The 72,089-nt window shown below is 36.4% G+C and overlaps 1 protein-coding gene across 1 annotated transcript; it reads right to left on the bottom strand.

Moving 5' to 3' along the window:
- Positions 1 to 15,087: 15,087 nt before the first annotated feature.
- LOC135074824 (cell adhesion molecule Dscam2-like) lies at positions 15,088 to 49,750 on the bottom strand. The gene is made up of 34 exons (XM_063969205.1): positions 49,741 to 49,750; positions 46,937 to 47,147; positions 39,030 to 39,175; positions 34,207 to 34,365; positions 33,593 to 33,721; positions 33,081 to 33,186; positions 32,660 to 32,864; positions 32,253 to 32,419; positions 32,014 to 32,157; positions 31,779 to 31,945; positions 31,619 to 31,709; positions 31,370 to 31,545; positions 31,142 to 31,287; positions 30,929 to 31,064; positions 30,728 to 30,847; positions 30,463 to 30,648; positions 30,242 to 30,386; positions 29,955 to 30,112; positions 29,462 to 29,699; positions 29,008 to 29,147; positions 28,777 to 28,847; positions 28,456 to 28,705; positions 27,217 to 27,398; positions 26,866 to 26,989; positions 26,180 to 26,309; positions 25,296 to 25,480; positions 24,559 to 24,735; positions 24,020 to 24,249; positions 23,398 to 23,710; positions 22,289 to 22,517; positions 16,898 to 17,004; positions 15,962 to 16,108; positions 15,403 to 15,474; positions 15,088 to 15,173 (listed from the first exon to the last, which is right to left on the bottom strand). Exons 1-34 carry the CDS (start codon positions 49,748 to 49,750, stop codon positions 15,148 to 15,150), a joined length of 5,223 nt encoding a protein of 1,740 aa, XP_063825275.1. The 3' UTR covers positions 15,088 to 15,147.
- Positions 49,751 to 72,089: the final 22,339 nt, after the last annotated feature.

The raw sequence follows: 72,089 nt of genomic DNA, 5'->3' as shown, positions 1-72,089 counted from the left end.
CCTGTTAGTGAACTAAAATTGAATATTTTAGTTATTTAATTTTTAGCGTTAAGAGTTGCATCTCAAACTAAATCTATACTTATAATAAATCTGTAGAGAGGTCAATTCTGTACATGAAATATATTTTCAAAATAACTATCAGGGGGTGATTAGTGATCGATACTGATGCCAAAAATGCAATCAGTAAAATTTTTGTCTGTCTGTCTGTCTGTCCGTCTGTCTGTCTGTCTGTCTGTCTGTCTGTCTGTCTGTCTGTCTGTATGTTCCTTATAGAAACAAAAACTACTTGACGGATTTTAACGAAACTTGGTACAATTATTCTTCATACTCCTGGGCAGGTTATAGTATACTTAGGAATTCCCACGGGAACAGGAATTAGCGGGAAAATCCTTTTGTATGAAAAATCTAAACCGCTTAAGTTAGACGCTTGAAATTTTGCATGCAGGTACCTTAGTAAACGTAAAGCTTAGTTACAACAGGATATTTCAAAATTCCCACGGGAACGGGAGTTAGCGGGAAAAAACATTTGTATGAAAAAATCTAAACCGCGTAAGATAGATGAAGGGGGTAAAACGGGATCCACGCGTACGAAGTCGCGGGCGGCCGCTAGTTGTAAATAAATAACTTAAAAAAAAACGAACTGCTTAAGGCAGTCATGGGTTCATCCAGTGTCTAAGTAGCTCAGATGGAAGAGCAGTCGCCCGGCAAGCGAAAGGTCGTGGGTTCAATTCCTGCCTTAGGCAGTTCGATTTTTTCAAGTTATTTATAATGTACAATTTGTTTATTTTAGTTCTAAGGAACATGTTTTTATTATTGTTTTTTTTTATAAATAAATCTTACTATTCTTACTTATAACTTCACAAGGCTGAAGGTCTCCTGAAAACGGTTATTTGAAAGAGCCCTTAGCCTGCAAAAAAGTAACAAACGGTCACACAAAATCTTTTAAGCTTGACAACTAAAAATAAATGTCTATTGCCCCCAAAGCGCAACTTCGCCGAGTTCCGATGTAGTTGCCCTCCGAATTTCGGTGTATTACCGTATATTACACGTTTGTATGCAAATTTTATTCCCAAAATCCGCCTGATGGAAACGGCCCGGGTACTATCGGCGCGGCCGGCCCAGCCAACTTTTGGGTCGACTTGATAACATGTTCCTAAAGACAACTTAGGTTTTATAGAGGCCACATTAGCAAAGCAAACATGTCGTAATTCTTAAACTCATAGGTTTTTAGTGAGAAACCGTATTTGTCCGTAAAGGTTCACAAAAAAGTTTATTAGGCTAATAGTATTAAATGAATTTAATTGTAACTTATTTTATTATTCTGTGGTAATCTAGTAAGTATTACTAATACTTTTGTCCGTATTACAAGAACAATCGATTCAACGTAAGTGTGAGTCATAGATTACGTTTTTTCTCTAAATATTGAAATTCAAACCATACAATTGGATTTTTAATTTAACCAACCATTTGAGCGTCATTCTGTTGTTTTACACAGTTTTTTTTTACCAAATCCAGCCTCTATAACCTTTAGTTGTCTTTGCATATCCCTAAATACAGGACCCATTACCTTATCGTATAGACATTATTACAATCTATATTTTAGTGGGCGAAATTATCATTTTTTATACCCAAGAGACGGTAACGAGTACGCCAATATTTGTATAGATTTTATGAGGATACACCCACTACAGGGTCCTATTTTGTGCCCAGGGCTTGAGGGAATTGTAAAACAATCAAGTTAAGTGAAAATTAAAGGGCGGCGACCCGTTTGCGTAAATCACTATACTTAATAGTTACTTTTTGCTATTGTTTCAGAACTAGTTTCAACCACAAAATTCAACTGTCATGTTTGTTTTTTGTACAGTGGGATTGAAACTTTCAGTCAGGGGTTTTCAGTTACGTGTTGGCAATTGCAAGTTGAAAGTTTGTTAAGGCTTAAACAGTTTACACGAAGTTTTTCTACAGTTTCAAGATATTGTTGCTTTTAATTATCAGGTAGTGGTAACTCTCTGAAACGATGGAATCAGTGTTTATTTGTACAAACATCGTTTCTGATTCTAAAAATAAATGGCTGTATTTCAATAATACCTACAAAGGTCAAAAGCCATTTATTTCCAGAAATAAATATTTTGTGGTACAAAATTGCGGTTACTAATAACTAACAAGAATCTTCGTTTTTTGTTCGTTTTGCAATACTAATGGTCACTTTCGCAAAATAATCGCTTGAAATGTAAAGAAAATATCAGTAAAAACTTCTACTCAAGAAACATTTTAAATTGTAATACTTACCTATTTAACTCATACCACAGGATAATAATAAGTACTACGTACAGAAGTTTAACTTCGCGAAGGTATTTAAAAAAATGTATGCTCAATGTCATTAACAATATGGTGTAATTTAGCCTGTCTCAAGAGTCAAGCACCATTTTGTTGACAAACGTCGCTGACTTCGGTAAAATGATGTGACGTGAGGTGCCAAACTGCGGAAAATGGCGGAGGAAATACATGATTTAGCATGAATTATCATGAATAATATTGACTACTTATTTACCTCTCAGTGTCTTGAGGCAACTTAAAAAAGTAAATTCTGTGTTTTTATTATTATGTAGGCAGTTAAATACTGCACAGTATTTAGTACACCATTTTCTTTATTATCTTCCATCATACACAAGAATACGCGTGCGTGAGTCAATGTTCGCTCGTATGTGAGGCCTTGTCGAATAGTATCCTGTAGGTGGGCCATCATGCGTGTTTTGTTTTCGATGTAAACTCGCGGAGATGAACAGGCCTGCTCATACATACAAACCAAAAGTTAACATTGTAATTCCGCCCATATAATTTCACACGGCGCAATCTTAACAAAACACGCTGTTGTTTGTTCAGTTTGTTCACCGTCAAAGGATAAGCAAACACGTAGGTAAGTTAGCCGAGTTTAAGTCTAGCATTATGAAGTAAGCCACTTTGCGAGTAATGGGAGATTGCTCGTCCCCTGAGTACCATTAATCAACTGTTTGGGACTTAGTCCCGGGAGCATTTAGTTGTGTTACGTGTTATTATTTTATCTTTAGTTTGATTGGACGTTTTGATTTGTCTTTATAGTGTTTTTACCTGAAGGAAGGATTTTCAGAAAAAAATCTAGCTTATTATAAGACACTTCTGAGGTAAACCTTAAGGCCGAATTGTACTTTAATGCATTTTTGTATAATTTTATGAAGCTCTAATGAATACCTGTTAATGCTCTACTATTTACACTTAAGTACGCCTAATTTTAGTTCGGTAATAGTTCTCATTGGAATCAGCAGATGAATGATAATTCAACAGTTGATTAAGGCTGAGTTTCACCACCTAACTTTGACCGTAACTATGACGATAACCGGTGTTTTTTATATGGAGTTTGACAGATTTTTGACGTTTGTCAAAGTTAAAGTAAGATGGTGCAACCCAGCCTTAATCTTTTGATATTGGTAATTAAATATGTTTTTTTTAATATTGAATTGAAAAAGTATTAAGTTATTTTGTTCTGTTTCTTAATCAAGCCATCTTACCAAAATTATCCGAAACCTTTGGCCGAGTGGGCAATTCATGAACATTTTTGTGGCTCCCGCCTTCCGCCCTAACTGTTACTGCTTGACCGTTTGCGTATCCCAATTGCGGTCATGCGTGAGTGGTCAACAATTTTCACGATTTACTTCTTAAGGGAATTACACCAGATAAAGCATGTCTAAAGATTCAAGACAGATGAGGATTGGTTCGTGGAACTTGAAACTCAAAGTAAGATTGTGCAATAGGGATGATGACTGGGTAATGAAATTGAAATTCTATTTAGTCCGTCAGACAGATAATTAGAAAATATTAGACTCATATTTTTTATTTTTTTCCATAATCGAATAATTACAGTATTATACTGAGTTGAAATGTCGCGTGACGTCACTTTTGAGTAAAAATTCTACTCAAGCGTGACGTATCGCGCCATTTCAACTCGATGTAGCACTGTTATTATTTAATTATGAAAGAAAATAAAAAATATGAGTCTAATCTGCTATATAAAAATGAGTCGGGTTTTCCTCCCTGACGCTATAACTCCAGAACGCACGAACCGATTTCCACGGTTTTGCATTCGTTGGAAAGGTCCGTGAGGTTTATAGCAAAGAAAATTCGGGAAAAGGGGGTAAAACGGGATCCACGCGTACGAAGTCGCGGGCGGCCGCTAGTATTTTTTAATTATCTGTCTGACGGACAAATAATTGAAATTTTGACATCAAGCCTATTTTCTTTAGGAATCACTTTTGCTATCATTATCGAAGCAAGCCACTTTGTTCTAATTTGTGATTTTTAAGCGCAACGTAAGTAGGACATCCTGCCACAAGCTGGACAGACGACCACATAAAGGTCGTCCTTTACCAGGACCTCGTAAAGCAGGAAGGCGCTGGATGCAGGCTGCTACCAACTGACTCATCTGGAAATTATTGGGGGAGTCCTGTGTTCAGCAGTGGATATCCTATGGCTGAAATGTTGATAATGAAGTGCTTAGGTAAGTTTATTTAGAAAATGTCAGCCGAAGCTCGCACGTATAAGCTCCACGTTTGTAATTTCTGCTCCTATTTACGAAGATTTAAGTCAAATAATATTTAATTTAATAAATTATTAAAGTGAGATTTATATTATCATCTTTTGTTTTCTTCTGACGTAATCATAATCAAAGGCGTCACATTGACCCCAGGGCATATTGCGCAAATTTTTGTGGGCCGCACACGTGCTACATGATTAGGGTTTCTGCTCGAGCTTTCTCGAACTCGAGAAAACTCGAGAAATTTGGCTTCATTCGAGACGAGAAAAAAATTACCGGAGCTCGAGAATTCTCGAGTTGCGATTTTTAAGCTTTAATATTCTTGAAAGCCTATTTTCTTAGACATAAGTAAGTTTTTTATTATTTAATAGGTCAACGTTGCTTTTAGACTGGCCTAGTCTTTCCTTTTTTAACTGATTTGATTTGCAAGTAATGATCTCAATCGAAACTAAGTAATAATGTTCACCAACGAGTATGCTATATTTATTATGTATGTTTAATCTGACTGATTTAAAGACTGAAAAATTTGTTAACTAGACAGTTACCTTACCTAACAGACGTTAGGTTAGGTACTCGTGCCTCCTCGTAAAGTTTATTCAAATCGTTATCTGTAAGAAATTTAAAAAATTATTAAAAAGTTTTTTTGTTCATAAAAAATACTATTTATTTATTTATTTAAGGACAGCTAATAAGACATACACAATTAACTGGAAAAAACATTGAAAACAGTACGTGTTTATAGTGTAGCCCTAATTAAAAGCTGCCATGACATGTGCATTGATTGCGTGGAAGCGTAGTATCGACTAAAGTTTAAAAAAATTGAAAATTTATTTATTTATTGATCGTAATTTTGCTATTTGGACTTGTGTTCTTTAGAAAACAAGTGATTCAATTGTAGCTCCAGATTTTTATGGTTATTTATCCTTAAAGTACACGCGACTTTATGACTTTTGTTATGATTATTATTAAATAATTATTTTTTGTTTATTTCCTTACCAAAATAAGTGGTACTAAATTCTAATATTGATTGTTGTGCACAAAAGTAGGTATATTAGATTAAAAACCTGTGTTTTTATTAAATTTCAACCGATTTCAGCAGTTTTCATTAAAAGACTCAAGACCCGAGAAAACTCGAGACTTTGGCCTCGAGAATTCTCGAAACTCGAGAAAAAAAATAGGTCGAGAAATCAGAAACCCTATACATGATACATACCCTCCTAATTGTTACTGCTGACCCTTTGCGGATTGCGGCCGCGATCTGCGGCAAATAATGTCCATGAAACAACTTACTTCATTATAATTGAGTTGAGTACAAAGTTTTTGTTGCTGATAAACACGAGAGTGTACGTGTTTATTTAATTTTATTACGGTCCCGTTTTGTGAGGGTCGGGTGTGAGATAACATGTTTGGTACCTAGGTTTTGACGCGTCTTCTTGGAGTGTTCGTTTAACTTTATGATTTACATAATATTTCGTAGGTAGCTTTTTGGTTATTATCGTGTGATACAGTAATATGACGTAGGAATTAATTAGATAATCTCAGTTTGTACCTACTGTGGACTAAAAGAGAGCGTTTTACATGTGAATAAATCTTGCACAGAAGGTGAATGAAAGAAAGAAAAAAAATATTATTGAATAAACAAAAAAACCCAACTGCGTAAAAATGAACTAAAAAGATAATAAAAACAAGCCTTAGTGTTCATAAATGCAGTCGGAGGCATCAATGACTAATTCTTATGTTGCCGATATGTGTTTGAACCCTCTTTCTGGCGCAGTCGGGTATAAATTTGATTTGATTTGAAAAAAAAAAAAAAGGCAGCCGAAAGACCAACTTGCATTATATTCAAGATCCGGCGTTGACTTGCATCATAATATTTTTAATACTATATTTTTTTAAATAATATTTTTAATTTTTTAAAGATAAGGATTTGTTTCAACTCAAGTACTTGAGGTAGCCTATTTTAATTAGTTGATCACTTTTACATAAGCCGATATTATACAGTTAACAGCACACCAACCTAATCATTTTCGTTTAATTATACTTCGTATCTCTCCCGAAGATGATTACGTTTTACATGCAGCAGTACCTGGGATGATGCCGTCCTTATCACACTTTTAGAGAATATTTATTTAAAAATATAAGTTTTAAATATAATAAAGTACGTGTTTTGACTCCTCAGCACCGTAGTACATTCCGCGGTCCGCCATATTTCTTGTCATTACTTGTGTTGGTGTTCGTCCGACTCACACGTACTTTTTCAAGAAAAATAACTTAGCGTGAAAATGGGTAAAAGGAAACGATCAAGTAATGGTGATAATAGTGATATGGTGAAAAGTTTGTTAAGAAACCTCGTATGTACATAGACAACGACAAATTATAGTTTTATCTGATGATGATGAATCAGAAAAAAACATCGTTGTCTCCATCGTGCAGTCACTGCAGATTTGCAGACATACATACATACATATTTAAAACATTCTGGTAAGTTGTGAATCGTGTATTTTGAAATTGTTATGAAATAATGTGAATAATTTCTATTTTTTGTATTAAAAATGAATATTTTTAACTACCCTCCGTGGTAATACTTTGTGTCCCGACTTAATCGTGTGTGGGTACTAAACTACACGTACAAAAATCGTGTTATATAAAATACATAAACATCCCGACGTAAATCGTGTGTGGATGCTTTATTGCTTATCCCGGCGTATATCGTGTATGGATACTAAACTACACGTACAAAAATCGTGTTATACAAAATACATAAACATCCCGACGTAAATCGTGTGTGGATGATTTATTGCTTATCCCGGCGTATATCGTGTGTGGATACTAAACTACACGTACAAAAATCGTGTTATACAAAATACATAAACATCCCGACGTAAATCGTGTGTGGATACTAAACTACACGTACAAAAATCGTGTTATACAAAATACATAAACATCCCGACGTAAATCGTGTGGATACTAAACTACACGCACAAAAATCGTGTTATACAAAATACATAAACATCCCGACGTATATCGTGTGTGGATAAGACATTTTTAAACTGATTGCATTTTGCTTTGATTTATTTTCCTAACGTATTCTATATATATCTTATAACGTGGGTAGACGTATCAACACGTCGTAAAATAGTATAACATAATCATAGCTGGGCATTAACTCGTTAATCCGTTAATCGTTAATTAACGAAGTTAACATTTCTATTAACGGATTAACTTTTAAGTTAACTTTAAAAAATGTTAACGGACTCGTTAACTTCCGTTAAATTATCCTAAGTCCGTTAATCGTTAATCCGGTACCTACTATTTACCAAAAAGATACAGCATGCACGCTGAAAAACGCGTTCTGACAAGTACGTTCGGTCTTCCAGAACTTCCAGAACCCAAAACAACAGTTTTTGTAACCAGATCACTAACGACACGTCTTGTTAGTATGTGTGGGACAACTCTTGCAACTGAATTTAAGACCAGTTTTCCTGAACCGATTGAGCTGAAAGGTATACTTATGTAAGTACGATAACAATGCAATGTTATGGTACCATTGAGCTGGTCTGATGAAGGAGTCATGAGGTGGCCATAGGAACTCCTAAATGAAACGGCGGCATCGCATCGAATTTGGGTACGTTGGATTTGTCTTATCGAGCACTTTACTACTAGATGAAGTCCAGGGTCCTGTCATCAGGACCCTGGACATCAGGACTGTATCATTACAGTCAGGAGGTGGCTATAGGAATTCCTAAACGAAACGGTGGAAACTTATCGAGTTTGGGTTTGCTGGATTTGTCTTTTCGAGCACTTTGGTGCTAAATTGTATTGAAATTGAACCAAGGCTCTAAGATTGAGATACTATTAAAAAGTGTAAAATAAAATTATAATAATTAAAAACCTTTTTTAAAACAAGCTTTTATTCTGAAATGCTGTACTAAAACTAAAAAATTATTGTACTTATGCAAGGTTACTACAGGGTGTTAGGTAAATGGGTATATGAGCCGACACTAGCCCATGTTAACATGGTCATATAAATGGTATGGTGAAGTCAGAAAATTGATATCTTCATTTTAATTATTTTAATTTTCATACAAATCGGATTTTATAAAATTTATTTTGTATGAAAATTAAAAAAAATAAAATGATGATAATATCAAAGAAGAACGGTCATCTGTGACCAAGGCCCGACAGAAACGAGACATACCTCATTTTTTTTGTCATGTCTTAATTAGTTAAATTATATATTTTTTATATTCGAAATCTATGTATAATACCAAAATTACCCTTTGTTTTTGTTCAGGCGGTATACAAAAACTAATACACAATGCCTATTTATCACCAATATTGGTAAATGTATGTACCTAAATGTCTATTACAGCTGCTATGGAATGTATCTAGGTGACCTGGAGATACAGCCGGATTAAACAGGGTGGATACGATAAGTGATCTCATTCGATTATTTCTTAACTATACAAGATATAAAAAAACTAGTTAATGATCCTGAAAGTGCTTCATGAGCTCTGTATCAACTGTTATCAATAATAAGTTACAAAATCAAAAAAATCAATGTTACCTGCTTCCATAATCTGTAACCTATTATTGGTACCATTTGAAAGAGCTCGTGAAGCACTTTCAGAATCAGGGCGGCTATAATATAGGGGGCGCTGTTTAATTTTTCATACAAAATTTTTCGATGACACTTTGAATACGCAACGAAACGAACTCGAAAGTTTTTCCTACTAGAGGTACTGTTACTAGTTTTTCGATATCTTGTATAGTTTAGAAATAATCGAGTGAGATCACTTATCGTTTCCACCCTGTACAATCCGGCTGTATCTCCAGGTCACCCAGATACATTCCATAGCAGCTGTAATAGACATTTAGATACATACATTTACCAATATTGGTGATAAATAGGCATTTTGTATTAGTTTTTGTATAACGCCTGAACACAAACAAAGGGTAATATTTTGGTGTTATACATAGATTTCAAATATAAAAAATATATAATTTAACTAATTAAGACATGACAAAAAAACTGAGGTATGTCTCGTTTCTGTCGGGTCTGGGTTTTTTTTTGTATGGGGCGTGACCGTTCTTCTTTCTGACTTCACCATACCATTTATATCACCATGTTAACATGGGCTAGTGTCGGCTCATATACCCATTTACCTAACATCCTGTATAAAACAGGAATAAATTCCATGCGCGATACAAGCTTTCGAAATTATTTGAACCTTGCATTCAATTATTTTTTTCGTTTTATTATTATTATCATGTGTTAACGGATTAACGATTAACGTTAACTTGCGTTAAATCTTGCGAAATGTAACGTTTTAACGTTTAACGAAGTTAATTTTTTTATTAACGGTTTAACGATTAACGAAGTTAACTATTTGATTAACGGTGCCCAGCTATGAACATAATTATAAATATAATAATATACAATATACATGGGGTATTTATAATTTGTTACCCTATCAAATACAAAAATCTTTATTGTGAAGTATCACTAATAGAGCATACAATAATTACCTACATCAGACGAAAATACCGGGTATTTTTCAAGTCAAAGCCTTTCAAAGACTTTCACAAGGATCTAGCAACAGGTTGGAAAATATTGATTAATGGATTTCCTACCTACAAATAAAAAAGACTTGATGAAACATTATTTACTTGCTAAAAATTGCGCATAATAATTACTTCAACAAAGGCAGCAATACAACTGAACATCTTATTCTGCTTCTGTTTGCTGTACGCATCCTTATTGCAACTGATTTCACCGAGCCTTCAATATGATTTGATGAGCTATGTCACAAATGGAATAATATTCAGTAAGGAATTATGAAAACCTTGAGCGATGCTGGCGGTTACTTTATGACACTCAAGAGATATCATGAAAGAAATCAAAACGAATCTCTTGTTTGGGTCAGATTTATCAGACCACTCGAAATCATCTATGACTAATATAATTCAGTAATACCAGCTCAGCACGTCTACAACTCATCAGACTTTAAACGCAAGGGGGGCATTGTGAGCGAGCGGCAGCCGCTGAGCAGCGAGTGAACCCCGGCCAGCCCAGCAGCCGCCGGCTCCGCCGCCGCCGCCTGCGCCGCGGGGCCGTCTCCGGTTAATCCGAGACCCAACTATCATCAACCGAATCGGAGATGATAATTTTCTTCAGCAGATAGGCACCAAGATGCTAGTAGCTGGTAGACTTAAATACTACTAAAATAAATGGCTTACCTAACATAACAAAATTAAATGATACTACTATTTTGTCCTGGATCAGGGTTATAAATTTCGATTTTATACTTAACCATGCCACCCATGCCAAGTTGGAGTACCCCAATGTAGGTCACATATTACACCTGAGGGGAGTAGTAGGTATATTCGACAACTGTACAAAAGCCAAATTGTAGACATAGATTTATTCTAAATTTAAAGGAATTAAATAAATTAATTAATATTAACTATTTTAAAATACAATACTACCACTGACTTTACATTATTAATTAGATAACAATATATTTTATTATGTGAAAACCTTAGATTTGAAAGACTCCTATCTTTTATTACCAATTGCTGAAAATGGATGAAATTTGACTTCGTTTGTCATGGAACTCCAAGCACTTTAATATTCAGTTGTTTGAATTTCTTCGTGATCGATCGTTTTTGTCTTACATCCGCACGGTGCCTTTTGTCTTTATAAAATTATTAAAACCAGTTTTACACTTTTTGCAATCACTCGGCCATCTATCTGTACCAATACCTGTACCAATTTTTATGTATTGGAACGGTCAGAATGCTGGAATAATATTCAAACAACGGGAGATTTATAAGAGCAACTAGGGTAGGAGGACAAAAGAATTTTTATCCAATCAAAATAATAATGTTACCTACATTTATAAAATTTACATTTTTAATACGATAGAAATGAATTTAACTTAACAAAAGTGCAAGACACTAGTAATGCTAAAAACTACAAAAAATATCATTCGAGTAATTTGCTTCATTCTTGGGGTTATTGACCTCAGCGTGCCCCGCCGTTAAAATTACGGCTGGATGTACACGAAGTTACCGGGAAAAACATCTTGGCACTCAATTACTCAAATAACTACAATAAACATTATAATGCATCTGCCAAGTATTTAAAACATAATTTAGCATAGTGGAGACTGGAGAGATTACATTGACACAGCACATCATGTACCGTGCAATCAAATGATTTGTTTCGATGCCTCAACCACTGGTCAACCTCAACCGCAATCGCGCAACGTGTAACAGCCATTGGAAATTGGTCCCAGTTACAGTTCCTTTTACATTTAAATACCCTGGAATTGCTCGCTGCACTGTATGATCTTGAAACATTTGCATCTCACCTACTTATTAAGAATAGACAATGCAACGGTTATTGCATACAACACACAAATTTAAATAATATTGCTCGAGAGTTACGAGTATGGAATTGGTGTGGTTGGGTGTGAAAACGTGGTCACAGATTTCGAATCTCGTCAATCAAATATAGACACGTACTATGAATTTAGCAGACTACGCATTTACAGAAATTACATTACCTTTTGGTATTCCAGAATTCGTCTTATTTGCAAGTACATTTACTATTCAAAATCACCAATGTTCTATGAATGCATCTTGGGAGTTAGACCCTATTTCCGAAGTTATTGATACTTTCACATTTAATGTAGGTAACTCTAAAGTTTTATACAAAAAAAAAAAAAAAAAAAATAGTACCATTCTGACCTACTACCGTGGTACCTATTGTGGTCAAAGCTCCTCGTTTCAAAAGTCATACGTTTTGAACCTAACAAAATTCTGTTGTGTTCGCCCTTCAGAGTTGATCATCCTCTCCATGCGGATTTAACCCTGATGGTCGGCAACTTATCAGGCAATCGCTGTTGAGGCGGGACGCACCTACTAATTCTCTGGATATGTTAATGACATCTTTCTCACATAGTACATACTAATATACAATATACTTAAAGTCTAAAATCATGGTTGTCATTCAAATTCAGCTCATTTATTGGAATACTCAACGGACAAATTCAATTATTCTGGTGTTAGTTACAGTACAGTACTCTCAATGGTTACCGTTTGACTTTATTTATACTGTTATATCAGGATATTACTACTAATGACTGTATCAAAAGTTTTCTGAAAAGCGTGTTTCGCCTCAGACCGCCTAAATATGTCACTACTTGGTATTAAATTATCATTTCCCTAAAAAAAAAAAAAAAAAAAATTACAGTTAAGTGTATACCTCTTCTAGTTCTGGTTTCTGCACAGATAATGAATACTCCGAGTTTATCTAATAATATTACTAATAATATTTTATTGTATCCAGACTAAATATAAAGTAGGTAGATGAAATTGATGAAAACATTAAAACCGGACTTGATTAATTTTAACAACCATTTATTATTGTACCTATATATTATTACCGTACATTATGGAAAACCTTGTACTATGCCCAGCCTCAACACTTAAATCTTACATTGACAGGACTATTGGTATACGCACAGATGATAATCTTTTTGTCAGTTACCAAAAACCACTTAAAAAGTGGTAACTCAGCGGAACTTCAAATTTGATAATAGCACTCATAATACCCGCCATTCGGGCTTCGTCTGCGTCCACCGGACTGGCGTTAATTTAATAATAATAATAAATAATTTAAAATTTGTAAGTCATTCGTAAGGCTTGCAAGCTAGTGGACCTAATCTTGTCAAGTAGGCATTTCTTAAATATTAGACTAGAAACTTACTTAATTTAACTTTTTGTGTGATTGTGATTTTGTTAACTGTTCGTTTCAAAACCATCATTAATTATCACGAAAGTAAACAATGTTTTGTTTATATACTAAAATACCTTGAACAAGTTAATAGTTCTACGGTTGTAATTTTTTCGATGCTCTAAACATCTGCATGTAAAACGTAATCATCTTCGGGAGAGATACGAAGTATAATTAAGAATCAAACGAACTTACCTGTGATGTTTGATATCTAATTATACGAGTGTCTTGACCGAAGATGATTACAGTCCCACCTCACCCGAGAATAATTACCCTTAACCGATCGAAAAAATTTGCTCTAAAATAATGACAAGAAATATGGCGGACCGCGGAATGTACTACGGTGCTGAGGAGTCAAAACACGTACTTTATTATATTTAAAACTTATATTTTTAAATAAATATTCTCTAAAAGTGTGATAAGGACGGCATCATCCCAGGTACTGCTGCATGTAAAACGTAATCATCTTCGGTCAAGACACTCGTATAATTAGATATCAAACATCACAGGTAAGTTCGTTTGATTCTTAATTATCGTACCTATTGCAACAACATTAAGGCGACGAGTTTACGTTGAAGTGCCGTCGTCTGTACATCCTCGGGACATCCTAACGAGCTTAATCCTCCGCTTCCTAAGGTAAGCGGGTAAATAATAACACACTATACTAATACAGGCTTGCTTTAAAGCGGCTAGATTTAACAGCCATTCATTCTTGCCTAAGCTGAAGGCACATTACGTGGTAAAAGCTGGAACGTTGTTCGAATTTTAACGTTTAACGATTTAAGTTTGTACTGCAATGTAATAAAAGGTGAACCTTAGGATTGCGAGACTACCCCTGGCAGATATTGCTGAAAATCTTGCTAGCATGTATTTATAACACTTATATTTCACAAAAATAGAACATTACTTATTTTGTTAAGAGGGCATCAAATGGCTACAATTTGTCTCTATTTCCCTGCATTTGCAGGGAATAAAATATTTTGAGAACCAGGGGTGGTCTGACCATCTTAATGTACACACGACGGTACATCGAACTAAACTGTGACCTCTTATACCTGCCCACAATACACGGGAATCGAACCCAGGACCTCTAAGCTCTAGATTTCTAGACCAAGGAAAGTGACCAGGCTGATTTAGGTGCGTGTATAGATCAGACGATAATCAGGTTATTGTACCTAATGCTAATATCTACTATACTTCTATATCAATCCCGTGATCAAGTTTCTAAAAGTTTGAATTCAATGTTAACGATGTTTCTAATCTAAATACCTTTACAATACCTATATTAGAGTATTACCTCTTTTGTATACTTGAATTCTTTCTAATCATATTAGTTCCAACAAACTCAAACTTCTGCTATTCCGTTCTATTCAATTGCCTTAGCACATCCAATTTCAAAGTAACTACCTAGCTAAGTACCTTCTAACGTCTAGCCAGACATTTTTTGCCTGTTTGGGCGGGAGATAAGTTGATTACGCCAGTCTGGGCGGGCTTGCTGAAAAATTTCACTCCGGTAATTACAAATGGGGGACCTTGTTTACGACCGATTTTAATTGGTTTTTGATAAGCTTGGGGGAAAGGGGTTATCAAATTACAATCAACAAATAAGAAAAAAATTCAGAGGTATTAAATTTTATAGGAAGGGTTAGAAAAAAACTTCATAGTATAAATAGACAATATTATTGTATAAATTTTTGTATACATATTAATATGTATAACCGAATTTGCTAATTACACTGACTAGATATTTCTTCTAAACAATTTGGCAGTTTTATTTTCAACTCCCTGAGTCTTGTGAACAACCTGTGAACAAAAATATACGGGTTACGGAAAGCCAAAAAAATAAAAGTCAGTGCTCGTTACCGCACTTTAGTGATTATTAAGGTGTTTGTTGGTTCAGATGAAAATCTGTTTTGAAGTTTTTCTTAAGTATTTGCTTATTATCTGGGATGTTCAAACCTTAAAAGACTTGATGACTCGATGAGTTAAAGTACGTGTTTAAATACACAGAGTTTCAAATGAATGGTCTCACCATGATCGGGGCAGTAGTGCCGTCGACGCCTCCGTCGCCTCTGTGCATCGCATGAGTCTACGCACGTCTCCTCTGCGAAAACAAACAAAGGTAAAGCTTGAATGAGCAGGCAAAGCTAAATTTATCAAAGTTGCAACGTTTGCGGTTACAATAAGCACCAATGAATCACACGGGAACCCACATTACACCCTTTGTACTGGTAGGCATTCCGCCAGAGTAAAGGTTCGGCCAAACCAACGCGATCACACGCGATCAACCGGCATGCAGCGATGGTGACCAGACTTAAATGCATTGATCGCCATCACTGCACGCCGGCTAAGGTACATCATACTCGTAGGCAGTTGTACCATTTGTTCTCTAACTGCACCTTTTACCTAACCCTTGCAGCAAAAGATTATGAGACATCTTTCAAGAGCAAAAGGCACCTTGTGTCGAGCGAGCGCGTGCAGTTGTAGCGGGAATATGGCGTGCGCGCTCCGGCGTTTACCTGCCAATATGTTAAGCCCCCTAGATACGGATTTAAGTTGTATTAAATACACCATAGAGGTTATAGTCTTACCGTCACAGCAAGGCAGCGCGGGCGGTGCGGCGTCGTCATCGTGCCTGGCAAGCGCGCGCAGTTGAAGTGTGTACGCGCGAGACCCACTGCCCGCCACCGCGCCGGGGCCGCCCGCAAACGTCGCGTATGGACTTATCTCGTATACATCTGGCAGAAAGTACATGAATATGAAAATGTCTCCTTTTTATTTCGAACAAGCTTCGAGCTTTCATCTAAGCGTTGCCTGCCTGGAAGATATGGCTTTTATACCTTAGATTCCGTCTGGACTCTGGATAGTGCTAGAAAGATTTTCTTCGTATCATCATAGTTAATTTTATAATACTAATCTATCATATTCCAAATCTAAATTACTAATCTTACTACGATGTTGCATTAATTGACCAACAACTAATTAAATCAATTGTATCTCGAAGCTAAATAAGACATTATGTCCTGTAGAGCCCGCAGAGCCATAGCTCAAATCGGAATTATCTATTTTGCATAATAGCCCAATGTACAATGTAATGTGCAATGCATGACTAATTAATTAAGTAACGATAACATATTAGATGATATTATAGAGTTTACAGGATTGCCTGTCTTTTAGTGCGGACTTTCCTTCATGGTAAGGCATTAACGCCCGTATTCACAAACATTACTATAAGGTCTCACAGTGCGCGTGGACGCACAGGGTAACACTGAACACACGAACCATTCACAGAGCTCTATTCAACGCTGTATGTTCGATTTGGTGCTTCACTTAAGCAAGCATCGTTTGTGAATATGGGCGTAAAGTGTCTTTTTCTGACGCGGATTTAAAATTTAAATCGTGCAGATTTAATCACATTTTTTGCCTGTTTCATCTGCATCGTGCCTAAATCTGCATCACAGGAAAAAGTATGTATTTAGATCTGAAACAATTTGTTAATCATAAGTTTATACAGGAATTAGTAGTACCTGGTGGGTCTGGCGGCAATTTGGGCATCTGGTGTGGTGACGCGCGATACGTGCCGCATGTCGGCTTCTCTGCGCTCGTAGACACGCGGGCTGCAGCGCCGTCGCTTCTACGAAGCAAAAATACACTTTGTTTACTTAGTCATTGAGTTCATTTTAGGTTTAATGGTAGTTCAGTCCGTGTGGTGAAGTTTGGTTAAGTAAGGGAGAAGTTCACAGAAGTACAATTTGCTTACTTTGCTTCGATTTTCATTGAGCTGTACAACCTGCTTGTCTCTAAACGCTGACTACTAAAGACTATTAGCATAGTCAAATGGAGAACTTCGAGCTATTATGTAGTTCAGTCTTGTAAGGTTAAACTGAAATAGGTCACTAGTTGATCCAACGTAAATCGTCTAAGGTAATTTTTAAAGTTATGTAGAGTTTAAAATCCATAGACAGAAACTCGTAATTTGACATTATAATAAAACAAGTTAGACAGATTTTTCAAAAATTAAACCTAGGCGCAGATTACCGACTTTTAGTTAGCCGATAGTTGGGCCCGATTTTAATTTGTATGAAGAATCGGCCAATACCATCGGTGTAATGTGCGAACTTCCATAAATGCCCATACTGATTAACTGCCCGACTAAACTATCGGCCGACGAAAAATCGGTGGTCTGCGCCTAGGCTAAATGTTTATCAGCTTTTACGAGTATGTCACAGGAGGCGCTCTGTCAACTGTAGATACCTACATTCACTCGTGTAAACAATGGGGCAGGAGTAAACGCCGTTAAATGGGACAATAACAATAAAACTGCGTTAAACCGCGGATAAACTTTGTTACAATCGGCGGGAATGACCAAGAGATAGGGGATTTCAAAACAAATATCAGATTAAAAGATTTTAAAGGCAGTACTCAAATAAGTAATTCATTTGTTTTAACTTATGCGAAATTATTTATCAACGACCTACTTAGGTCAGTTTTTATTGTGTACCTACCCATATTTTAATATGTGCCAGGTATACCTACCAAATTTCCATATAGGTAACTTGAGAAATAAATTCCCACCTCTCGTTCCCACCACTGCAACTCCTGTGTAGCCAGGATCTACAGCTTGACCGCCACAAAAACCCAACCAATGAAGGTCAAGTTTGTCCCGGGGGAAAGTTAAACTGTCATTGGACCCGCAACGAAATTAATCAGAAGAACATAGGAGGAGTTCGAAATTAAGGTTCGACTTCCCTCCATTGCAAAGCGGATGACAGGTGACAAACAAAGGTTTAAAACCTTTAAGAAAAAGATTATGCACCACGGACAATAAATTAAATTAAGGGGGCCTATCTTATGAGCAATTAGCAACTACCTGCCAATAATATTTTTCACAAAATCGCTTAAAAGCACGGAAATTTTTCCTTGTCGCGACAAGATCGGTGTAATAAATTGCGGAAACAGATGTATGTTGTATTGAATTAAGCATTATATCACGTTCATGTTTCCAAAGATCACACTCCCACAAGATATGATGGGCAGACTGCTCATGACTGACATCATCAGTGGAACACTCGCAAAAAGGAGACGGAACTAGTTTGAATTCGTGAAGTTTATGTTTAAAGTTGCCATGTCCCGTGAGGAACTGCGACGAGCAATGGTCGATTTCTAACCATCGCCTAGTTAGACGTTCGCGTACATTCGGGAAGAATTTATATAAGTGACGCCCTTTGACTGACGTATCCCATCTTTTTTGCCATTCATTAAGTAAATCTTCTTCAACGACTTCTCGGGAATCAAATAATCGACTTATTTTAGAACGATCGCGGCTATTTAAGAAATCGGAGGTTATATTTTCCCTTGATGCGAAGTACATAGCCGCACGCTTTTGTACCTCTAAGTCGACCGGCAGTACACCAGCCAGGACTGGCAGAGCCTCCGTGCTCACAGTTCTGTAAGCTTTGCAAAGAAAAATCAATGCAAGGCGTTGACTTTGGAGTAGTTTCCGTCGAGCGGCTCCTATAGTAGCTCTGTCAGCCCAAACTGGTGCACCATAGCAAATGGAGCTTAAATAAGTGGCCGAATATATTACTCGGAGGATTTTAAACGTTAGACCCCACGTCGAGGTTGAAATGTGACTTAAGGCATAAAAGTTCTTTTTAGCTTTTTCACCGATCTGTTTAATGTGCTCGACAAAACTAAAGTTTTTCTCTAAAATTAGTCCGAGATAGCAAACAGATTCCCGTTTTTTAACAGTTATTTCATTGAATTTAATGCGAGGCAAAACTTTAAGATTACCTTTTAATAGAAGCTGATAAGTTTTGTGAGGGGCAAACTGCAAACGATTCCTGTCTCCCCATTGAGATATTAAATTCAAGCATGTATCCGCTAGATTTTCAAGCTTTGATCTAGTGTCAGCCTCTATTAAAAGGAGACCGTCATCAGCGTACCCGGTTAACGAACAGCCTTCGGGTAATGGTAATGCTAGAAAATCATCGAAACCCAAATTCCAAAGGTAGGGCCCTAGGACCGATCCTTGGGGACAGCCGCGCGTGAGCACCTTTGATTCAGCATGATGGCCGAGTTTTAATTTAGTTGTACCGTTACAAAAGTACGAGTGCAGTAGTGAATATATATTACTATAGCATCCACGAACTTTCAGTTTTAAGAGCAGGATCGGCCACCAAGCATTGTCGAAGGCACCTGAAATATCGAGGAATATTCCTACAACGTACTTTGCCACCGAGGACGTCACTTTTTGTCTAACAGATATTACTGCATCTGCAGTAGACTTCCCGGCGGTGAAGCCAAACTGCTGCTCGTGAAAAATTGGACCACCCGGTAGCAAACGCGGCACTACTAATCGCTCTAACAGTTTACCTAATGAGGGAAGTAATGTAATAGGTCGGTACGATTTAGGATCTTCGGGCGGTTTGTCACCTCCCTTTGGTATAATTTTAATAAATCCGCGACGCCATATACTCGGAAACACGCCCTCCGAGATACAACGAGTGAAAACATTAAGAATATCCGTTCCGGCTGTTTTACACGCTGCTTTAATCATTTTATTTGATATTTTATCTTCGCCCGATGCTTTGTTTAAGGGTAAACTATTTACTATATCGTAAAACTCATCAAGGCTAGGAATAGAAGACACAGGCGACTCAGGCAGCACCGCAATAGCATTTCTGACGTCCCGATGATAATCGTTATCGTCAGACACACTATCGTCGGGTATAAGCGCGTTAAGAAGAGCACCTGTTGTTTCCTCTACACCCACCGTATGAGTGTTGTTAATTTTTATGTTAGAAATATAAGCAATATCTAATTTACGGTTAGCTTTGAATTCATGATATATCGGAGACCACGGACCCTCTTTTTCTAATCTCTCGACTGTTTTCCGCAGTAACACGCCCTTGGCTTTAGTTACAGCAGCTCGATAATGGGACCTGGCAACCCTCAAAGAACATAAAGCATTTTCATATGCATCCCCAGTAACATTTGCCTTTCGAAGTGTGTTAAGCTTACGGCGAGCCCGGCGAAACTTCTTCCTAATTTCTACCAGCGATTCATTCCACCAATCACATCTACGTACACCTCTAGTTGGAGCGCGACCAATCGCAACATCTGCACAATACGTAAAAGTATCGGACATAATTTCTGCACTATCAGTCGCGCTCAGGTCGGCACGAGTAAAATCTTTGGCATGAGACGCAAAAAGAGTACTGAAAAAAGCCCAGTCGGCCCCACGACATTTATATCTATAGTTGTTATTGCACTCATGAACTGTGTCTTGTCGCGACATTGGTTTAAACTCGTACACTATCAAGCGATGATCACTACAAGACGCGTCGGGGAGGACACGCCACCTATCCAGCTGGACGTCTGCGCTAGAAAGCGTGACGTCAATATGAGACTCGCCCGTTGGGCTACTGTAGGTTGGTGGTGCATTAGGGGTGTTGTGAATAACTAAGTTCATTTCAGCTATGAAGTCTTCCACGGCTGAGCGACGCTCCACATCAGTCGAGCGGAGCTTGCCGTGCCAAAGTGGAGATGACGCGTTCGCGTCAACTCCAATGATAACCCTACGCCCTGTTAGGGACTGTAATACAAAGCGTAGGTGGTGTAGATGAGGCCCAACCGGGTCAGAATATTGAAAGTAACAACTCACGACAAATATGGAGAAGGATGGGGAGGATACTTCCGCAACAGCGCAATGCGACGAAGAAAGGTTGGCAATAGACGTTATTGTGAGTGTAGACGCGCGTGACACATAGATACCGGCGCGTGCACTGTTATTAATTTGAATAGTTTTGCAGCGCACGCCGACACGCTGATATTGTTCTTGTACTAACACGAGATCTAAGTTGTATTCTACAATAAGGTAACTTGAGAAAGTCATATATGATTTGTTTACAGTACACCTTTGACCTTTTCAAAATTGACAGACATCGAATTGGAGATAAATAAATTAGAGACTCGACCTAAATAAAAATAAAATGAAAGGTATTTTTGTTTTTGACGAAATTCCGGTTATATCGATGCTTCAAAAAGAGTGACGTGGGTCGATTGACGCATAGCGTTTTTATTGGGTTTTGTATTTTTTTTAAATCTCTGCAGATAAAAAATGGAATATAAAACGAGAGATACAACGCAATGCTTATTTCATTGGAATTCACTGTAACAAAACGGACTACGGCATATCAGTTTACTAACTGAGGTACTTTAGTAGTCTGACGTGGACTCACGTAGATGTCATGCGAGTATCTTTATCGACCCAAAAAATAACTATTCTCTTTCAATTACTTTAATGCAACGCCCATTACATGTTTTACCCGGACCAAAAAGTCTGTAATAATTCGTTACGTACTTGAAACGTTTGTGACACATACATAGTGGGTAGGGTCCTTTAGGTTTTGTAGAAATCGTGTTGAATTGCTAACCAAGGTCACTTTTTTCGTCAAATCAGATGGCGCCCAACGCGTTGTTACCAAAACGCAAGTCATCATTTCGTCCTAATTTTGAGTGTCGATGACGTCACACATTAAAGCCTTGACAAGGGTCGATGGACTCAGAGCCCTGTGTCAGCGTGTCGCCGCCACGTAGCGCTAACTCGAATCCAGACCCTTTTATTGAGTGTTATTATATTACTCGGCAATATTTTATTGTGTCAATAAATATTTTTGGATAACGAAGCAGTGTTTAGTCAGACGTGCTAATAAAAAAGTCTAGTTATATTATTATTCAGTAGGTAAGTGATCAAATTATTACTAAAAAACATTTGACCCATTCAAAAGAGAAATTGGGCCCGGGTTTTATTAGGCCATCCGTAGGCAACGTGATGAGCTCGTACACCTCCCGTTTCACTCGACATTGGTCTGTTTGGCAATAAAAAAAAGAAATAAAAATTATGCAACACTTACCTCTTTCGCCTTAACAAGATGGCGAGTATTGTCAATGCAGCCAGGGACAGCGCTGCACATAATGCCAGCAGCAGTGCCAGCTCCTCAGCGGTTGCTGGGAAAGGGGCGTCCACTTCTTCAGCGAAGCCCCCTTCGGAAGGCAGTGTGGTGAACTCGTACACCTCTCGTGTGAGACCTGCTTCGTTTGTAGCTCTGGCTGCCACGCGGTATCTTGAACCGGGAGCTAGACCTAAAATTTCCGAAAGAGTCATATGCGTCGTTTTTAAACCGACACGCATGTGGCACATCCCTAGTGCGCCAAAATGGTAAAATTATGGCAAGCATATTGGGCATATCAAATAGTGATTTAATTACAACCAGATACCATTAAAATGCTTGTCTAGAGAGGAGAGAAATCGTTTATTGGTTCAGATATTAAGGAACAATATCATAACCAGTCTTATTTTCAAGACGTTTTATCTTACGTCCTAAATTATTTAAGGTTAAGTTGCCATTAGATAATGACACTCACTAGCTATTCGATTCATAAACTTGAACACAATGTCCACGCGAGTCAAATAGAAACATATTCAATTGCATCTGGTAATGCAAAAGGCAAAGCCCGCTCTATGATATTGGATTTACGAAATTGACGGTTTCCAACCGCGATAAATTGGCTATTTCACTTATCCTAATCCGGCAGCCCGCCACTATCCGATGATAACTGACTCGAACAATTTGCATTGCATAGTTGGAATTGTCAAGTAATCTAGTTCACTCTGGATTCAGGTCTCGACAGTAATTTGTGATTGCATTGTGGAAATAATTCAAATGCCAGGAGAGATGTAACGATCGATTCACGATGTCAGCATATCCATGGAGAGAACCTTTTTAGCTTGTTTGAAGAGGCGACAGTGATGCATAATTTTAATATTGAACTCTCATTTCACATTTATTTATTTGATGGGATATACAAATTACTTTAAAGAAGAATGATCACTACAAAATTTATCTACTTTAAAATTACTTGTAACAATTTGTTATCGAATTTAACGATTGTGTAACCTGGTTACTCCATTTAAGCTTGTTATTCCAAGAATTGATTACGTATTATTTTAGGGACTACTTACCTCCCAAAATAACTTCACCGCCCACGGGGACGTCCCTCGCACCAGCTACGCCTGAGCCAGCCCACTCCAATTTCAGAGTGACTGGGGCACATCCTCCGTCACTCCATACACTGGTGTCGAACCTTGCATGGGTGGCATTTGTTCTTATCCACCTGGAATCTGGAGGGGCAGTGGGAGGGCCTCCAGAGGTACGAACAGCTAGTTCGGGGCCTGGTGGACCACCGGCTGTGCCGTAAGCCTTGTAGGAGGACCCACAACGGAGACCCGTTAGGGTTACAGGGCCAGGGTTTGCGACTTGGATCCGCCATTCACCCTAAAAGACAGGAATTTTCTGAAAATGCTATAATCCGGGCCTTTTCAAGGCGAGAATGAATAGGCACTTACAGGGCAGATATGTACCATCTTAGACTGCATCCCACTTAACATCAGGTGCGTTTGTGGTCAAATACCTGCCTTGTTATGCATAAAAAAAATCCTTCCCAAAGCATAAATAGAAAAAATAAATGCGAAGAGAGCCTACTTATAAAACATGGACATATGTTATAAAAAGAAGAGTAATTTATAAAACTAGAGTCAACTTTTTATAAAACTTTAATTCAAATTGATGACTTTGAAATCGTACCTCTGGCGTTGCAAGTCTCCAGTGTACAGCAAACGCTTTTGGCAGAGCATGCCCTGGCGCCCTTGGGGCTGGTCTTATCTCTAATTCTAATTCCCTTGGTCGAGCTTCCATCAAAGCCAGCGTAGGAGGGGCCGGTGGCCGTAACACCACAACCCGCCACGTCACCGAGTCCGACCCATGGGGATTCTCCGCCACGCACGTGTAATTATCGGCGTGCGATAAATCTAAATCTAAAATATTACAAAAATAAATAAAAGAGAAGTAGAGACAAAAATAACAAAATTCGTAATTGAATCTAAACTTCCAGGAAATCTGAGGGCCAATTAGCAATCAACTCTTAAAAGTTTGACGATTTTGATTAATGTTTCAATATAAAAAGTTTCGGCGATTGCTAAAACTCATAATTTTTCACCTTTTTGCGAAAAATTAAGACTATTTTTTAATTTAAGGCTTGATAAAAGATGGAGTTACCACTCCGTGAAGATATTATTTTTTAAAATAAATAAATTAATTTTTAGTAGAATTATGTGTATTATTACTTCGTATTAGCAAAGCATCCCCATCCAAGTGAAAAGGTGGGCGCGGATGTAGTGGACTCCCCCCTCTGAGCCATCGCTTCGCTGGCGGGGGGGAGCCGCCGACCACACACCGCAGCGATAGTGATGTACCAGCCGCCCCCATTGAGAGTCCACCGAACGAAGATATCCTCGCTGGGGCTATGGACAAATGGGGGTAAGTAGAGTCAAAGCTATAATAGCGATGTTGTGTAATGCTAATATTCTGACTATTACGAAATATTTGACATTACTGTGTTAGGGTAATTATATTAAAAAATTGCTAGTTTTTAATAAAAATAATCAATAGTTTCAATAACAATAATAACTAATTTAAAATTCTATAAGTATTGGATATCGACTGACGTCAGATCCGGCAACTGGCTTCGTCGATTCACTCACTCATTCAAGTTCTATTAATCACTTGTTTGTTCACCTTATTGCAATTCGAGCACCGGACAGTCAGTCGCTATCCAACCTCCGCCGTGAACAGACGTTTCGAGGAAAGTTTGTGAAGTGTTTTAAAGTGTTTAGTGGTGAAAATACTGCTCGAGCAAATCCAGGTAAGTTATTTTTTATTATTTTTATTTTTTAGTATTAGTGATTGTTAGATTTTATATTGATCAGTTTGGTAATATTCTCGTGTAATAAATACTTATTAATTACACATAATAGTATTCCTGAACTTAAAATTACAATGCAAGATTTAAATGCTTACTTACCTAAGGCACTAGTTTGGCAAGCAACGGCGGCAGAGGGCGGGCCCTCCCCAGCTGCGGTGGATGCCCTCACCCAAGCCTCATACGTCCTCCCCGGCCGAAGTCCACGCAAAGACTTCATACATTCCACCGAGTTCCCCTCACTCTCAGTACAAGCGTTCACTCTAGTCACGTTTGGTTCTTGGGACCTAGAAATGTAGATTTGCTGAACATTTTGCTCTAGAGACGGTTACTACGAGGATATTTTATTCTAGTGCCTAATAAGAAAGAATTTTATTAAATTTTAAGATTCACTGAAAGTTATGAAAGTCTGAATTTCGATGCCAACGTAATGTCGTAAATTGTCTGGAGTTTTATTAAATATTTAGATACAATTTCAGATATTGAATAAATTATAGTTAGGATCCAAATAGCAAGATGCAAGACTATCTCAAAGTTCCAAGTTGTCTATGAAGAGTGACAGAGACTGATGGTACTTAATCGCTTAATGTAATAACCAGACTTATCGATTCTAGGATTGTTGTTGCCGCACCTTGATCGAAAACGGGTTAAAGTGCTTTCGAGGACGAAGATTAATTGCTGAAACTTTCATTAGGGGAGTTAAAATCTTAAGTTTTTGGGTACGATCCTCACTTTAATACAAAGAAAGTCCTTGACGCTCATTTTTGGCTCTGTTGAAAATATTATGTAACTATATTGAGACCAAAAACGGCCTAACCGATTGTTTCCATTGAAAAAGACCTCTATCCAATCTGTAGAGTAATCTTTACACCAATCCCAAATCAAATAACAAAGAAAGATCCCAATCACCCATTCAAACTGCAATAAAATACGCTGGAAACACTACCATTAGTAACAGTCGAACCAATAAAGTGTAGTCCACTTACCCTGATAAATCCTTGACGTAAAGTGTGTAATGCGTTAATTTGCCATTGGGCTCCGGCGGCGGCAGCCATGAAGCCCTTAGGGCGCGTTCGCTCAGCGCTATCAATTTCATACCACCTGGAGCGCTCGGAACTAGAAGGGATTGCAGAAAGTTTTAAGTAAAGTTTAGTAGTTTTTCACGGGTAACTTAAACGATTTTTCACTTAGTGATATTAAAAATTCTGATTTGTAAATTGTGGAAATTTTGATGTTATTTGAATAAATAAAAGCCAGAATAAAGTTGTCGAAAAGTCCTACAAGTTATGATGACCCAAAAAATATCTCAACATCAAAGACAAAAGATATATGTCGTCATCAACGCACTCCCCGAGATAAACAGGCAGTTGATATTATCGCTGGTCAATATATTGACATCCCTACTTTTCAAAATGGCACAACACGACTCCCCAATTTATTAAGGCAAAGAGGAGTGATGTCATTAGTTATAATGATAGAGTTAGTTTGATTTGAGAGGTTCAATTATTAAATCTTACAACAAATAGAAAACGAATTCGTACTCGGTTAGAATTGGAGTGTTAATAATCGTTGTCTTTTAATTGTTGGTTAATGCTGTCAGTAAGCCAGTGACATCCAACAGTCAGTATTAAATGCACCCTTCTCTTAACAAAGGTAAATCCCCAGTACTAACCGTCTTCGTCAGTCCTGCACACCTGCGGGGCCGACAACGGCCCGTCGCCGGCCGCGTTGTGCGCCCGCACTCTAATCTCGTATTCCGCGTACGATGTTAATCTCGACACCGTTGCTTCTTCGCCCTAAAGGGAGAGTGTCAATACGTCAGTTGTATGAGATTCGGTAACTGGATACGCTAAGGGACGTAAATTAAGTACATTTTCAGGTTGAAAGCATATTCTAACTTGCCAATTTTGTCAGCAAAGAATTTCGTGGTGATCTGCTAAAGGGTCTAGTTATGTAGGTCAGTACCTGGTGATTAGATTTGAGCCATGTGATCTTAATCGTGTCTTCATTTTTATGGTCTTACCTGCACGCGCAAGTAGGCGTCTTGAGATGGCACCAGTGGGTCTGCATCGCGTCTAGTGTACTGCAGGGTGTAGTGTGTGATGAGACCACCCCTCGTGTCCATAGCAGGGGGTCTCCAAGACACTCTCAGAGAAGTAGACCCGCTCGAAATACAGCCCACGCCTTCAGGACCCGCGGTTGGTGCTAAAATTTAATTGCCTATTAATATTTGTTTGCGGGAAAGTCCCTGAAAATGAAACGGAGCCTTTCCTATAAATAACGAACCCGCATAAGCCGTTAAAGTACCATCGTCAGATACCTATTGTATCGATGTCGCATATTTTAGAGCAAGCATATCGGGTAAAATATGGGTAAAATACAGTTTAATATTATGTTTTAGTCTTTATGATAAAATGATATGATATGATAATGATAGCTGCCTATCCGTTCTACGAGATTTTAAGCTTCGCATATCCGTAACTAAGTTGGAACGTATGAGCAGTATGAGTGTTAAACTAAATAGCAAAGAGAAACTTGAAACTAGAGCATGATTTTAGACAAGCGACTTGTTTTAAACAACGCGTCGACTTGTTCAGTTCGGTGCGAAAATGAAGATTTGATATTTTTGTCATAAACGAAACTTCGACACGTAATATTTCGAGCAGTAAAAGTGCAACAAAGGCAATGTACAAAAGTGCTATCAATTTGTTCTGAATCGTTTGACCTAGATCGGGAAGGCCACAGTCCAATTAAGCCATTTTGCATTTTGATGGGAAAATTTACGATCTGAAGCTACGCTCGTCTATAGGAAGGATTTATTTACGTGGCACTGTGACAAAACTTTCTAACGCCTTGTTGGACTTTGTGGTCGTTATTGGACTTTCGAGGGGTGTATTGATATTCATAAAACCCCCCCTTTTTAAAATTCAGCTCCAGGATGTAATGTTATGTCCAATTGGATAAAACTTTTATTTGCTCAGTTCTTTTAATGCACAGCTAGAAGATTTGAAATTACTTCGGAATAAGCTTTTGTCTTAACTTGAAAAAGCCTTCTTATTATAGGCTTGCTTCAATTTGTTTCGGAGATATTTAAAGGAAAATTTCTAATAATTGTAATAGCCGAAGAACTGGCTCTGTGACGAATATTGGAGTTACTGTGGATATTAATCAAAATAATGGCAATGTTGAATTCCTAAATAGACCAAATTAAAGAACATTTTAAATTACAAACAAAAATACGCTCAAAGCCAAACAAACTTACGTGATTCCAAGGTGTGCCTATAATGTGGCGGCGACAGTGGACCAGTTCCAGCTGCGTTATACGCTCTCACTGTGACTCCATACCGAGTGGCAGCTTTGAGGCCTCTGATAGAAGTGCTGGTGGCATCAGCACTGGCTCCGCTTTCTGACCCAGGCCCTTCTCCGACTGTTCCTTTGCCATCTTCAGAAACTTCCCACCAGCGGATAGTGTATCCTAATAGAGTTCCGTGCCAGCTTTCTCTAGGTGGTGGCTATAAATATTTGTTCTTTAAGTAATGCCATTTTAGAACGCAATTAATAGCAAAATAAAAGTGGTTCTTACCAGCCAAGTGACATGAAGTTCTCGAGCTCTTAATGCGCGGACTGTGATATCTCTTGGTGCCCCACCGGGTGCTAATAACAAATTATCAGTTCCAAGATAAATGTAACAAACGTATAAAGCACTTCACGGATATTCATGAATTTTGTGAAGGTCCATAAATTCATCTCTTTATTTCAAACATGTTCTTTTTATTAGTAAATTGTGTAGCAGATAATAATATTTCGTATTTACCTTCCTCTCTCGTAGTGAAATGCAGGGGTGTTGTGTACGGCGAGGCGCCTACATCGTTAAAGGCAGCCAGTCTGAGTGCGTATCGTGTGTCAGGCGATAATCCGGCCACCGTAGCTCCGGCACGCCCGGGCCCTTCAGACCTAAAGTATAGCGAATTCTTGACATACCGAATACTTTAGCCATAAAAGAAGCAAAAGCAAGAAAGAACAGGACTTTTTAAAAACAAGAAAGCACAACTAAGGCACGCGAAATTGGCAGAGCAAATAATTTGGGGAAAGTGAATTCAGAAGTTCCTTAGTCAAATTCCGTTGAATCTTTGTCTTAGAATTAGTTCTCCAGTTGCATAATTTCAATTATGTTGTTAACATAACAACCAAATTTACTAACACTAATTCCCGACTGGGATTGAAATCTCTAGAGCATTTTAATATTCATAAGCCAAGTATAAACTTACGCGACATGGAGTAAATCTGAATTAGCCAATGTTAAGTTGAGGACTTCGGGTGTGTCCCATGTGTCTAGAAGAGCGGGTAGCGGGGCGTCGAGCGGAGCGTTTGCGAGGTCCCGGGTCAATGCCCTATATTGGAGAGAGTAGTGGGAGACCATTGCGCCTCTGGCTATCCTCCAGGTCACACGAGCTCTTCGTGGCCATACTTCTGATACTCGAACTTCATCCGGGATGTTTGGACGTTCTAAATTCAAAAATAAATATTTCCATTAGAGTAGGCGCACACCGTTGATTTTTATAGTTGGCCGATAGTTGTGCCCGATTTTAAATTGTATGAAGAATCGGCCAAATCGAATCGGCGTAGTATGCGCACTCCCATGCCCATACTGATCAACTGCCCGACTAAACTATCGGCCGACGAAAAATCAACAGTGTGCGCCTACTCTTATTACTGTTTCGGGGAAAACAAAAACAACTGAAAAATGTAAATTGTTCGTACCTTTGACAAACAATCGAAATATCAATTCATCAGTGCCATAGAGATTCCTGGCAAGACATTTGTATTCACCAGCATGCTCTGGGCCTGCATGAGCTATGGTCACCTCAGACGTAATTCCTCCGTTTCCCGTGTCTCTGGTTTCTACGCCTCCAGTACCACTAGTAAATAAAGAAATACATATTTTACATAATTTACTTATCTACTTAAAGCTATTATCTAGGTACGTAAACAATAAGTTGTCTAATTGTTTCAAGCTATTCTAGTCATAACTGTTACATTTTTCTTACTGCAAAGCTAAAGGTCTGGAATCGTGGGTCCAATGCAGATGAATTTCTGGCTCTCCTCTTACTGAACAAGTGAGTCGAGCGGTAGATCCTCTTACAACCCATCTTGTTTCACCACCACTGCCTCCGCGGCTAAGTTTTGGTGGTTCTGCGTAATTAAAAAATACTGTCAGATTTAAGAAACTCCAAATCAAAAGTATTCCAGTCAATGTCTTATAACGTACCTCTAATATCAAGGTAAAAGGTATGATGAAGAAACGAATGCTGAACGCGCGCAGTACACCGATACCATCCTTCATGTTCTGGTGTGGAGGCTCTCAACCAAACTGTTCCATCCGTCAATACAGCACCACCACTTGCATCTACTGGTTCTGTCTGGCCCCATAGAACATGACGCCAGTTTTCTCCATCTAAAGAAGTATATTTGAAATAAACGTCTTACTTTGTTGAAATTAGTTCATTATTTTATCTACTGTAATCGAAACGTACCTGAAGAAAATTCCCAAGAAATTCTAGGTGTTGGTTGTCCTTTAGCAGAACAAGGCAATAGTAGCGAAGCCCCCGCTGACACTGAGGTGTTTTGTGCACGCCACATCCACGTTGGTGCCTCTGTACGGAGAAACTGTTTTATATGTTACGCTATTCAGAGCCTTATTGCACGTGATTAAAGTAAATCTACTTCATAAATACCTTTCACGACCAGCGAAGCACTGTGACTGACGGTACCAAAATCATTAGTAGCTTTGCAAGTGTATTCTCCGCTGTGAGCTGATGTGAGATCTTGGATAATTAAAATCGTAAAGAAGTCCATATTTTTTTGTTCAACCTGTCCGACAAAATCCTCAATCAATTAATACTCGAAAATCATTATTGAATTAATAGGAATAACAAAAATGGTCTTACCTTCAAAACAGATGGAATGGGTAAGTTGTCTTTATGCCATGTGAATTGTATAGGTTTGTCTCCAGACACTAAGCTACATGTTGCCTGTGTACTACCTCCAACCTCAAGTTCTTCGGGGAAATGGAATGATGCTACTTTTGGCGGTTCTGTTAATGAAAATGAAAGGTTAGGATAATCTTACTAGCTATCAAAAGATGAATTACATAGGGACTAATAATATTTCCTTACTGTGGACGTCAACGCGAACCGTTCTTCTGGCTAGCTCTCCACTTTCTGCTCTTACTTCGCAAGTATAACTACCAGCTAAAGAACTTCTGACAGAACTTAATCTTAGCATTCCTTTTTCATCGTTAGAATCTATTGATTCCACTAAAGTCCCGTCTTCTCGACGCCAAACCACTTCTCTGGAAATTATAACAAAGTTTGAAACGTCAGTAATAATATTTTATATCCTCCTTAAAGTTTTTGGTTACTTACTTTATGGGGTATCCAGAATAAGGGCAATACAATGTCACATCAGTATCAGTCTTGACATGTATTGCTGGCAAATATCTTATGTTGGGTGGACCTGCAAAACCGTTGTTTTTGTTAATCGAAATAAACACTAGTCAAACAAAAAACAGCCCACGGTACTTACCAAAAACGTTCAGTCTTGAATAATGAGCTTGTGACCCTTTGGAGTTGGTCGCATTACAACCATATCTGCCGCCTTCATCGGCAGTTCGTATAGTTACACTAAGAGTTGAAACTATCGCTCCTTCTTCTCCTCCAGGAAGGGCTTCTGCTCTTGTACTTACTGTGTACCTGTAAAATTTTATGGGATTAGTATCAAAAGCAGCTTAAGATACCAAGGTATTTTAAAATGTTCATACTTGTCCGGTGCTGCTGGCAACGGTCTATCATCCAAGCTCCACAGTATCCTAGGTGGAGGAATACCAGTGGCTGCACATCTTAGAGCAATGGTTTGTCCTATCCTTGCTACTGCTTCGCTGAATGTCGAAACCAATCTTGGGGGCCTGTCTGAAACGCGGTATTGATTTGTTAGTAATTGTGGAACCTAAAAAAGAGTTCTCTAGAAAATATGAATGAGAGTATTACCAGCTAAAACAACTTCAGCTCCAGCAACAGCTGTTTCAGTATGATCATGTGCTGTGCATTGGTATAGTCCACCATGGTGAGGTCTGACTGGCCCAAGGGACAAGCGTGATTGAGGAGCATGAAGTGGTCGACCTTCGTGTTGCCAGCTAAGTGTGACTCCTCCACCTCGACCACCATGCACTGAACAGTTAAAATGACCGGTTCCACCTGTACCTAGCATCTACAGCAGCAAAAGATTGGAATGAATGCTACGCAGATAATTTATTAATAACAACATAACCAGACTAGGGTGCCCGCCGTGATAAAATCTCGATATCGATGATTTTAGGCGACAAATGTAAGGGCTTATCGCGTAAAATCGACAAAATGAAAGTTTATCATGGCGTGCATCCTAAGCCTACTGGTAAACAAGCAACTTACCAAAGGGTTAGGAGAGACGGTTACAGTCAGTGGCTCATACACAACCAACCGTACTATAACTCTCTGTGAAGACTCCGGACCCGAAGAACAGGCGTATCTCGCTGCGTGATGTTCTCTAGCATTTGGGAAGATTAATGATCCTCCTCTGACAACTCCTTCTGTCGTGGCTGCTGCCCAAGTCCCGGAGGCATCCTGCCGCTGCCAACTGACGTTTAAATTTGCTATACTATGCATCTATTGAAGCCATTGATTTAATTAGATATGGCCCGGGTTACTTTTTGATGACTAAATCGAAATCGGTTCTATAGAGCTATAAATAAAATTTTTAACGCCTTAAATTGGAATTTAGCCAGGGACATATCTATAAAATAAATCAATGTAAAGCATACAAAACGAATTCTTAGAAATTTTATACTAGTACCTGACAGTGTGACTGGTAACATGACGCATTATACAAGGTATTATCACAGTATCTCCGAATCGAGACTCGATCGAATTTAGTTCTATGTTTTCAAGCCAACTGCTATCTGTTGAAGAGAAAAATCAATTAAATTACTTTCTAAGTAATACTATCTTAACCACTCAGCAAAATTAATTTAGAGTGAGCGAGTCATTTAAATTAAAAAAAAAAACTGATTTTGCCCACAAAAGTAATGTTATCTACCTTTACCTGTGATCTTAAATTTTTGAAAAAATATGCTAAATCTTTTCTTTCTGCAAACAATAATTTGATTCATTTATAAAAATCACGATTTATGTATGGCTCACTTGTGGGGAAAATTATTGTTTGCAGAAAATTATAATAGCTCTTAATAACGTGAATCTTCTAAAACAAGCAGATATTGAGCGCTGACACAAACCTAAAGTTACCAGCAAACTACTGACCTACTACCTACGTAATTTCCATGCAGAGAACAATCTAAGTGCCCTTACCGTCTGTCGTAAGTTTCAAAGGCGGACTTGGAATGTCTAGCGCCACGCAAGAGTAATCAGCCTGGATATCCGCCTGTGTCAAATCCGATCCTAGTAATAAACCCCCAGCTCCAGATATCCAACGTGAATCTGAAATGTATGTTCATTATCTAACAATGCACTATTTAATTATTTAAGAACATTTGAAAATTTCGGACGTCATTTGTTTTTCTCTAAACATTGCAACTCGTTTACAATTTTATTTTCAAAACGAAACAAAAGAAAATCGCATTTTTATTTTTAAAAAGAACACTTTTGGCCTGGTTCGAAAAACCTGCCAGGCTTTTAAAAAATATTAAGTCCACAATAAAATACGTACGAGTTGAGTGGCCAGTACGAGCTGTGCGACTATTAAAAAAAAATGTTGTTCGTATTGTTAAAACATTGTTAGCGGAGTTCTTCGATAGTGGAACAGACAAAATAAGGGCCAGTATCACCGATTCTTATTGCTACCAAACGAATAAACTTTGCCGCTTTTATGTGACTTTATCAATCAGATAACTCTATCTGACACCTTGTGAAATCACACTGTAGTTTATCTGACAGATAACACCTTACTTCTTACATTAGCTTACCTGTTCCCAAATATCCCGATGCCAACGGGAGTCCATCTTGAAGCCAGGATACGTCCACCAACCCAACCTGAGGTGATACCTCGCACCGCAGCACTACCGAGCCCCCCATTTTAGCGGGGGTCAGTTGCCGAGCCGTGTGGGATAGCACGTTGTCTTCCACTGATAAAAATGAAAGAGAAAAACTACGATTGTCAATTGTTTTTAATTGAAATTGAAAAAAAAAAACCATTTTTTTAATTTTCATAGGTAAATGACTATGAAAGGAGGTTATATAATTTTCAGCATGCAATATTTTATTTTCGTGTAATGTGTTGTGCAATAATTATATCGAGAACTAAAGAGATCTAAAATAGGTTTCGTAGAGTTTGTTATTTCATCGTATAATGCGAATAATTGCGATGTCGTCCCCACTCTGTAATATTAGCGATAGGTAATACAAAACGAAGACTTCTCAAAAGTTGCCAAAGGAACAAAGAAAGAAAAAAATAATAAATAAAATAATAATTGCTTTGGACATGGCTTTGTTACTTTCAATGTCGGAACCAATTACTTTAAACCTTCTTATTTTTGCCATTTCAATTTCGGGGCCTGTTTAATTTCTTTGTAATGTGGAAAAGATACGTAATGAATTTTCTTTTGAGTATTTCGGGGAAGTAATCTTCAATAACTTTCATTTCGAAGAATATCACTGAAAAGGTAAAATTGATTTAACCTTTTCTGTGGCTAACCTAGTAAAAGCTTTTAGGACAGTAAAATTAGGAGCATTAAAGTGAATAAAATTATGCGTAATTTTGTTTTTCATCAAATACCTACATGTCGAGAAAAATGATAAAAGACTATCATACAACATTATTTAAATTTAATATTGCATAATTTAAACTTACTTAATATTGACATGATAAGAAATGGGGTGATATTTTTAGTATTTGCCTTTATTAAGTAAACTCCCTCTGAACAAATATGCAAAATAAGATAAATATTAGATAAGGTTGTTTGCATAAACAGGGCTAAATGTAAAACACCAAGGAACAGACGTAGCGCATAAATATTTCAACATCAAAGTGTCGAAGGTACTTCTTGGGAACTCATCTCAATGAGAATAAGCTTCCATTTGTTACCTTTCAATTCTCCTTTTGTACAAAGTTTGATTGTACAAGGAAATATTAAAATATGGTAAACAGACTTTTGCTGACTCGGGTCTCGAGAATCGAGATGTTATAGTACTCGAGTTGTTCTCGATCATAGTATCGGATAGGATCTCGTTAACGATAGCTCAGACAAGCTTACACTTTTTACAGAGGCAAGTTTTGATTGTTAGAGAAAACTATAGTTAAAAGATAGGCTGTTTAGGCACTCGAAATTAAATTAAAATCAAACAACGAAACTCATCAATAACAAATCCGATAGATTTGTCGCAATGTAGGTAAGTTAATTACTTTGTCTCTTATTTAAGAGACAAGTTTAAAACCAAATGAAAAATGTTGGTTCCCTTTTCCCTAGACTTAAACTCAGTCATTTCACGATTCACGACGACATTAAGTACTTAAGCGTTGTGCTAAAAATATCCAACCGTTCTTCAACGGAAATTCTTTATTATTTATTCCATTACTTTGTTCCCAATTTAAATGGCAGATTCTAAAACCAAATTAACAACTTGAAATACTTTGTGCCCAAACTTGGCGTGGATCACTGCCGTGTGCACTGTGCATACTGCATAATTGATATCTTAACACGTCTACATATTATCACGAAACGATTAGCGAAATTAATGAAGGATCCGTACCGTAGACATGTGATTAGAAAAATCGACTTTGCTTTTTAACTTAATTTCTGGATTCGATATCCAGGAGCGGAGTGAAGAAAAGAATGGTATTTTCTTTCATGATATAAGTAGTGCAGTTTTCACCATACTGATTTTAGTCCAAAGAAAGGATTTTAAGGAAATTATTAATATAACAAATCAAAACATTGTTATCCGCTTCGAAATCTTGTCCACAATATCATTTGATCATTATCCACAGACTCCAAATTATTGCCATCCTATAAACAATCGGCCCTCAAAAAATATAGCAATATAGCTACGGGTCGAAAGCTTTATATATTTTTAATAAGGAATTCCTATAACAAGCATCATTTTTCCGAGATGGGACATAATGTCGCTCGGTCTTTAATTAAAACTTTCCGAGTCCCTGGTGGAAAAAGTAATTGGACTGAAAATATTCATCTTTTCAAATATCTCAATATTTGGGAACGCAAGGGGCCCGTAGATAATTATGAAAATATAAGTACGGATGAGTTTCACTGTTTATTCTATGCTAAAGTTTTTTATCTTACTTCTATCTTATATTCACAATATTGACCTAAAATCTATGTTCCACTGTTTTTTTTTGAGCGAATTAGGATGTGTCAGTCTTAATAGTTAAAATCTAACAGAAACGGCGATATTTTAAAAAAAATACTGTAAATACTTTTATATGGATGAATGTGGGACCAAAGCAGAGCAGGAAACCGTGGAAATTGGAAAAACGACGGACTAATTGAGGGTAATCACTTCGCTATACTGATAGCTGTCATTACGGTGTCCCTCTTGTAGGTATAATATCATGATTTTAATATTATTGGGAATTGGGATTTTGGAATTTTTAATATTTACGTTAATATTAGGACATGACTTTTCGCTTTCGCTTACCGGGTTTTCAGTAATATTAATAAATCTAGAACATGAACCCATTAGAGTCCAGACTGGTCATCGTGTACATTTCCAATTAGTAACCGAAACAAAGAGAAAAGGAAATAAAATAACTATTATGTTCCTTCCCGTAGTAGGTACTGTTTCCAACTATTTTTTAATCTGTTTTCTTAGTGGATGGAAGAAACCTAATGATCAATTATTAATTGATTCAACTACACAACATAGATATTCAACTGGAAAACTATAAAGATAATAATATTACGAAACCCTCCAAACGCAAACTATAACTCGAACTAAACTATAAATATTGATGAACATATTTCAACAATAGACAAAAATAAGTCAAACTTTCAAGATGCAAAGTAGATAAAGGAAAGTTGCTAATACCCGTAAAAGTATTTCAATTTCTATCTAGCAGATCTAAAAGTTTCAAGTTCGTCCCACGTCAGACGGGTCTCTACCCTGTAACGCCTTAGCGTGGTTTCGAGTCTATCTGTCTTTGTCGCTCATGCTGGCTTCTCGCCTTGCGTAAGAGAGATGAAAACACGGAACGTGGAAAAACGCTGTAGAAAATAGCCCCACTGTAACGGTACAACAGCTTGCCTGCGAAGGAACATCATTCAACTTAGTGGAGATAACTTCCCTTTATTCCCGCTCGGGAAACTGAGCAACTTTTAACAAGCTTTAATAAAGAATATCCAGTCGTGTACCTAACGGATACTTTCTTAGAAACGGTTCGGGAATGAAAATAAGGTAAAAGGATGCTTCTAATACGACTTCTGAACGCTTTGAGGTTTTTAGGTTATTGATACTGTGCATCTTTTGTTCCTTGTTCATACTTTACACGTTGTGAAAAATGTCTATGTAATTTATGTAATGGTAATGATTCTGATGACCTTAGTTATTTTATTAAAGCTGAAAGTTTGTCAGCGCATGCTGCTAACTTAAAAAAGTAAGATGTTGGTGGGCCCTCATGATGTTTGGGTCAATGTGCCTTTGGCAGCTACCCTAAAATACTTGTTCGGGTGAGGGTTTGGAACTGTCAAAATTATCTAGCTCATAAGGAAAAATCATGAAATTATTGCCGAAATATTTTAAATAAAAATCACCTTTTATGGTATGCGTTCATATTGTGCTCTGGCGTTAACTGGATCTTAGTCCACTATTTTACAACTAAAAACCTTAAAAATTATCCCAGTAATTTGAGTAGATACTGTAAAAAGACTATTTGTTTCGTTATGTTATGACAGCACGCTCAAAACAATGCTAGCACTTGCTCAGGCACCCTGAGTCTTCGTATCGAAACTCCCTTATGGACATGCCCAACAAAAGGAAAGTTGGCCTGTTACGAACTCACTCTAATGTCATTTTTAATCCCTTAATTAAAAGTTTTCCGTGTAAAAAACTCGGGAGGCCGTCGGCTGTTTTTCATTTTATTCCATATTTCCACGCTGTAACGGAAAGTTAATTGGTCCAACTCGTCTCGAAGTTGTAATTTGTTTTGCCCTCTCGTACATCTGTTTATTGCAAGACTGTTGTTTGCCAGTTTTTATAATTTTATTTCCATTATATCTCGCTAAATGATGCCGGCCCGCGTCAATGGTGAATGTAATTATGCTAACTCCGTTGTTCCATCTTGTTACATTGTTTTATCTGGTGTAAATAAATTACCTCGCTCTGGACATGCTAATTCGCCCATTACAAGTTCATGGTATGCTAACCAGGCGGGCACGATTGAACAGCGAAATTACAGGAAAGTAATTGAATATTCTGCGATAAAGTTGCGGCCTAAAACGTTTTAGCGCCATTTAATCTTGACTTTGAGACTTTGAATAATTTATTAACACTTTTATGTGCTTACTTATCATTGCTCTCGGCTCTATTCCCGTATGGAGGTTCATGAATAATGCGCGACATCTTTCCTTTACATATTAGAGCAACTACAATGTTTTTATTATCTTTGTGTATCAATAGTAGTAATAATAAAATAGGTTTTATAGTTTTAGCGACAGAGCTCGATTCACTAGGCTCTAATCAATAGAAATTATGCTAGGCATCCAAAAGCCAGTACATGATTTACGTATAAATGTGATACGTGATACATTGGAGCGTCAATTCTACTTCCACTCACCTGGTTGCAGCAGCACTGGCCTGGATAGCACGGTGCCGGCGCGATTAGAAGCCCTGCACCTCAGGATCGCTCCACCACCACCACTGTTCGCATCCAAGAGTGACCTTCTTGCGCCCAGCACCAGCTTGCCGTCTGAGAGGACGTGCCTGTAGACAAAAGAAAAAGTAACTTAAAGTACAATTTTAGTTTTCTTCTTCTCAGTCGGTACACTTTTGTCAGAGTGGTCGCGGTCATCATTGTGAATCACGATGAGTGATGTTCCGCGCAATACTACTTCCACTTACATTGTGGTATTACAGGACTCGAAATAGATATTTGGCAGACAAAGATTCCGATGATCAGCAAACAGTTTCGTATTTACCTATTTGATAATAGCTCTACATATTAGATAAGTACCTACTTATCTTTCAGGAACCGGTGAAACTGGCCCAAATCTCATGCCAAGAGAGATGAAACGGTTTATGGGTATTATTTAGGGTATGATTAGTTTGATATTTGTTTCAATTCGTCAAGCTAATTTTAAACGCACGTTTTTGTTCAGACTTGTTAAACATTTATTTAGTTATGATTCGTAGAAGTATTATTTCTATTTTTTTACGAATAATTAAGTATAGTATAATCTGGCGCTCATCATGACGTGTAACAAGTAAAGACGAGATTAGGTGTGTATTTTATTTATTATTTATTTTTATTTTTAACAAATTCTATTCTAGCGTTTCGACTACGACTTACAAAGATTTCTCGTGTTTATTTTTATTTTTTCGTGAAAAGAAGTATTTTCCGTAATCTCTTCAGTAGCTTTGAGATTACTGAGAGACAAACGCGACGGTAGACTTTAATTTAAAAATGCCTGAATAGTCTGACAACCTTTTTCACACCACTTTTATACAAAATGTGGCCAAAAATGTTGTAATGAAAAGTTGAAAACCATTCAATGACATGAGATGAAACCTTTTGATGACGCTTCAAGGCTATTATTGAAAATCAACGATGTGTACTGCTGAACTTTTTTTTAAAATTTAACCAACTTTTTTATTGTTTCCCGTCATCGTATTTTTTTTATTATTGTGTTTTATACAAAACTGAAATATGCCAAATTATGTTATGATCATTTGCGACCGCCAAAATTATAAGGACGCTAAGTTCATCAGACATAAAACTTCACCACTCCACTCAAATGTTCTGAGCCCTAAAGGCGCGTCCTCACATAATGAGAGTGAATGATATGTAGAGCATCGTCAACCTCTTTGCAACAGTAAGTTTTACCTTAAATTGGCGGAAGTAGGAGCTTTATTTATAAGATCCTCTGCGCAAATTAAAATTAGAGCAATATGGTATCGTTTTTGCCGATAGTTCTATCATGAGCACACTATGTCGAGCGGGCCTTCTAAGAAAGATCGAAAAAGATATTTTCGAAAATGTTCCCTTGTCCAGCCTCACAGCTCATTCTCACTCACGTACACACTCAAATTCTCACTCAGATAGCCATAATCTAGTGTGAACGAGCCCTTAGATCCTCCGTATCAGCGCAGCGCAGCCGGGGAACTAAGTTATAAAACAGTTATGACGGAGAAACTTCATTTCCTAACTTACCACGTTCTGGCAATTTGACGCCGGGGCGACACCTCGTAATACAAGTAAGAATTCTTATACTCTTGAAGTGTCATCATAATATCATATCTAAGTACTGTCCTTCTTCTTCTCAGCACTAGCCCAAATATACCGAATATCTTTCAATAACCCTATCTATAGCAGTAACATAATTGCTTAAAATATTGAGAAACTCTTTAAAAAATCAATAAAATACTCATTAGAAAATTATACTTACCTGCTAACAGTTTTCATTAGGAACCTTAACATAAAACTGTCTTTACTTGAAAAAATAGCTAGATTAAAATAAAAGATATTAAGCTTTATATCGAAAAAGGCGTTGGATTAAGACTTCTTACGTTCTCATAATGAAAGACGACAAAAAGATATATTGCATCTTATGTCGTGTTATAACTCGTGTATGTATAAAACGAGACATCTATCACCCTCAACATATCTTATTATTTCTGTGTGCTGATCGATCAACGCCAATTTTCTTCTGACATAAACATCATTTCATACATTTTATTAAGAAACTCAAAATTACAGAGAAACCTTATTTTCGCTCCATTATTTTAGTGAATACTCTTTGAATAAGTAAATATTATATTAGGATCAAAACAAATTGAAGAATGATGATTTAAGTTTATTACATAATTATTTCATTATTAAATTGGCATTTGATCAAATTTCATTAATTAACAATCGTCATTGATGGTAAAAAGGATAATCAAATCAAACATTCGTCAAAACAGTGGCAGATTCAATTATAGACGATGGCACGTAATTTTTTTTCTACAACGTGCATGTACTATACCAACGGTGATTACTTAAATAGTTGTAACAGAAACGATAATGTTTGATCAAGGGGTGAATACAGTAATATCATATACCTACTAAATGTAGAGTTCAAAAATGGTAACTAAACCAAGTCGATACGTCTGAAGTCGCGAATGGCCCAAACTGCGACTATACCGAACTGATAATAAACCTCCAACTTCGCAGGTAACAGACTTTGTCGCTAGTCAACAAGCAACGCCGCGATGGCAATCGGGCAGGGTTCACACTTCACATTGAATTTTAAGCTTTAAAATTGTTTATAATCATGTTTTCTAATAAAAGGAAAAAGTTGTTAATATGCCAACCCATAGCGCCGACATGACTTAACTGAGACCTTGTAACAATAAATAGTTATGGTATACTAGTAGCCGCCCGCGACTTCGTACGCGTGGGTCCCGTTTTACCCTCTTAGGCTGGTTTTAGTGTCACGCAGACTGTCAGTGCGGATCGCTCCGCACAGCCGATCTGTATGGAGTTGCTAGGGAGCGAGCGGTTCCTCCGGACCGCATTAGGTACCTACTCTAAAACGCTCCCTAGATGTTCATACAGATTGGCCGTGCGGAGCGGGTCCGCGCCGGACGGTCCGCGTGACACTAAAACCAGCCTTAGAGGTGGAGTTTCGTAAAATCCGTTCTTAGTGAGCACCTAAGTTCTAAAAGGAACCCCCATGCAAAATTTGAGACTCCTAGCACTTGTCAGTCTGTCAGTCAATCAGTGACTTTTCGCTACCTATTTTGTTCAAAAATCTCAGCCATTCTGTGTTTGTGTGTAGGTATTTTTAGATAGAGAATCTTAAGAATACATTTATTTATTCCTGGTTATGATAAATTGAATAACACAGAAAAAGCTTTTCATTAGTTACAAGAATATTCAGAAAAAATAATAAATAGGATTCAAATTACGAAAAATATGCGGAAAGTTTTCTTCTGACATCTTATATTTTGTATGGGATTGAAGGACTCGTAAGAACTACTTAATATATTATGCTACAAAGTTGTCCCTCGCAAGATCCAAGAGGGATATTATTACTCCTAGTGACCTCCGAAGCCATTGACTCGAGATCAAACCTCTCCATATGTTGAAAACCCTACTGCCACATAACAAGTTCGTATCATGGCTGAAAGATCAGAATTCGATCTTATCCCTTTGATATAAGGGTCACAGATGTTATTACCCTTCCTTAGCTGTTTGCCATGCGAAAACTTTGTCCCATCGACGCGTGAAGGGAAGGCAATACTTTGTAAAAATTATAATATTTAAAATCGACTTGAATCAATACAAAAGTAAATAAAACATTATTGTTTGTGAACACAATAGTATGGCTTTAGGAACAAAACGATGATAATAATATGGACTTTCCAAACATCCGTTGTAAGGGATCGATTTAGTTTTTATTTTAGTAGGTTATTACTTAATATCATGGCGACAAAGAAAGCTCAGTACCGTTGCCTACCAAAGACAGAAAAAATCGAATCTCAGTTTTCAACTGTCCGATCATCTCATATCGATCACGAGAGCAAGAATATCGATTCGTCGATTAATCGATTGTAGATCGCCATCCCTACTACGAGTAGACCCGAAACAACGCGTCTAACGTGTTCCGAACCAATGTTCATTATCATATTCCTTTGTATGTAGTGTCGAATGCGAAGATTTGCCGTTTTACGACCACAAGATCATTTGTGGGAAAACTTGAAATAGCAGCGAATCGCATTTTTATGTGCTACGTGAAATGTAACGTTACTTTGTTACGTCGAAGATAAGAAATATGTATGTATGTTTTTGGTTAGCGAAGGAGGAGGCTGATATTTGTTCATAAAAGAAGAAACCTACCGGGTTACATTTTTGGATGTTAGCATAAGTGACTAATTAACTATTATTTGAAAAAAAAAAGAGGAAAAGGTTTTCCCCGATAATACACCCTTGTATTATTGTTCTTTTCTTGTAACAGTAAAAATGTGCATAAATAAATAACACCAAACCGTTGTTCTTTTTTAGGGTTCCGTATTTGTAGGCACTGAATACGCTCAACACGACATCACTGCTATACGTCGAGTATACTATCAGATCGATATAAATATTATATTGTACTCTATAAATACCACATTGAACTTTATGTTATACCTAATTCCTTGAAGTCCCCGAAAAAACATTCCTGTACTTCTAATAGCTCGTTAGTGAACGATAATGATTTAGCGACACGTGTGGTTAATAAAACTGGGTCTCAAACCAAGACAGATGTACAAAAACATTTTTTTAGAAACGACTATTCTAGGTACTAGCTTTTACCTATTTCAACAATGTGAAATCATAAATTTACCAAAATGAGACTTAGGTAATTTTTTTTTAGTTCTTCTCTATCTCCTCTACTTATGTACTCTCTGCTGCCACATAAATTGGTTAATTGGATGTCTATATTATTCTTACTCGCAATAAGACAGCTAAAATCTAACTAAAATCCATATTAAATATTAAGTAATAAAACATAATTATGTAAGGTCGTTTGAAATTAATTGAGATTTTGTGAAAAACTAAGGCATTTTCTGTTATAAAAACTTACACGAACATTGCTAATGTAAAAAAAAATCATACGCCCGAATACGATGCAAATAATGTTCTGAGTAGGTATCGCGACAACAGATCATCATAATATAATCAACATAATATGATTTGATGGATGCCGTCAGCCCGCATAATAAAAATTCGTCACACAAACGCATTACTTCCCGGGAGTAATTCGCCACAATAAATCACAGAGAGGAAAAAACAAGTCCGCGGAAAAAATGCAGAGTCTATTACGAATACACATTACGTTCCTCAACTCCGCAATCGATCTTCCAGATTAGTTTAGAAATTGGGAGTTAGCGAAGTTAGGGAGACGACGGGTCCATTAAATAAACTACTCGAACTTCACCTATATTTTACAAGAAAGCTATACGAGTCAAGTTAATATTTACTGCGAACACCCGTCGTGAATGCTCATTCTATTATATTCGCGACCGTTGCGATTCTTGGAGTTGGGGCGGTAGCTGGAATAATTAACAAAGTTGTTAGTGCTCACTTTGGAGTTACTTATAGTCTGGATTAATTAGACTCGTTTCAATTGTTTCCTGAACGAGTAAAGCAACTTTTCAATTGGGATTCTATGAAATGCTTTGAAGTGGGATACAAACAAGAATTCTACGCAATTTTTTATTAAATAGGTACCTACACAACTAGAAAGTTCTTGACTTGTTCTCACCTGATGGAAAGTGATGATTTTGTGCAACAACAAAAGAAATAAACCTAGAATCTTTAATTGCTACGATGTAACGGCATTCATCCTCATTTTCTTAGCTCTATTTATTTATCTTCTAGAAAAATTGCGTGTCGAAACAATGGAAGCAAGAAAGTTTTGGTTAATGACCAACAACAGCCCGACTCCGGCAACTTCTGTATTTTTAAAAAGATCTTGTGTTAGTGGCTCGAAACTTAAGACTACTTGGCTAAGAGACATTTTATAAGTTGCCAGTACAACTTTTTCTGACTCTATTTAAGGCTGGGAAGTTCGTTAATGACTTCGGAAAAAATGCCGCGATAAAAATTTAAAATATTGTCGGCAACGGAGCTTAAGTGTAGATTGTTACATTGTCTTTTTATCTTATCAGATGTTATGGATACTAACATTTTATAGCCGATTGCAGTGAATTTTGCTTATGAGTTTTCTTTCCATAACGCCGTGGAGCCATATTTATTCTATTTACTCAAATTAAGTCCCAATAATGCGATCCCTTATTCCTTAAATAACATTATGCGTACTAATTAATATCATGGCCTAAATCCAAGCATTTAATTATGTAGGTACTGAATCCGAGTATTTCACGTAACTAACAAAATATCAATAAACGTTATAATTATTGCGAAAATCATTAACCCAAAACCTTATTTCGTTAGTGTCCAACCGAAATATGGCTATGCGTAACATTTATAGGGAAGTTTGGCAATCACAGCGATAATGGAACGTCGAATTCCATCAAGTATCCCCGTTCCCCACCATCTCCCGAACAAAACATTCCATTAGGCCGCAAACAATTGGTCTCCCGGATAATATTAAACTGACCTCGCCTACGGGTTTCTTTTTTTCTATTCCATTACGGAAGTTTATTTGGCGCGATCGAATCACAGCGGAATGTGTGAGCTGGGTATTAGGTAGTACCTATTCAATAAGAGTAACGTGAACGTCTTTTTGTGACTATTTATTTCAATAAAATATTTTTATACGATATGAAATGCACAATTTAATGTAAAGCTTTACTTACAGAAAGTAGCACTTTTTTCCTCCGGAGAGATATCAAGACTCACTGAACCCAGTGTAAACTGTACTTTGTGTACCTTTATTTTGAACTTCAGGACCCATCTCTTCAGCCTGTAGCTCAATGCAGGAAAGTAAATCACCATCGTAATATTCATAACTTTATTATGCAGACTATAATATTATTGGTAAGATGGTCTCAAATCGAAATTGAAAGAACTTTTCATCGCTATTTTCGTAACAATAAATTGTGGTTGGGTAACCACCGAGATAATTTAGCAACGAAACGAAATAACATTCTCATGCTTTATTTTTGATTTTTTTATAGCTAACTTTAAAAATTTACTACTTAATTTCCTAATTCCCTCATCAAAACATAACAAATATGTCACTCAATTTAAAAACCAAGTTCGCTTTTCGTTGCTCTCTCTATCCCACGCTGACATATAAATTAATAAGTGTGTCTTTATCTGAAACCCGAGCCCCTAGCCCTATACATCAGCCGTCACCATAATCGTTTATTTCACGCCCAATTTGGCTTGCTCTTAAGCGCTTTGTATCAATTTGAGGGCTCTCCACATAAACGCTATGGGAGCGGGCCGGTTCTACCGCTGAATTACGTAGAAGAGCCTCATTTGTACCGCTCTTTGTCGACACTTACCACAGATAATGCAAATAACTCTTCACTTTAAACATTTACGTTGTGTGGTTTTAGACGTGTGTTAGATACAACGAGGTATAAGTGGTTCTTTAGTGCCACTGGTAATTTACTTAAGGAAATTGTGTAAGCTCTAGAGGTAGTTTTCCTAATAAATTTATAATTAATTTAGTTAAAATAAGTATCCAGGCAAGACATTTTAAACTTCTCATGATGAAACGCGTTAGCATACCAGGTGGCCGGCCATCAGACGTGTCAAAATGCTTCAATAACCCACCTCCAGCCTCAGCAGGTAGCAATTGGCCCTCACAGGTAGCCAAGTGGATGTCAGGCAGTGGATAGCCAACCACCGCAAGTGCGACAAAAACTTCAACAACTTACCGCAAGTAAGTAAGTATGGTAGTAACAAGTTGTCCTTCAGAGGTAACCCAGTGGATGTCAGGAGGTGGATGGCCCGTAGCCCGACAGGCTGCGTAAGAGCCCGATTTACTAGCTACACTGAACGCGTCAAAAACTTCAATAACTTACCGCAAGCCAGGTATGGTAGTAACAAGTTGTCCTTCAGAGGTGACCCAGTGAATGTCAGGCGGTGGATGGCCCGTAGCCCGACAGGCCGCGTAAGCTCCCCGGGTAGCAGGCCACAGCAACCGTGACGGTGGCTCCATCGTGAAGTGTGGCCGCTTGTCCCCGGTACCGGCCGCTTGGGCCACGGCCAATGCGACCAGGACAAACGCATGCTCTGGAAAAGAAGAATCAAATTAGCTTTGCAGGGTCTGAGAGACTTCACACTTTAGGTTTGTTAGCTTAATCCTAGAATGAAAGATCTTATACTTATTTATTTTATAAAGCTGAAAACTGTAGCCTTTACTCGTATACCTACTTATAATGTGTGCAATTTTGCAACATAAAGTTTATATCTGGTGAGCTATAAATATCATCGACTGTACCTACCTAAAAATACTGTATTTAAAGTAATTCTTATAACATAGATTTGTTGTGATAAAGATTCCCATAGCATTGGTTAATGATCTTAATTTAAAAAAAACTTTTGATAATAGCTTTGGGTGAAAATAAATTAAAATAGGTAATAATTACACTTCTATCAAGGAGGACAGGTGAGGAGCAAGAACACTTTGACTAATTGAATTCCAAGCAGTTATTTGTTTTCTTGCGACGCGGCTGAGACGAGATTAAAGCTCATAGGGTCCGGTGTCAGGCTTAGTCTAGACAAATCGTCCTGTTCCCTAAGGATAGGCAATGTATTCAGTTCAAGTTACTAGTTCTAGAAGTTATTATAGCTCATATTTATCTGTCTTATGATAACAACTGACGAACGACCTTACTACCAACATAATAGTTTAGTTATTATGTAATGGTATTATCGCAGCAGGAATATATAGCTTTTCTATAACTTGCATTAGTCGCTTTCGTCATACTTAGGTACTCCGCGCTGTGGATAATGCTCTCAATTCATTTTAATACAAAAGAACTGCTTATGACGAAAACTATGTAGTTCATATAGTACATGTGTTACGGTAAATGTGATAGTACCATCTGATAGTAAAGTATGACCTTAACCTGTCTCTATTAGATCGGATCCTGATCCTGTTATTTTTACTTTTTGTCAAAGTCTACATTCTTCTAAAACACTTTCCTAACTTCGTTGACTATTTGTTTTATGTATGTACATATTATATGTGTTTCCATGTAGCAGCAAAATATACGTGTTTCTATTCTATTCTAAATTCCGTGTCTCAGAAATCGTAGAATTCGTTTATTGTTCCACACGCTTAAAAATAAAGCAGAAACTTACGCTTCCCGTTAATATTATGTGCGAAGGGAACCCTGCATACACGTGTAGTTTTATTGCTGGCGCTAACAAAGGCATGCATTGTTTCCAAGAGCGTTGCAGGAGTCACAGCGATTCAGTCTGCTCTTCAAGCCGTTAAAAATACTGAATTCATATGAAAATGTTATGAAGCAAACTGTTGCTAGGACAAGTTGTTGTGATGTTTGAAATTGAGATGAGATCTTATAAGGCGTCCATAGTAAAGTTAGCGAGAAGCACTAGGGTGCAAAAAACGCAGGTCCTTGTGAAAAATCCTTAGGGAGGCTTAGAAGTAGTCCATTAGCCCTAATGCGCCTAAAGCAATTAGCCCTGATGCGCCTAAAGGTTATTAATTAATTAAATTAATCTATGTTTTTAAATAATAAAAAACCTGAGAGAAGTTTTCAGTCAATGGAAAAGTTTTAAGTTAAAGTCCTGAAGACGATTTTTTCAAATATTTTAATCATGTTCTGGATTTTCTTTTGTTCACTGCTCTGTCTTTTGTTCAAAAGTAATCACAACGTGTAAAGTCCATTCACGCCTTGTATGTAATTATTCAAGCGAATTTAAATTTCATGGTGTGCGAAATTTCGTTTTAAAAAGCTCGCTTTCAGCAGTTTCGGTGCTTTCGGCAAGTGGGTCGCAATATAGCGCAGGCCTTACCACCGACCCGCGTTATACTGACCCTCGAAAACTAGGTTTGGGGGTGTAATGTAGCTCTAAAACTGAGTTAAATAGGTCTGGAGGAAAAGGCTTTTGCTGCGCAGTTTACTTACTTATTGTTTTTTGAATAAAGGCAGGAGTTGCGGATTTTGCATTCTTAAAAGACCCGCTCCTGAATCTGAGAACATTACTTTTTCTTAATCAAATAAGATAGACATACCTATTTAATACTTTCATATTCAACATAATTCATCAAACACCCCATGCCCCCAAACAAAGTTTTGTTATGTCCCTGAAATACCCATTTCCACGAAAAGATCCGCTTTCACAGTAATAGCTAAGCTACATAATATTATGTGTCTCAGACACAAAAGGTTTTATTTATAGTTACGTTCCTTAGATCTGTACAAAGTATATTAGCAGGCGTTCACGCTCAGACGATATTGCGCGAAGACCTTGTATGACCACTCATGTGGAAATTGGCATTGTGCATCCGAACCTTTCAAAACAACTACAGACATAAAAGGTGACCTTGAAACTATTATAGTCTATATTTAATAGAACTAATCTTTTGTTTTTACCAAGAAATATTCAGGAATGAAATAAATAATCTATTTATTGCTAAAATAAGTCTGTATCCGACTGTGAGTTTGCTACGTTTTCTCCACTAAACTATACTGAAACAAAGAGAGTCTCAAAATAGTGAAAAAGCTATTTTAAACTTTGACCCATTACTTTTCATATTGCGAGTAAGTTGTTAAATATGTACTTATTATTACCTACTTTAACTTTATTAGTAAAAAATATATACTCGTAATTTTGAACACTAGACTGAAAATACCTTCCGACATTGACGTGAACCTAAAGTAAGTTATTGAGTGAAAAATCATGTTTTATTATAGAAGTTATTGTCTAACTCGATAACTAACTGGCATGGCTAATTTGGAACGACATCTACTACGGGTTTATTTGTTTACTTTATTTCTAGCCTGCGTATTTTTCCTTCTTCTTTAAAAATATTTTTCTCAATGATAGTTCGTTCGACAAATTCGAGGAAATAAATGTCCTTTCTGAAGAAAACAAAAAGCGTTTTGTTCGCGCTCACCTGTTGAACAACGCTTATCACAGAAGGGTTCAATTCGGACAACGTTCGAAAATCCTAAGTACGGTCCTCGCAAATATACTGCAAGCTAGCGATAGACGAAGCGATTTATGCGACCCACCAGCGACACCGCACTAAATTTTGGAAATAACGATTAACTGCACATGCACGCTCTTTTAACATTTTCAGCGGATTTCGTTTCATATTTTCCGAGATTTAAACTGCAAGATGGATGGTGGCGTCATTGGATTACGCTTTTGGGATACCTGTAGGATTCTCTTGGGGTACGGCTGATAATGATCGTATTTATTAAGTATTTTCAGGACCTACACACAACTACAACGCGAACTAAACTTTTGTATGGCTTTTTATTGAATTTTTAATGTTATGAATGTTAATGAAGATTTATAATTTACTTGAAAAAATCTATATCCCCAGATGTGACTTGAGTCCACTTCTTTCATTTGTAGGACGTCTGCTCAAGTGATCTACGAGATATGATATTTTCAGTGTGTTATAAGCTTACGCTGCTTTTTTCAATACAATGAAACTAATTACCTATTACAAAATGGGTCAATATGAAGGAGCTAATCAATATTCCTACTAGGCAACTTAGTAACTACATTTAGATACTAGCTTTCCGCCCGCGGCTTCGCCCGCGTGGAATTTTGTCTGTCACAGAAAAACAATATCGCGCGCGTATTTGCTCACCGTTTAGACCTACCCTGGACTGCGACAAACATTTTAAAACCAAAATCAGCTCAATCGACCCAGCCTTTCTCGAGTTTTAATCAGACTAACGAACATCAATTCATTTTTATATATATAGATAGATAGATTGTACCCATTTCAAATATGTCTATTAATACCCCTTAGTAGTTTACTTTGTCCTGAAAGCTTAATCACTTAAAGTTATTTGCCGACTCCTAAGTTAGGATCGCACTTTTAAAACTAAATTAATTCCACGTCACACTCCACCGAACTCGGAGCTACGTCATTTGGAGCAAAACCACTATTAGTTTTCTAGTTCTAAACTTTTGTGTGGCTTTCCTTGTGGAGAACTTTTGGCGCGCGACCACTATCGCATTTGGTCCGGTTTAGGTATGGACAACAGCCATAAGACTATAAATTTTCGTTATAAAATGAACCCTATTAGAACTACATAAGACCCTTCAGTGTTTAGCTTGAAGTGGGATCGTCTGTACAAAAACTTATTTACCTACTCAAAGTTCTAAAGTTAAGTTATGCTTGCGGTTGCCAGATTGCCAACTTTGGTCATAAATAAGTTTCACGTGAGAGTTAATTTTTCCAAGCATAAAATCCATCCGTCCTGCAAATATCCATTTGCTATAAAAAGAGCTTAAAGTTCGTCAGTAAAGTTTGTAAGTTAGTTTACGATTATGTGAAAATCTAGAAATATTTGTTCAAATAATGAGGGTTGGCAATAAAGACTACCTTGAGTTCCTTGAATCCCTTTGATTTTTAATACTTTATATTAGATAATGATACTTCAAACAGTAGTATTTTATACACTTAACTAACAAAGACTTTAAAATACATACCTACTGTGTATAAATAAGTCATGATGGTCTTATTGACGGATAGTGAAGATCATAAATATAGATTTCTAGAATCTATTTGTATGTATGTTATTTGTACTTAAACTAGAAACTTAACTCAAAATCTGGAGGCACATAATTGTAATTGATTAAAAACAGACTCTGAGAAGTAGATTATAAATTAAGGGTCTTGTACAAATGGACGACTGGAAGGCAAATATTTTGCGTCTAAGACTCGACCGGCTCTACAGTTTAGTTACTCGCAGCGAACTCAGTTATGTTTTAATAATACGCTGCTGAGATTATACTACGGAGCTTTGTTGATCACTTTCTAAAATATCTTAATTAAATTACATTTAAAGTGGATCTACTCTGAAAGTTGTGAGAGCTCTATGATTACAGGATGAAATACGAATATTTCAATATTGAAAACTCTTCAACGACATTTAGATTACCAGGATCTAGAATTTCTATCAGGCAGGATTAGAAACTTTGGGAATGGATGTCAAATCGACCCTTAGTAATTAATTACACTTAGTTTAGGTGCTAGACGGGTTGCCTAAACCCACATTTAAGTGGGTAATGGCTAGGTTCAAACCAATATCTCTAGAAGTAGCTCTAACAGTCATTAATAATAATTATTTAAACGCGAAGACACTCCACGCGAAAACTACTTAATGGATTTTAATGAAACTTTACACTTATAAGTACTTTTATTTTTTTATTTATTTTATTTTATTAATTACATATATTTAGCCGTTACATCTTTAATTCAAATAGTGTCTTAAATCCTCTTGAGGTTTTTCCAGAATTATTATATTACAATATCACATATTAGGGTGAATTTCAACAAGTGCATATTTTTGCCTAATTTTGGTGGAAATTGTTATTTGTGTATTTTTATTCTTTAATTATAGATCAAATTTATTGGAAACTTATACTGTTTCTAAAATGATTAAGACATTAAATTTTGTCCAGTAGTTTTTTAGATTTTCCTTACACCAAAATTAAGAGAACACCAAAATTTATAATTAAGCACCAAAATTAGAAAATATGCTGTCAGTCGGTCATATCTTAGTGCCAAGCTCAAGAAATGGTTTTAAATTTACCAGAACCGACTCCAAAAATATTAATCATGGTATATTGTCCTAATAAATAAATAACGACGTACTTATTTTCTACTTTTAAGTGATTGTTGGCGTCGGTTTTAATTTTTTTGTTAAAATTATTTTTTTTCATGCTTTTTAGTTGATTAGTCCTTGTTATTGTCACTGAAGAGGGACAGTACCTATGTTTAATGTGATTACGACTATAATTTTCCATTTTGTAATGGAAAATTATAGTCTTAATCACAATCCAAGTGTAAATAATCTTCCTAGCAAAATACAGGCTCCCTACTTTAAATATCGGCAACTAAAAAGTATCAATGTATCATGTGTCAATGTATGTATCAACAAATGAGTATTGAGTATCATCTAACTCCTAACTTATGTTGTTTGACCTTTCATCATCAGCTCATCTTAAATACCTGAAATAATACAACTGTATGTACATACCTACCTAAAATATTTAAAGAATTTTCCTCCAACTCCTAAGCGTTAAGGAGTTTTACCTTCCATCATCACCTCATCAACATTAGATGATGACTACTTGAATAACTTTAGAAAACGTATTGCATTCCTACAAAATTTGAGGTTTACTCTCGATTTCCCTAGGATCCCATCATCAGATCCTGACTTGGTGACAATGGGACCACCACATAAGTGTACCCTATAGAACAAAAAAAGAATTTTGAAAATCGGTTCACAATTGACGGAGTTAAGTCGGTTAAAAATGCTTTGGTGCACCACCAAAAACACCAAAATTGACTCACCAAAATTAGATTCTCGTTGAAAAAGCTAAATTATATGAAATCTGTTTTAAATATAACAATAACATTTTAACACATGGTATGAAAACAGTTCCTTTACATTATACGAGGAAATCAACTAAAAAGAATGGCTTAGAAATCTTATACAAAAAGACACCAAAATTGCAGAATTGTTGTCCGTTTAAAAAAAAACAACACATTTACGTTTTTGGCGGGAAGACCCAGAGGTCTTGCACCCGTCTGCCGTCACAGCTCGCGGGGGCGGTACTAAACCTAACGAATGATGGGAGTGTTTAAATCCTGTTTGATCTTTAAAGAAACTGACGAGCTATTTCATTATTGACACCAAAATCATAAATTTTTCGCGGACAAAACTTAAAGACGTGACTTAATCACAGTTATTTGGGAAACTTGCTTAATTTGGTAATCTTAGATAATAGATAGATTGTATAATCTAAAAATATACTTTTTCCCTAAGTTCTGTTTTGATCTTCAGCTAAAAAAATACATATTGTAAGAAATTAAGGATGTGGACACTGCACCAAAATTAGAAACGCTTAGTTCAATTATTTTTTGTCGAATTTGTAAAAGAAAATACTCATTAATAATGTTGTCCTCAAAATGGAACCTCTGTATATTTTCGTGTAAAAAAAAATCAAAGTTCTATGTCATAAAAAACATATGATTTTCAGCTACGCCGCTCAAAAAATGTGTTTGGGAAATTGACCCATTACTAATATTTCAAGATCTGGTCACTTTTAAAATAGTTTATAGCACACTATTGTGTTAGGTGACATAATTTAAATTAAAGCAAAAAGAGGTTTGTAGAGAACCTATAAATCGGTCTCATCATTAAAGATTATTCGAGTAGAGGCTAATGAATGAAGGGATCTAATAAAATAATGTCTTCAAAATAAAATAACAATCAAAAATATTTTTGTGTAACACAGCTTTAATTTAATAAAAGAGTCTCTTATCTTTTGCTGACTCATAATTAAAAAAAAACATATAAAAAAGTAAATTTCAAGTAATTAAAAAAATAAGTACTAACCCTTCATGATTTACAATCGGCACCAGCAGTTCATAAAAACCACACAAAATCCAGCCAACATCTCACCAACGAACTGTCCACTACACTGTCCCATGTCTTTGATTTAAAAATAAATTCCAAAAAAATAAAAAAGTTTGAATTAAGAACGCAATATCGCGAGTTGAGAAAGTTTTCCCTCCATTTTGGCGCGACGAGGCGCGTGCTACACTCACCGCGGGCGGTGTGAGACTGGTAGGGCAGGCGAGTGGCGCTTGGCGCATAGGGCGGGCGGACGAACTTTCCGCCACCAACTTTGGATTTAAAATAAAGTTCCACGTATAATGGATGATGAATTACGCTCCAATGGACTCCGTCACTTTGTTGCGTCCGTAACAAGTTAGCGAAATGAATGGGCATCAGTTGTTACTGTCAAGGTTGATAGATATCTTTTGTTGAAGGTTTTTCTAGCTTTTGCTCTTGTGTCGTGCTTCGGAATGTAACGTGACGTGTTACATAGTAGTGTTATGATGACTTAAGCTGTTATTTTTAGGGTTCCGTACCTCAAAAGGAAAAAACGGAACCCTTATAGGATCACTTTGTTGTCCGTCCGTCCGTCTGTCAAGACCCTTTTTCTCAGGAACGCGTGGAGGTATGAAGCTGAAATTTATATCAATTACTCAGGTCTACTGTCCCTTGAAGCTGTGAAAAAATCAAACTTCTAAGCCAACGCAATCAAAAGATACAGCCGTTTATGCCGCAAATTTTCGACACTTGCAAGGGAATCAAAACCTACAGGGTGCTTCCCGTGAACTCAGAATCTTGAAATTTGGTACGAAGCAACGTCTTATAGCATAGATAAAGGAAAAATTACGAAAACCATAAATTTTTAGTTACATCACATAATATATATTTTTTTAATAATTTTAAACTTACTACCCATTTCCTCTTATACGCGTAGAGGTATTAAATTGAAATTCATACCAAATACTCAGGTCTATAATACCTTTAAGCTGTAACAAAATCAAACTTCTATGTCAACGCAATCAAAAGAAACAGCAATTTAAGCTGCATATTTTGAAACTCGCAAGTACTCGCAAGGGAATCAAAACCTAAAGGGTACTTCCAGTCGACCTAGAATCTTGAAATTTGGCATGAAGCAACGTTTTATAGCACACATAAAGGAAAAATTCCGAAAACCTTAAAGGACAATGACCAAAAGTGGTCCAAATGTCCACCACCAATGAGACCTACATTGGCTTATAGTCCATTAAATAGAGATTAACTTTCAGTATGGGACGAAAAAAAAATAAGCTGTCAGTAAAAAGTTATGACCGTTTAAAAATTGTAGTAGTTTACGCGCTAATCTCAAGAACTTACTGGTCCGATTTGAAAAATTCTTTTTGTTAAAGATAGCCCATTTATAAAGGATGATTTTAGGATAAATAACATCATCTACAGCCAATAGGGGCGGAGCAGTAAAGACAAATGTTGTAAAAATGGGAAATAATATTTAAACTATTTTCACGCGTACAAAGTTGAAGGCACATTATTATTTAATAAAATTCATCTATAACCCAGCGCCACATGCGACATGACATAACATGCGTAGATAAGTCCAAAATGTGCAATGGATAGAATGATATTAAGAACATTTTTCGGACGAAAAGGTAAAAAACAGACTTTTCATTCAGTCATAACTTTTTACTGACAGCATATTTTTGATTGCGGTTTGGTTATAATGAATCAGTATTTAGTAGACTATTTTACTACATAGGTCTCGTTAGTGGTGGACATTTGGACCACACTCCATACATTTTTGGTCATTGTCCTTTTTAGTTACATTACAAAATATCGAGCCTTTACCGCCATTTTAGCGCAACCGACAAAAACCAAATTTTACAGGAGAAGGTTTTTTTTAATTATCTTTAATCAGAAGTGTGCTAATAACAAGAAAAATGACATACGTTAATGATTTTTAGAGATTTAAATACATGACTGAAAATAAAACAAAAATAATGAGTATTTATACCATTTATGGCGCATACAATATTTTTGCTGTCACAGTCTATAGATATTCGGGCGTTTACGATAACATTACCTATCAAAGTTACTATGTCCAAGAAATTATAATTGTTAAAAAAATAGGCATTTTAAAAGGTTTTTAAATGAAATATCCACATAATAATCAAAAATTATTTATTCATAGTAATCGTTAGGAATAATGAGATCAAATTATACCTACTAAGATTATAAAATGAAATGAGAAATTTCTTCTTGTACAAATCAATTAACACCACTCTTATTGCATCTAGAGATTGCAAATATTCGATAGTTTTCTATTTCGAATATTCGAATAATATTAAAATATTCGAATACTTTAAAAATAAAAAGCACAAAATATCAATGTTTTTATTGCTTTAGGAACTATGTTTTAACTATTTAACAATAAAGTTTTTAATACAGTTATAAAATTCTCATCATCATCATAATTTCAGCCATAGGACTTCCACTGCTGAACATAGGCCTCCCCCAATGACCGGTTGGCACCGGCCTGTATCCAGCGCTTTACCTTTTTCTCGAAATTTGATCTTCCTAGCCGAATCGTTTGTCAGAGGTAGACATACTTGTCAACAGTCAATAGTCTCGAGAATCGAGTTCTAACCGAAACATGGACGTTGGACATAATCTTCCTTTTTTCCATTATCATCCGAAGGCCTACCTGTTGGGAGACTCGATTAAAGTCTTCGAGCATTGTGCCAAGGTCTTCAAGCGATTCTGCCATGACCACAATATCGTCAGCAAACCGCAGCTGAGTGATGTATTTGCCATTAATAGGTATTTATGCCGAATCCTTTCCATTCAAGGAGCTTGAAAGCGTCTTCCAATTCAGCAGTCAACGGTTTCGGAGATATAACATCTCCCTACCTCACGCCTCGCCGCAGAAGAATCACACCCTTGTGCTTTGCTCCTGTACTCGGACCGACATGGTAGCGTTTCTGTACAGGCACTTCAGCACTTCGATATACCAATAGTCGGAGAGACTGCAGCACTGCTTAAGTCTCGATCGAATTAAAGGCCTTCTCATAGTCCAAGAAGAGCACCACCACGCTTCTATTCCATGCCTCTGGCGTTGTTCCCTGAAGTAAGACGGAGTTAAAGAGTCTCTGAACGAGTTTCGGTGTTCCACCTGCGTTCAAAAGCTCCGAAGTTATGCCGTCATCACCTTGTTGGAGCCTTGTTGTTCTTTAGCTGTTTGAGAGCCTTCCTAATCTCGTATAGGCTAATATACGGGATGTCTTTGGTATAGTGTCGCGTTAACCTAGCTCTTGCGTCTGTTGCTGAGCTATTAACAGGTTGGGAGGTATATAGCTGTCCATAGATCTTTTCGATCTCACCCAGAACCTCGGCTTTTGTTGACGTTACCGTCCGCCGTCTTCAGTATCAGTCAGCTGACTTTGCTCAATAGAGTTGTCTCTTTCAAGTTATTTGGAACCTTGGTTTCGCTCTATCGCCTCTTTTATACTATGTGTATCAAAGTAGCGAAAGAAACACAACTACTTAAAAATGAACAGAAAAGGTAGAAACAAGACAACTTAGTGTTCAAAAATGCAGTCAGAAGCATCAATGACTAGTTTTTTTAGTTGGTGATATGTATTTGATGCTTCCGACTGCATTTGCAAACACTAAGTTGTCTTTTTTCTATCTTTTCTGTTTATTTTTGTAATATTCGAATATTCGAATACATGTTAATTTACTATTCGAATACTAATTTGAAATTAAAAATTCGAATATTCGATTGCAATCTCTAATTGCATCAGTAAACGCCCACAGTGAAGCGCTAATGTCGCTTGCGATAACAAGTGCGGTCGCTTGCGATAAAATGCATGTGTCGCTTACGTTAAGTTTTAGAAAAAATGTGTATTCACGATAATTTTAGCACTTGCTATAACTTTGTAACGGTTTTTTTTTTGGCGGGAAACACCAACAGGGATGGGTCCGTTACGGTTTGAAATACTAGTTTCGATAAAAAACGGTTTTTTGACAAAAGTGTCGCTTACGATAATTTGGCGGTAAAGGCTCGATATATTTTTTTAATAAATATAAACTTATTACTTTTTTCCTCATGAACGCGTAGAGCTATCAAGTTGAAATTCATATCAAATACTTAGATCTAATTGCCTTTAACCCGTGAAAAAAAAATAATTCTAAGTCAACGCAAAAACGCAAAACGCAAAAGTACAACCATTGATACCGCATATTTTGAAACTCGCAACTACACGCAAGGGAATTAAAACCTAAAGACCACTTCCCGTTGACATAGAATCTCGAAAGGACAATGTTCGTTCTCCATACATTGTTCGCCTAAGAACCAACAATTTTGACATATTACTACCCGAAAGCGAAATAATACGATTCTGTGTGTAAGAACAATGATTCCTGATGGACACTTGCCATAAAATTAATGATTAAGAATATTAAATCACAGCGATTTTATAATATGTCGTTTATGACAACATGGCGTCTAATGTATTAAGTGAATGTATGAACACCGATTCGCGAAAAATGTTTTGTATTGTCGTCACGCCGAGTCGCAGCCAAATAGTATAAAATAATAGAACAAGTTTTAGAAATACAACTCGGCATTCCACTTTTATAATATGCCCACATATTGCACGTAAATAAACAACATGAATCGTAGGTTGTTTCCACCCTTGTCATCTGACACATGAAATAAACTCCTATTGTATTATAGATATCGAAGCCGAATCGTATATAATAATAGAATGGGTTTTGGAGATCACTCGGGGTTCCACTTTTATAAAATACCTATATATTGCATAAAAATAACACGAATCATGAGTTTTCTTTTCACCATTTACATCTGACACGAGATAACAAACTCCTATCTCCATGACTACCGTCGTAGTCTATGCCAAAGACTACAATATTTTAAGCAAGAAGTTTCAAACCTTAGCGGCTACGGTAACCCCTGGGCCACATACATCGTGATAACATTCGGTCGACACTGGAACGAAGTCTTGCGATTATGCAAAAAAGCATCGTATTCTAGTGCGGCTATATCACGTTCAACCGGGGTTTTAATTCGACTAAAGTCCTGACTAAAGACTGGAAGAAAATACGCCGCATTGTATGAGCACTTCGTGTTCGCTAAAGCGGCTTCAGATCTAGAGCCCACATAGTTTTCTTTCCAATAATATCCGCAAGTAGCGCTGCATGATCTTTACAACAAAAACGGAAATAGTTATTAAGGTGCCAAAATTATATGATTACTTTGGCACGGTATTATACACGTTCGAAGATTTGTCATTTTCATTCATTTCATCATCATCATCATCATTTCAGCCACAGGACGTCCACTACTGAACATAGGCCTCCCCCAATGACTTCCACATCGCACGGTTGGTAGCGGCCTGCATCCAGCGCCTTCCCGCTACCTTTATCAGGTCGTCGGTCCACCTTGTGGTGGGTTGACATTGCAGACTATGTATATATGACTTTTGATAGGTTCATCATAAAATTCGGCGGGGATATCCTCACGGAGGAAGTTCGTAAAAGGGCGGAACAAGATCTTATAATAATGCAAGGCCGAAGCTGTAACGCGCGTGCTCCTACGTGTAATCCGGCGAGTATGCAATAAATAGTAATGTCTGGTAAATAGTGGTAATACGTATCGTTCGTTCGTTCGTTTCAGCCGAAAAGACGTCCACTGCTGGACAAAGGCCTCCCCCAAGGATTTCCACGAAGACCGATCCTGCACCGCTCGCATACAGGCACCTCCCGCGACCTTCACCAGATTGTCGGTCCACCTAGTGGGAGGCCTGCCCACGCTACGTCTTTCGGCTCGTGGTCGCCACTCAAGAACTTTCCTGCCCCAGCGGCCATCAGCTCTACGAGCTATGTGCCCCGCCCCGTCTATGTCTATATGCGCTACGATTACAGGGTATCATTTTGCATAGTCGCAAGACTTCACTCCGCTGCTGTCAAATCAATGTCGCATAATGTTATCGCAATGTGTGTGGCCCTTGGCCAAATCACAGAAGCCTATGCGAAGAAAGAGCACTTGAATGACAATGAAAATCAGGGTTACCATTTTATAAGATCTCCTCACTATTGAGGGTAACAAAGTAACATTAATAATCTAGCCATTAATTACATTTATTACCTATACGAGAAAGTAAAGCAACATGCGGTTTTATTTTAATTTGTAAAATATTTGTAACAGTTTGTTCCAAGTTTAGTTTTACAACAGTATTGCTGTTTCAGCTGTCACTGTGAAGCTTTGGGAAAATAAATAAATACAAAAAATATTAACATAAATATTTATTTAAGTTTTTATGTTCATTATCATAATATGCCAATTTAAGTTACACTGTGTGACAGTCTTTGACACTAAACAAACTCTTCAGCTTAATAATATCTACCTACAGGGCGTTTTTATAGTTACTCTTGCTGATGAAACAAGAAGGGTTGATTCTACTACTGAAATACAACTACTTTTCTTACAGGACCAATATCAAATTCTCAAAAAAATTCACATCCTCGTGATGGTGATAATTTCTATGGAGAGGTTTTTTTTTTTATATTCGGTCTCTTGGGATAAGTTATTCCATTTGAGCAGTAGAATTAATCCTTTTTATTTGATCACATATAAAAATAACACAAGTGTGTGTGTTTAGGAAAACTTCTTCTTTGGTATGGTATCACTACGGAGTTATAATGTCGGCAACTCTGTATCACTGACTTGTAACTTTCAAACAGTATGAATAATAAGGGCACCACATTGGTTTTCTTTCTGAAAAAAGGCTTTCACTTTTAGTACTAACCCTTTAGCACTATTTCATTGAAATAAAAATACAATAAACGCACAGAAGACTGAAATTGAGTCAACTGACGTGACATTTATAATTTGTTGACATTATGACAGTTTGACAAGACTAGGGATTGAAAAAGTTTTAATTGAAAAAGTAAAATGACAATTTATTAAAACGATTCACAAGGATATAATCGATTAAAAATATTTATAAAATGTTCTGATACTTGCCTGTAGCGATTATCCAATCCTGGTTTCTACTGAAAAACTACTTCGTGGCAAGATTTTAATAAAATAATAAAATCTTTATCTTCTCTTTCACAATCTATAAAAGTTCATTTGGTCTATTATTAATGTGCTATGAATGAGGGTTTTCGCGATTGAAAAATCCGCGAGATGGCAATACGTAGACGCGAGGTCCAAATGCTGCATGATTGGTGGATATCTGTCAATGTCATGTCAAAAATAACCAATCATGCAGCATTTGGACCTCACGTCTACGTATTGCCATCTGGCGGATTTTTCAATCGCGAAAACCCTCATTGGCATAGATTATGAGAGACTGGCAACTATACTAGGTTGATATATGTTTCTCACACTTCAACTGGCATTGGATTCAACATCGGATTCTGACACTTTTACAGTTATGATACCATGAATATCAGTTTATGGTCCTAATTATTTTTATTTTATTTACGACCTTCGACCAGTTGGACACTTTAGATAGCTTCTTGTAATAGTGTCAATATCTTTTTAGCTTTTAACGCAAATCTAGTCTTCAAAGCAGTTTAATCGATTTATTTTATTTTCAAAATCGATATTTTATTGTCTATGATGGCCGCAGGAACATCACTATACATGGACTCCCAGCAATAAAGTACGGTAATGCCTCGTACAGATTTTATCGGCAAAAATTATGGAACTTGATAGGTTTTAGACCATGCCACGCACCAAAACGTCCGGAAGTTGTAATAGTATTATAGAATAAACGTTAAAAGACTTATTTATTTAATTTTTCAATGCTTAAGTGTCCATTAGAACGAAAGGGTGCTTAATGTATTAAAAAAAATAGAAAATAATTATGATGGGTTAATGTTTTTTGGCGGTTTTTTAGGCGGTTTCTGACAATGTCCTTTGGTAAGAAGCAATAGCTTACAGCACAGGTAACAGAAAAATTCCGAAAAGCTTAAAATTGTAAGTAGTTATACAGTTGTACAACTATTGATAACGTTTTTTCGAACTTCAATGTTCAATGTGGTACTATTCATACCTTTTTCAGTCACCATTTACAGGTCTGGTTCAAATTTAATACTTAATTAATATTTTTGAACCAGATTTCTAAATAGTGACTAAAAAACTTAGTAAATAAATAACTTTAATAAAAGAACTTTCGCAAGTCTGCTGCAAGGCTAGTATAAGTGTTTCAGTTATACAGTGTGAGTCACGTTAAAGTGTACATGAGTATTTCTCAAAAAAAATGTACATTTTGAAAAAAAAAAGTGTGCTTTGAAACAGTTCAAAAGTTTTATATTTATAAATCATCACACAAAAAAACACACACACAATTTTGAAGTATGAATATTAATCTTTAAGATAACGAAGAATTATAGCTATAATCCTACTTATTACCAAATATTTAGATATTTTAAAAATAGTCCTTTTTTACCTTTCATACAAAAACCTGTTTGCCACCCTAGCTTTTTCATGTATTTTTGTTTCATAAAATGCGATACGTAACTAAATTATTGTAAATTTCTTTGTATTATCGTTCTACAGTAATCGCAGTTTCTGTATCAAATTGATTTTCTATGGGGTGTCATAATGAATTGGCAATTTAAAGCAAAAAAACAAAATGAGTCGCTCTCATTTACTATTTCGTTATTTACTCTTTAGTTACGATTTATTTCTACTTTCCCATGGTTTCTGAACAATTCCGTATTTATTTTACACGGACAACAATAGCTGCACTCTGAATGGCTGTTGGCCTGACGTCTCCGCCATTACATCTATCGCGAAAATTAGTGAAAACGTGTGTGTTTTGTGGGATTACTTTTTCGTAACAGGCAGTAAAATCAGCGATTTTATATAGAACGGTAAGTCTTCGTTTAACCATTTTTTGTAATACGTGTGGTACGAACATTTAGTAAGCTTTTATATTTGCTGTAACAAATTTTATCAAAAAAATACTTGTTTCTGATCTCATTTTGTCTAATATTTCGTTACGTTTTTTACGAATTTCGTTACGTTACGAAAAAGTACAACATAATGCTGAGTGTATACTGTTATTACCTGACTAAGCATAGTAATATTCACTACTTAATTTATTTCAAAAAATATAGAGCGTTAATAACAAAAGGATTGGATACTATCTGCTTTACAGAAGTGCCACCAGCAAAAAATTATCAAATCATTTAGATTACGTTTTTATGTGATTACTTCTTTTGTTTTTTTAGGAATGCCGCCAAAAACCAATGCCGAAAGGCAAAAAGCTTACAGAGAACGACTCAAAATGGATAAACATGATGGAACAAAAATAATTTTATTAAAATAGTATGAATGATTACTCCCTTATTTTATTTCTAACCCCTTAATATTACCCCGTATTTGGGTGCATACTTACAAATATTTCGAATTGAATAAATGAAGAGCATTCACAATATTTCGCCAATGTATAACAAGCCTTATGGCCTTACTATTTCGTTACTACCGTTTCGTTACGTACATTTTTTTTTTGAGAAATACTCACATATGAAAATAGATGAAACTAGACCTATTTTTATCGACAAAAAAGAGGTCAAAATTTTTTTGAGATTTTTTAAAAAAAAATTATAGAATTTTTTTTCTTTCAATTACTAATTGTAAAGAAAACGTAATAACTTTTAAACTAAGCGGTATATCCTGAAAAAATAAAAACAGTAATAATGCTAAATAACAGGCGATACTAAAAAAATACATAAAATACACAAAAAAGGCCAACAAATAATAAAAAATTATACTTTTTGAAAAAAATCTGCTTTTAAATTCGTGTTTTTTTGGTTATTTGATAAATTTCTCCAAAAAATGCCCCTATAACAGGTGGTTTTTATTACTTTGTATTATTTTCTATCGTATTATCTTTGTAAAACCAAAAATCGCATGTCTCTATCCCTATCACAACATTTGCTATGAGCGTTTGAACAAAGGCCTGCCACAACATTATTCTCCGCTGCAGGTAGAGAAAATTTTAATTTTAACTAAAATGCTTATTTTACTTTCATCATCATCATCATCATCATTTCAGCCACAGGACGTCCACTGCTGAACATAGGCCTCCCCCATATATACTGAACCCCATATGCTGAACATAGGTAATAGTATTTTACTTTGAAATCTTTTATTTTTATTTGAAATTTAACTTGTCTTTATCTAAATTACAAATCTAGAGCCATTTTCAGTTTCGTTGTTAACGAATCGTTGAATAGCGCGCCCGGAGAGGCTTAGTTCAAACGATCATTGCAAATGTTGTGATAGGGATAGAGACATGCGATTTTTGATTTTACGAAGGTAATACGATAGAGAATAATACAAAGTAGTAAAAACCACCGGTTATAGGGGCATTTTTTGGAGAAATTTATCAAATAACCAAAAAAACACGAATTTAAAAGCAGATTTTTTTCAAAAAGTATAATTTTTTATTATTTGTTGGCCTTTTTCGTGTATTTTATGTATTTTTTTAGTATCGCCTGTTATTTAGCATTATTACTGTTTTTATTTTATCAGGATATACTGCTTAGTTTAAAAGTTATTACGTTTTCTTTACAATAAGTAATTGGAAGAAAAAAAAATCTATAAAATTTTTAAAAAAAAAATAAAAAAAAATTTGACCTCTTTTTTGTCGATAAAAATAGGTCTAGTTTTCATCTATTTTCATATGTACACTTTAACGTGACTCACACTGTATTATAGATAAATGATATGTGTTAATATAAAATAAAGGATTACTTAAACGATAAAGAGATCTTTGTCTTTATGCTCCTCCATCTTTCCCCATTGTAATGTTATGAATTTCATTTTGCAATAAAAATACCATAGTTATGACTCGATTGTCGTAATGAACGAACTTTGTAAACCTTGCATGTTTGTACGGAACCCTCGGTGCGCGAGTCCGACTCGCACTTGGCCGGTTTTTAATCTTATTCTTCTAATTATATAAATGTTACACTGCTTCAATGTTTTTTTTGTTAGAATAATATTAGTTTGTTACAATATTAATTACTAAAATATTTTGTGAATACGTACAGAAACCTCTTAGTTGTACATTATACATAAAAGTGCCTTTCTACCCATTTGTCCACGCTGCAATTTGAAATAATAGATCCTACCAGAGACAAAAGCTTCACCGCTATTCTCGAAATCGCCGTTTGAATAGAACCTCCTTATTTCAAAGTTCTATTGAAATGGAAACATTTAATTGCAAACTGTGAGTGGACGCAGTTGCATTGAAACACAGACCACTTAGCGCTAAAGACTCTGCACTATAATATGATTATGTTTTGAAAAAAGCTGATTCAAACCAGTTATGTGGTTACAATATCAACAGCGTTGCATAATAAGTAGTAAAGGAGTGTACAGCACAACTTAAGAATGTGAAGGAGATTACATAATTACGGCCCAAAATAAAAGCTAGATCATCAGACCAGAATGTAGTTTAAATGTGTGAAATCGCGTCGATTGCTTAGAAGAGCTATCCTAGCTCTAATAAAAACAAACACAGCAATCACGCCTTTTATTAACCTGTAGATAACTATGTTTAAAGAAATTGTGTATTTATACATACGAGACACGAGTATTATCTTAGTGTACCTACTTGTAAAATAGCCGTAGGCGAGAAAGTTGTGAACTGATAGTGATGATGTCACAGTTTATAACTACTTACAACCTACAGTATGTAGGAGTAGTGTACGGTGTACGGAGAAATGTAGGAGTAGTGAGTGGTGGTATCGCATTCCACCCGAGTTGAGACGAACTCAAACGACACATTACATATTCAAGTACAAAGATCGAATGTTTGCTTGTACTGATGGCCTTAATTCTCATTACACGACCTATAGTCATCATCATCATCATCATCATCATCATCATCATCTCAGCCATAGGACGTCCACTGCTGAACATAGGGCCTCTCCATTGGGGAGAGGAAAGCATTGGCTTTCCATGTTACCCGGTTGGTAGCGGCCTGCGTCCAGCGCTTTCCCGCTAAGACCGCTACCGCTACGACCTAGTATGGATACCTACGATATAGTATGGATATTACATTCGATTTTAAAAGCAACCATGCGGCGTCTATATCCATTGGATTGTGTAGTCTGAGCATTAAAATCACCGCATGCCGGCTATTACCGGACTAAACCGCTTTTCGGATAAAATGGTCGACGTGGAAATTAATTTGAAATTACTCCGCCGGTTTTAAGTATTCAGTAAATTGAGGTTTCAAACTAAAATAATTACTCGCAACTTGTTTTCATACTCGTGATTCATTATGGCTAAAGAAGGATTCGGTTTTACACTTTTACTTGTACTTTTATTCTATCTGTGTAAACACGGAATGATTACCAAAAATCCGCAATTTTATTTGTTTTGTCAGAATGAAAACCCTTGTCCAAACGTATAATAAAGTTATTTCTGTCGAAAATAGACTTTGCATGCAGTAAAACCCACCCACCCACACCCACAGTCCTCCTACACAAATTTCTTTAAATTATATTACAATTTTGACTACAATTACAATGTGACTCTTTTAAATCTGGATTCCGAAGCCCGTAACAATTTTCACAAACATTTTACATTAATACTTTGTATTAGAGTATCGGTCATCAATCACTTAAGTGCCTATCCATAATAAATATCAGGTCGTCCCAGAAGAATATCGATCTTATTCAATCCACCTTAAGAACTCTGATTTGCTTCCAGCTGAAGTTGAAAAGCGTAGCTTTAATTCCGCTAATGCGTTATACCTATACGCAAAGGTAATATTCCACAGGCACGTATTTGAATAAACAATGAAAAATAATAACTTACAAGAGATGTTTGATCTTGATCTCTTGATCACAGATTACATTACTTACGTATGCAAATGCTTTACGCGTCCGCGTCGACAACAGAAATAATTTCAATGGAAAAATTCGAAAACAAGAGTTGAAGTGAAAAATGCTGAAAGGATAATTTCAAGGAAAGCTTAAGCTACATCACTATAAATATTTATAAAAGTTATAGGTACTTACATTTGGAGGTATCGAAAATAGTCTTTAATATTGCTACACCCATTAATAATTTATTAAGCCGAATGTTATTACTTCGCAGAATTTGGTAGTTAAAGCGACTCAATATTTATTTGTATCTACGAATATATTTTTAATAAAAATATAACTTGTTTAATTATCTCTCACATCTATAAAAACATTTTATTTACTTACAAGTACCTCCAATCATGTAGGTAATTCTGATATGCACAAAGTAATTTCATACTTTTTACTACGCGAGTGTAAGTATTGATCCCATAATTCTCAAGTCGAGATAAACAATATCTCATTTTATTCAAGGAACACGAAAATACATAAACAAATAAAATATAAATAGAGCATAAATAGATTGAAAACATATGGGTCTGGAAGATACTCCAGCTAACGCGACTTTTTTTCCCCGCCCTTAATACGCACCTGTACATTTGTTATAATAATAGAGGCTTTCATAGCGTGAAAATTTTCCGTCCATAATTTTCCTTTCTCTCTGTGATTGTAGGCACCATTCTATTTGCTTTTAAGTAATCATTTCCTCTCCAATCCGATTTAGTTGTGGTACCGGGAAAAAGCTGAGTCGCCACTCTAAAATGTCTTTGATACATTAGGATTAGGATAGCTGTCATCGCCTACGCGGAATATGAGAAAATATTACGTAATAAAAAAAATATTAAAAAAAATATATAGTATAAATACTTTCTATTCTATTCTATTCTATTCTAATAGACAGAATTTGGGACTATTATTCCAATTTGCACCAAATTCCTTTTATTTAATCCAAAATGTAATGTTTCTAATGCCTACCGAGATATTTTAAGGTTAAATGATGGTCAAAATGAGTAGGATGTGTGTCTTTGAGGTCTTTGCCAACGCAGTATATGGAGCTTCTTAGCTAAATGGAGTGACCATAATATAGCCAGCGGCGATTAGAGGAAGATTAGCGACAATCAGGCTCAATTTAATGGCATGTATTGGAAGAGCCCGGATATGTTCAGCAAAAACCTATCTATCTATAACTACTTATAATGATGGTTATGTTTCTTACAATAATAATATAGCTTTTGATAAATATTCCTCTGATTTATTTTTAGAGATAGTACCTTTAGCATTATGGCTTGATCTGTCACAAAAAATCTACGCCTGTCTTGCGATCAAAAAATATTTTTCCCTAAGCTTAGAAGTTAAGGAAATATTCTACAATCCCTTTTTCGATTATTTCATTCGTAAATAAATGTTCTTTGTACTTATATTTTGGACTGCTTCTATTTGAAGATAACAGAACAGCAAGTATTATAAATCCCAAATCCCTATCAAAGGCTGAGCTCCGCAAATATTTCCACACTATGACGTCACAGGATAATAGTCTTGTATCATTACTGGACAGTCCCCGTTCATTAAACTGAGCCGGGGTGCGATAAGCCGCGCCAATTCAACCCGTATTATAACTTAATAGCGACCGTTATTTTGTATCGCGGCTGGGTGTAAACTGATAAAAATAATGTAACAATGCTTTAAATATTCAGTATTTAAATTACCACTATAAGACTAAGGCGATAGGCGATGCTGCAGGTTTAGTCATTATCAGACTATCAATACTACAAGGTAGTTCTATCCCTGTCACTAATGAACCCACAGAATATAGATTTCTATGTTCTGTGAATGAACCCATTATAAATTTTCTAAAACAAACTTTTACTAAGAATTTATTTAGGAGTTAAGCTTGCATGAATGAAAGTCTATGGGCGACGGTAATCATTTACCATCAGGTGATCTGTCTGCTCAATAATTAACTTTTAAAAAAAATAAAACCGACTTCAAATGCGTGAACACAAAAAAAAAACTAAAAATTAAAAATATTGCGTATAAAAAAGTTCATCCCCAATTTTCCACCCTTGGGGGTGAACTATTTTCTTCAAATTCGCATGAAACCATCCTTTTGATAATACCTATTCAACAAAAAAATAATCGTTCAAATTGATTTATAATCGGCGGAGATATTGCGTATAAAAAAGTTCATCCCCAATTTTCCACCCTTGGGGGTTGTTTTTTCTATTATTAAATTTAAATGGAGTTTTCAATAAACTGCCAGCTTATATACAGGGAGCTTCTATGCCTGAATTTAGAAATGTATTGCACAAGTGGCTGCTCGATAAATGTTTCTACTCTGTAAATGAGTTTTTTTAGAATTAAATAATTGTGAAATTTTATGTATTAATATTGGTTGTGTGTTATTTTATGTAATTGACATTTAATTGTAATGATTAGTATAATTGGATTGTTGACATTGTTATGATTTTATCAAATGACTTTTCATAAGATTATTAATATTTTGACATGTTCTCCTAATTAACTTTCACATGCCAGTCATGGCAAGGTACACTGTAACGAAATTGATTATTTACAAACATCTAATGGACGTGTATTTCTGTGAATAAATGAATTTGAATTTGAATTTGAATGGGACCACCCTTGAGATATTACCTATACGCCGAAAAAAGATTTGTTCAAATCGGTTCATAATTGGCGGAGTTATCGCGTAACAAACATAGAAAAAAAAAAAAACATACGGGTCGAATTGAGAACCTCCTCCTTTTTTGAAGTCGGTTGAAAAAAACTAAAATGTCTGAAGAAATTAATAATTCTTTACAAATTGCCTTTGTCTTTCCTCAAGCTAAAACATTTTCTAAATTTCAGCGTCTTAGACCTAAAAACTCAAAGGCTTAATTTCACATATAAAAAACAAAATATTGTAAAATCTATCCTCTTTCATAACTAAGTAACAAAGTGTAGCACTAAAGAGCTCCCCACAGTTTATGCGGAGTTCACAGCTGCGCGCTTGACTGACTGTATTCAGACAAAAAGCTGCTTTGGAACTTTGTCTGGCTCCTTAGCCTACTTAAAGGATTTGGTTAAGCCCGCTATGCAGCTGCAGTAAGCAAATTTCGTTTTGGGTTCATAGTTTCAAAAGCAAATATAGGTACTTTGTATGTATTGATAGACGCATTAACTGATGTTTCGCGAATCAAACTACTCGCGAGCTTCTGTTGCTAATTCAAATCCATTTGAAGGCAAATGTTTTAATGTAATGAGAATGAGGATTTAAATTTAGGTTAAAATCATTAAAATTATCAACAAGTACATACTTGACGCACTATTTAATATCTTATTGCGTTTACATTCATCATTTCATAAATTAATTTAAAAAACACGTAAAAACGTCGTGTCACAGTACACCACCAAGTTAAAGGCACTTGTATTGTGAAATAGATACTGACGTTCATTATAAAAGACGGCACGACGTACGATGCAAGTCACTAAACCTGGCGGTTTTTTCATTAAAATACTTATAAATTAATATTTACTGCAAGTTATAAGGTAAATTATTATAATTACGATCTGGTGAAGGTCGCGGGAAGTACCTGGATGCGGGCAGCGCAGGATCGGTCATTGTGGAAATCCTTGGGAGAGGCCTTTGTCCAGCAGTGGACGTCATTTGGCCGTAGCGAATGAACGAACAATATTTACTTCGAACATCGTAGTGTTGCACAATACGACTTCACGTGATACGACGTCGTGTCGTTCATTTGAAGTGTTTTGGCCGCGAGCCAGAGCCATCAAACGAAATAATAGACTGAACCATATAAAATCCAGCAAATAGCGCCTGCCATTGAAAAATAAAAGCCATTGAAACTATTTCTGACATTTGTCATTTAGTTGAGGCTGGTGTTTTATCAGTTGTGTTTATTATAAAACTTCTCCCAGCGGTGGAAACGGCGGTTGGTTTATCACAGTCCCTTTTTCACGCGTTACACGTTGTACAGCTCCCTATTTCTAAATATGAATGTTCATATTGCTGACTTAGGTATTGACGGGTTCCCTATAGATACAAACTTTGACTCTACTATATTCGCCTGCAGTTAATAATTGCCGAATATACCTACTCAAAAAAGCTTTTAATATCGATGTCAGCTTTATTTACATAAAAAAGGTATTACTTGGATGCCATATTCTTACATAATTTAGGTGTGGTAAGGTTGTAAATATGTTGTTAAAATGGGCCCATTTATGGAAGAACTCTAGAAGTTTCCGATCATGTGAACGCGGCTTTACCCGTAAAAGTGCCGTAACAGAAACGTTACTTGACGCGATATTAATTTCGGTGCAAACTTCCCTTATATTGTCAGCAAGTTGCAGCGCCGTAACTGGGGTACGTCACTGAATCTGCTGAAGTTAAAGCGAAGTTCTTTCGCGGGTAGTTTGCGAACTCTGCCATGCAATCGTGTTGCAAGTTCGACTTTTAGCTCGGTGACGCTCAGCCGCTTAGGTGACTCGGAGTTTTGTTGAGGACCGACGGTAGTTGTGGCGTTTAGAAACGTGTTACATGATGTGGGCTTTGTGATTTTTATTTACCCAGACGTGCCATGTTTTTAAATGTGTATTGCAGAGTGATTTTCTTTTATTTTATAAATTACTTGGAATCTGGAGAACATTTCTTTTCGATTATCTGAAAATCTATTCTTAG

Source organism: Ostrinia nubilalis, chromosome 9 (assembly GCF_963855985.1).
Source record: "Ostrinia nubilalis chromosome 9, ilOstNubi1.1, whole genome shotgun sequence".
Lineage (NCBI taxonomy): Eukaryota > Metazoa > Arthropoda > Insecta > Lepidoptera > Crambidae > Ostrinia > Ostrinia nubilalis.
Note: the sequence above shows the minus strand (reverse complement) of the source record. Positions and strands in the feature narration are given on the sequence as shown.

Coding starts and splice junctions, on each gene's coding strand:
- LOC135074824 (XM_063969205.1), bottom strand. Junction 32,158..32,252: donor CAGCTGTTGCTGGAGCTGAA/GTTGTTTTAGCT, acceptor CGTTTCAGACAG/GCCCCCAAGATTGGTTTCGA. Junction 29,700..29,954: donor ATTTCGATTGTTTGTCAAAG/GTACGAACAATT, acceptor TTTTGAATTTAG/AACGTCCAAACATCCCGGAT.